The sequence below is a fragment of the Motacilla alba genome, chromosome 4A (genome assembly GCF_015832195.1).
Source record: "Motacilla alba alba isolate MOTALB_02 chromosome 4A, Motacilla_alba_V1.0_pri, whole genome shotgun sequence".
Classification (NCBI taxonomy): Eukaryota; Metazoa; Chordata; class Aves; order Passeriformes; family Motacillidae; genus Motacilla; species Motacilla alba.
The window spans coordinates 3,483,434-3,555,522 of NC_052045.1; the positions used below are offsets into that span (position 1 = coordinate 3,483,434).

Genomic DNA, 72,089 nt, shown 5'->3' on the forward strand with positions numbered 1-72,089 from the left:
AATCCTCTTCCTGCATCAAAGGAAAGCAAATTGTACTAGATCTTTAACTAAGATAACTATGCAGACTTTGGAAATTTAGAAGCAAGCATGGAAATTTGCAAGCATGTGTAAATTGCTACATTCAGCCAGGGCATCATTCAGAAGTCCCCTTATGGAAGAAATAGGTTATTTACCCCACAACTTTTCTGTTTCTCCAGTGGTTCTAAATCAGGTCCCTGGGATCAATCTTCAAGGTCAGTGGCTTTTTCATTAAGTGCAGAGATCCTTGGCCTCTTCTGAGTTACTTAAATTTCCTGTGCTCTGGGCCACTGGTTTTAGCCTGAGTTCCCTTTCATTTTTGGATTTGGCCAAAGTTAATTTAACAAGCTGGATGTGTTAGCAGATTTTTATTTCCCTCCCCACTTTCTTATTTAATATGAGAGCTCATCCTTTCAGTCTGACAGATCACCTGCATGATTGCTGGAGTATTAAGTCCTAACTCTGCCATTAGCTTTCAGTAGGTCAAGAACATGGGCTGCACAGCAGGCAGAGTGCAATGCCTGCAAAAACTGATTTTTTTATATTCTTTTGATATTGCTATTTATATCTGTTAATACAAAAAGGACAAGCCTCTAAAGTCACTCTTCAAAATGTAGCTGAAAAATGATTTTTCACCATGAAAAATCTCTGAGCTCCATCTATTAGGTTGATGGGAACAGTGTTTCAACAGAGGAATATGGATAAAGTGTAGTGTGACTAAACACTAAATTTATAGAAAACATAGTTTCTATCATTCTGCCAATTGTATGCCAAGTAAGAAACCAGTAATTCTGAAAAATGGTATTTGCTCAGCTCCTCTTAATAAATACTTGAGCTTCTTTAACATCTCTTATCTCAGCATGTTTCCAAAGTTTGAGTCGTGTCCTCCCGAGTAGGTCACAGCTATTATTTCCTGTAGAACAAGTGAAGAAGCCCAGGAAAACACACATTATTTTCCTCCATAATACATGATGAACAAATGACAGAAGCAGAAATAAAAGCCCGCTGCTCTGGCTGTTACACTGCCACATTTCCTGGCTTGCAGTGCCATGGGAAGGGAGATCAACACTTTGTCAGGGTGACTAAGCAGTTGGAGGTGCTGTGTTAATGTGGCGATGTCTCCTAGGATTTGGGTTCACTTGAAATTACATTCAATTAGAAAACACCACTAAGTGACTCCTCAAGGTTGTGATTTAGCTTGGTGTGATTTCCAAGTGAAGGAAAGCCCTGGAGGAGATGTTATTAATTGTACTCTTCGCAGCAGTGCCTAAGGAGCAGCCAAGGTCAGCACCAGCTTCCCAGGCACTCTGCAGGTGAGTGACCAGTGCTTCAGTGGAAATAGCTCAGAATCTCAATGAGCAAGTGGCAAATGTCATTTTATGGAGGGCAGGACAGAGTGAGAGAGGATGTTCTCTTAACAGAACTGTAAGGTGATGTCAAGGACAAAGTTGTAGGGCAAAACCTCTGAGCAAAGCTTTGATTGTTCTTTCTTTGTCAGGTTACAATTCCTGTTCTGATGGAGGTGTAGGCGCCCTGTGCAATGGTGCCTCGTATTCTTCTTGCTCTGCCAGGTCTTTTTACTCTTTAGCTTCCTTGTACTTTTATTTTTTAAAAAATAAAGGTGATTCAAACCCTCAGATGTTCACAAAAAAAACCCACTTTAAAGTGCTACTGGTCCAATTTTTTGGTTTTTTTTCAAGGGGGGAGTGGGTTTGTTGTCTGTGTTTTAGTTGTTAGGAAGATCAGATTGCAGAGAGATCAGAAAATCCTAAAGAACAAACCACAATTTTTGAGTAAGACATCACCTTAAGGTAACATACCCTACCTTGCTTGCCAGCATTTTGTAGCATCTTAAATCTGACTTTTCAAAGGCCCTTATTCTAACAGGAAGGAAAGAAGACAGTGCTTAGTTCTGTAACTCTTCATTGTGATTTTATTTCTTTTCCAATGAACAGCTTTCCAAGCAGCTGAGCCCGGAGAACAAGTGAGTCAAGTGTTCAGATTAGCCTGGAAACTGCAGGCTGCAGGAAGCCATGGAAAGAACCAGAATGATTTGCTTTTGTTCTTAGGCTTCCTTCCCCAAGTGCCCACTTCCCACTCTCCAAGGCAAGAGTCTCTTAAGCAGATCTCCTCTCCAATCTGGTCTTAAAGACAGAGCTTTAATTCAGCCAGGAAACTGGAAATATATTTCAAGTGGTTGGTTAGAAGAAAAAGCTGGAAATATCCACCCCACAGCAGGTGATCAAGTTTTCCTTTTATTGAAATCTGCTATGAAAAATACTAATCATTAAATATTAGACAAGTAATGAAGAAAAAAATTGTTTGGAGCTCATTATACATTTTTTTCACAAGTATTCACATAGAATATCTCTTGGGAATTGCTGGAGGTACAGTAAGATTATATTTTTAACATAAAATGTAGATTTTTTTTTATAAGAGCAATTTTTGATGTTTGTATGGATGGGGTATTGGAACTTTTCCTGAGTTGCTTTCCCCTGGATGCCCTCAACAATGCTCAGCTCTTTGTGTGTTTAATGGCACTGTGTGACCTTGGCCTTGCAGTCCATGCAGTCAGTTCATTGCCAATGTGAAATTATCAAGCCTACCTATGATATAACCAATAACTGGAAAAATAATGTGATGCTTGAAGCCATGCATGTTATCCACATTTAGCTAGAAGAGTTCTGAACCTGAATTTTGTTTAATTTGTCAGAAATAAAACTCAATCCCAGTGAAAAAATCTTTCCCAAGTGCATCAGTGCACACTTAGTGAAGTAGTTCAAGGTCAAAGCTCTGTCTTGACAAATGCAAAATTACTTATTTATTAAATATGTTCATGTTTCAAACAAATCAACAATTTGTGGTCTCCACACAGATCAAACTTATTTTTGTAAATAAAAGTAATTTTCTTATATAAAAACAGCCTAACAGCACCATCTTCTGACAAACTCCAATTTCTGCACTAACCTTGAAAAGCACTTTTAATCCTTTCTTGTGAGTATTTTGGTTGCTGTCACAAATAAAACAGAGGCTCTGGGGGGACTGAATGGAAGTGTAATCCCATGTATCCTAGCAGAAGACTTTGGCTGAGAGTCTGAGCAGCCACTTCTGTCCAATTTCTTCTTTTCACTTAAAACAGTGAGAGAATTTCCTTCAACTGCAATTTTACCTTAAATTGTTATTGAAATGTTGGCTGCAAAAACATTTCAAAGGCGTATTCCTGTCGAATATTTGGGAAGAGGTAATTTATATGTAATTTGAACAGCTGACAATTCTCCCAGCCTCAGTTATCCTGTTACATTATTATGAGAGCAGAAATGTTATATAAGTCCTATTTTCTTACCCAGTGTTGCTGCATTTATGCAACCAAAATTGCTGCCAGTTTTGCAGTGAAGAGCACAAAATAAATGAATATTGATGATTTTAATGCATTTGTGATCCGTTTAGGGCAGTGCTGCTGTTAGCTGATTGTATTTTGGCAGTGGTGCTTTTGCTCATGGTTGTGTTTTGTTCTCTGTGAGCTCCTGGTCTTGGTCACTTCCCATGGAGTCACAGGAGCAAAACTGAGGTGGCTGCAGCTTCCCAGACACCAAAACCACCCTCCTGATCATCCCTTTTGCCATGGCTCGTGGTTCTTTGGCTCTCAGAGCTGATGAGTTGCTCATACCCAACACCTTCCCCTGTAAATTGGAGCCCTCTGCCTGCTCCTCCACAGGTTTGTTCCTCACATGAAGATAAATGGATCCCTGACTGCTTCCTTATTTCACTTTGGGATTGATCCACCACCTGTTCTCCTTATTCCACCCCCAAAATGACAACCAACCTTCCTGGATATCTCTCGCTATTAGGTTGGGTTCACCTTGAATTCTGTTCCAGGTTTTTATTCTTACAACTCCTCTGTAGCTCAGGCTCAGTGTTTCAGTCAGGTCTCGAATTTCCCAGTCAAAATCCACTCCAATGTACAATCTGAATAATCATTTTTGCACATGGTTACATATTTTCTAAGTTAAACTGTAATTACAGTGAGCAGGGGTATCCTATGGAAGGTGTTTTAAACATGCTAAAAGATAGGGAATTTAGACTCTGGGAAGTTTCTTTACCTGCTTTGTAAAACAAGGTTGTTTTTTTTTTTTTTTTTCATTTGACACAGTAAGCTCCTGGAATAGAATTGTCATGTCAAAATATTAGATACATTTTTGCTGGTGTAATAGATGCAGCTGTAATGAATGTTTATCAAGTTGTGATAGAGAATCATCCACTCTGCTAAAAAAAAAAAGTGATAATAAACACAGTCCTGAAACAATTTATGGAACAGCAACTTTGCCTCTCAAGGGATCCAGCTCTATCTCAAATCATTCCAAGTAATTTGTGAACGTACACATTTACATTAGAAACCTGCAAAGGATCTTTTTAGGTAATCACTGTTTTCATATGTATTCATGAGTTTTCAGCCAGATAACTAATCCCTGTACTCCTGAATTACATATTCACACGTTTAAATGTTAGTTGTATCACCACTGCCTTAATGAGGAAATATATGCTCTACACAGCTGTAGTGCCTAGAAGCTTGTAGCAGGAATAACTAAAAATATTCAAAGTCTGTCATCACAGAATCAGTGTGTTAATTAGAGATTGAATGAGAAAAAAAGTAAAATTTTCAGTCCTAAATTGAGAACTGAATAAGGAAATACCACACTGCGTTTCCAGACTAAAAGGTAAGGAACTTTGCTGGAGGAAAGTGGAAATGGAAAATTGTTATTTTTGTGGTGACTGTACTCCAACATTATCAGATCTCTGAGGTTTGATGTGCTGGAGCAAGGCCTATATACAAGACTCTAAGAGATCTAAAAAATACAGCAGTAAAAAACTCATATTTTAATTCTGAAATGAAAGTTTAGGAATATTTTCAAATCATTGCACTGCAACTTGAAGATGATAATGCCTTGCTGTTGCAACTGTGTACTTTGGAAAGGCATTGATTTATTGTATTGATTTTACTTCCAGAAAAAAGTGTGTAGTTCTGGAAGAAAGCAGAGCCTGACATTTGTAAGTGCACTCCATTTTCATATATACCTACCAAGGGAGGAGAGCTCTGGTTATAGAAGTCAATTCAATTCCAGCTATCTGTCATTCAGCTCACAAATAATTCTGCTATATTTTGAGCAGTCAGAAGTTAGGTAGTATGTTACATTTGATTTTAAAACGGTATTAAGAACAAAATATTGATGGCCATTTAAATACCTCTGTAGTTTTTCTCCTTGCGTGCTGTACAAAAATCTATTATTTTGAGAAATAGTTACCAAAGTTGGCCTAAGTATCAGAATTTCTGATAGTTATCCTTGAATGAACTCAAACTGAAAAGTCTCAGAGGATGAGGGCAGCCCTGAGCAGAAGGACTTGGGGGTGTCCATTGGTGAGGAGCTCACCATGGCCCAGCAGTGAGGTCACAGCTCGGGCAGGGCAGCCTCCAGCTCTGAGAGATCCAGCACAGGGAGGATGTGGAGCTGCTGGGGGAATCCAGAGATCCAGCACAGGGAGGAGGTGGAGCTGCTGGGGGAATCCAGAGAACCAGCACAGGAAGGAGGTGGAGCTGCTGGAACAGATCCAGAGATCCAGCACAGAAAGGAGGTGGAGATACTGGAGCAGGTCCAGGGCTCCATCACTTAATCATTCTCTCCCTGCAGCAGCTCAACCTGCATTAGTGCCCCTTTCTTCCAAAGAAAGGATGTGGAGCTGCTGGAGGAATCCAGAGCTCCAGCACAGAAAGGATGTGGAGCTGCTGGAGCAGGTCCAGAGCAGGGGCACAAGAATCCCCCAAGAGTTGGAGCCCATCTTCCATGGAGCCAGGCTGCGAGAGCTGTGGGTGTTCAGCCTGAAGACAAGGCTCCAGGAAAAGCTCAAATATTAACAAGAAATTATTCCCTATGAGGGTGAGGAGCCCCTGGCACAGGTGCCCTGAGCAGCTGTGGCTGCCCCTGGATCCCTGGATGTGTCCCAGGCCAGGTTGGACAGGGCTTGGAGCAGCCTGAGACAGTGGAAGGTGTCCCTGCCATGGTCTTGGATATTTTTAGAGTAACAGCTCAGGTAAGACCACCTAAAAATAAATAAGACTAGATTAGATGACATTACACCACAATAATGAATTTAATTCTTCTACGTATTTCCTTTATGTTAAATCACTTTATTTTCTTTCTTTTTATTTCCCTTTGCTGTTTATACGTGTATGAAATGCGAGTAAAACAAAACACAAATCAATAGACCTAATTATAAGAGACAAGAGTAGGTTGTATTTCTTTCCACAGTTGGAGCCTGAGACTTTCAAGTTTGACATGTTTTCTGATAACTTATTTGTTCACATCCTCTAAAAAAAGTAGAATCTCCCCTGAGATATTTAAAACAAACAAACAAAAAAAAAAAAAAAAAAGCCAAAAAATTATGTGTTTTTGAGCTTCTTTGCAATGATTACAAATGTAGTGTAAATTAAACTGTGTGAGAAAAAGAAACCAAACAAAACCCAAACTTATTTTGTTACCGGAAACAAAATTGATTCCCGTTCTTTGCATATAGATTTAAGGAACAGAAAAAGAGAAAAAATTATATGGGAAAGATGGGGGAAAAAAAGACATTGTCATTTAAAGTAATTAAATGTAATAATCCCAGCCTGTCACTTCTCTTTATTCTTCATAATAGTATGTCTTTTCCTACTTATTTCTTCAACCATGGCAGTACTTTAGTAGTAAATGTTTCTGCTGCATCTTTCCAGATGAGAATTAAATCTCCAAGCCACAGGTGATGCATGATTGGGATCCTGTATCAAATCTAGATGATGCATAGGGTCATGCTGTTCACACTCCTGTTTGAATGACTTTCTCCTGGATTATTAAAAAATGTTGACTCTTTCATTCTTTTAAACTTTGTTATATAAAAAAAAAAATCCCTGTTTTTTCAAAAGAAGTAACATTTCTCACTTCTCTTCTCTGAGGCAGCCAGTGATGATGCACAGTTGATAAAGACAAATTTCATTATTTTGTCTTTCAGAAGAAGACTGCACTTATACTGACTGTGGATCCAGTCGCCTGCAGGATTGGTGTTCTTTGGAGGCAAATTGATTGATGAGACTAAGAAAAATGAAAAAAAAAAAATGTACACAGCAGAATTCTAGACAGGTACACAATGCTGGGCGTGGTGGGATCCAAACCTAGGAGCCCCATATTCCTGCCTCCTCGTCTGAAAATCTGTTTTCCTCACTTGTGATATGTTGTGGGAATTGTGCAGTCTCTGGAACATCTGGGTTTGCTCTGGAAAACAGCAGGATGCTCTGCACAACCAGACAGGTGACAGCAGAACTGAATCACACCTGGAAGGACGCTGGGCTCCTGGGGAGGTGGGAAATTGCTCCTTCAACTTCTGTTGTCACCTTTTCTCGGGAATTGGGTAGCTCTCCTAGATCACATGCCTTTAGAATTCCTAACCAAAATAAATAAAGATAAATTTCAGGCCTGGAGTTATTTTCCACAAAGGAAAACAAGCACTCAAATGGGGCGTTCTTGTTTTTTTTTAAATTTGGTTTGGTTTGGATTCTTTGCTATGAATTACAATTTGATGATGTTTCTTTCCATGTAATGGAGCAAATTTGCTTTTCTCCATAAATGTAATGTTTAAGACACATCTTGTAGGCCAGTAGTTAATATACAGAATATCTATTTCCTGGGTTTGTGCTATAGAAAAAAAAAAAAAAAAGTCATTAAATAAATCAACAATATCCCCCTAAAAATAATGGAAAGGCAGTTTTCATGGATATGTTCCTGTTAATTTTCATTTTTAGAGGTAATTTATCAGATCTTAGTAAAGGTGAATTCCATCTGTTACAGCTGGGCATTAAAAAGAAAACTGTAAAAAATTCCTTTTCAGCCCTGAAGTTCTCCAAGGTAAACAAAAACACCTGACCTTAACTTGGAATGCACTCACTTTTCCAGGCTTAAGTTTAGACCCCTGGTATTTTTTGACCATACAGAACTTTTTTGTTGTTGTTTTTTAGTTTTAGTATGTGAATCAGTTCTTTGTTAGTTTTTTTTCCTAGACTCAGGAAACAAGACTATAAATCCCAGTGGTGGAACTTGAAAAGTTGGGTTTGTGTGGTTCAAATCTTTTGAAAATTCTATAAAGCTGCATGAGACATTGTTCTATTCAATTTCTAGCTATTGATCCAGCTGAATGTTTGTTTGGAGATTGCCTTTGCAGCTTTATTTGAACAGAAGAAATACTTTTCTCTTTAGAGATGGGGTGTGTGAGGGTTTCTCTTACGAGGGATACATTTCATGTGTACAGATTTCTCCTGCTGAGGGCAATGAAATAGTTTTGTCCTTGAAGCTGAGCATTATCCCTCCAACTCACAGGGTTGGATGGGTGTTAATTGCAAAAAGATGGGGAGCAGCTCACAACTGGGAGGATGAATGCCTTGGCCACAGAGGAAAACAGTTCTGATTAAAGATGTGTCAAGCAGCCTCCCCTGTTCTGTACCAGGCTGTGATGAAACAAATGCTTGAAAGGATTCAGGAGTCAAATTTGATCCTGGGCCCAAGGAAACCTGGGTCTACCGTAAAGATGGAGAGAGCTTTCACTATGGGAGGTGAGAGGAGCTGGCCTAATTGCTTTGCTACTGATGGAAAGGTCATAGAGGTGCTCTGATCCAAAAGGCTTTATTCATGCTTGCACCTGGAATGCAAGAGCTTTTCAGAAATAATTACAAATTCTAATTACAGCTACTTATTCCTCTTTGCTTTTCCTTGCAAGATAAGGCAAATAATCTTGTGTTCCTCTTTCCCTTTTCTTCTGCTTTGCTATTATGTTTTTTCAAGTGATGTTTGTTTATGAATGTTCATTTGTGTTTACGTGTGTTTTATAAAAACACAGTGAGCTTCTGTGAAGTAAAAATGATGACGCAAGAGCAAAGAAAACACTATTTATGGTAAATCTCTGTAAAAACTACTCAGGGATTAGGGTATTTTTTGCTCACAGGAAAATAGAGTTAGCTCACAAAGAAGCATTAAAGCATGCAAACAAAATGTCCCACATGAAGTTGGATTTGGACAATTTAATTTTGCATCAGCTTGATCCTTGGTGTTCACATTTTGGAGACTTTTTTGGACACTAAGTTGTCTTTGGGCTGATTAAAATTTTTGGCATTCAGCAAATTTGGTGGTGGCCAGCACTTGGCTGAATTAACATCTTTAAACAAAATTTCCAGCCTTCTCTGGTGCTCTCAGGGTTATTTGATGTGCTGGACTGCATTATATCACAAGCATGATAAAAATACAGTATTGACTTCGTGTTTCATACAGTTTTATAGTCTTATAAAATGGTATTGATCCATCTTCAGCTTCGAAGGTCAGCATAAAGTTTACAAAGAGAAGCATAAGAGGAAACATTAAGGAGACCATTAAAATATTAAAAATGTGACCTGCTCTTGCAGGAGCTTTCAACAAATCTTTTATTTTCCTCATCAGTCCCAAGCTGCACACACAGGATATAAGTGTTGACGAATAAAAATTAGCATAATGTTGCACTGATTAAGGTGCTTTGCACTAAATCATTCTCTGCCTGGAGCAGCTCAACCTGCATTAGTGCCCCTTTCTTCCAAAGGAGTTATTTTATAACGCAATAAATCCACTTCAAACTTAGGGATGGAACTTCTGCTCGTGGCTCCTTTTCTTCTGGCAGCTCTTGGATCCTCTGCAGCGTTGATGTCCTTTGAAATGCACAGCTTGGTGTGGAGACTCTGCAGACAGCAAATGTGAAAAAACACCTTGCAAAGGAAAGTAAATGAGAATTACACGATGTCGTATGGAAAGTAAAACCAAAATAGAGCCCACAGCTGTGAATCTGCTACATAGAAACTTGAGGGGTTTAATTTGAGCCAGATTTGGAGACCCCTGTGGTCCTTTCACTGAGGGCAGGTACAGTTGTGCTGCTGCTTAAGTTCCTGTGAGTAAGAAAATGAGAAGAAATTTAAAAGTAGTAGAAATTTAAACCAATTGTATAGTCTCTTTTGGTTTACTTTAACATCCAAAGGTCCTCCAATATACGTAACATTATACTTTATAGTTGAGAGCCTCTAGCTGGAAAAATATTTTCATAAAAATATGCACCTACAGTATTTACCTTCATTACAAGGCAAGAAATAGATTTGATTGATTTTGTTGGCTGATCATAATTGTTTTTACATGTATTTACTACCTAGATCTCTTAAATTTTAAGAGAGAAATTTTAGTTTTGGGGGACTGCTTTGACTTTTTTAGTTTCTAATGTTAATTTCTGCCACATAAATTCCCAGTTAAAATAATATTATTTTTATGTCATCACATGCCCTGCTGTACCTGAGTAAGTTTGGGGTTTTTTTAAGTGAAAGCTTTCAGATCTACTATAATCCTGTATTTTTATTTTTATTTATTTATTTGTTTATTTGGGGGTCTAAATGGAATCAATATCCATAATTTATTAGATATAAATGGGGATTATCATTGAGAAAGTCAATATCAATTATGTATCAGAAATAAATTTCATTAGATACCGAAACTATAAAAATCTTTACTGCAATCCATGGATGAAAGGTTTAATTATGCATTGTATGGTGCTCTACGATTTATACTTAATATTTCTGTATTTATTTCTTTTTTTTTCCTGCTTTTTCAGACAGTCCAAAGGTGCTTGAAATTAGGCTTGTGACATCATTCTCAGGTATTATTCCCATTCTTTAAGAGGATAATTTTCAGTGAAGGCTTTTTTATCTGTTGTTTAAATAAATGGTAGATAGTACAGTTCATTAAACTGAAACTTGTCTTTACAGAGTTCTGTCACTTTTTGGAAGTAGATCCATCATTTATAAGGATAAATTGTGGAGTATATGAAAACATAACATTTGAAAACAGGTTTATATCTGGTTCTGAAGATTGAAAAGAGTATTCCTCTTTCAGAGAAGTCTTTTAAGACATAAAAACTCAATTGCCTTTTTCAGGTCTATGACTATTTACCTGGGTAGAGGGGAAATAGTGATCCTACAGAAGAGGAAAAATAACTCTTCAGAAATTTCTCATATCATTGGAACAGAAGTATAAAAGATATGAACTGGATGCTTTGATTATCAGCCCCCATGAAACCAGGGCTCTGCAGAACAAGAAGTTTTATGAGAGCAAAAATACAGGAATATTTCTGAAAGTTGTTAAATGTTTACAGCAGCAACAGCAGTGGGTGGAATCTTTGGCACTTAGCAGGTGAAATTTTATATTTTGTCAGATTGATCGCGAGCTGGATGTGTTCATCAAACTTTGGTGCTCAAAAGTGGCATCAGCTGAAACCAGTGGGAAGGCTGAGATTGTAACATTTAGTTCAAATTAATATATTTATTAAAAGCCCAGCTCTCTGCTTTTATAGTTTCCTGGTTCCAGTCATAACCTTTACTCAACAAGCATTTCTAAAACAGAATATCCTCAATAAATCCTTTTACTCCTAGTTCTGCTCATAACCATTCCTCAAAAAAGGTTTTTAAAATGGAATATCCTCAAAAAATGGAGATGGGGAGATTCTAGTGAACCCTTGGCTATGAAGTGTTCAATTACTGACTTTTACTTTAAAAGTGAAAATAAATAAAGATATATAATCGAGTGAGGTGAGGAGTTGGTAATTCAGTTTTCTCTGTCTAAACTTCCAGTATTTATCTCCACTAATAATAAGACAGAACCTTGCTTTTTGGTATATTTATCTTGGTAAAATAGGCTTTAATTGCAGTAGATGCTATATTATTTCCCATTTTTGTATTATATTTTGAAGAATGTCTAAACAGAAAATCAGAAGTGTTAAATATTTATCTAAGCTATTAGCAAAATCTCTGAAATTTAAATGATTCACAGCAGAACAAGGATAAAATTTTAATATTCCTCGCTGACTTTGTTATCCTTGTAAAATTTTGCACTTAAAGTTGGTGTGTTAGGTGCAATATTCACATGATTTGCTGCAGGCTTGAAAATTAATTTCTGCATCTGTTGAGAAAATATGTTTGTAAAATACATTAGGGAAACTAAGTAATGTTTTAGTTAAAGCTGTTATGGTAGAAAATATTCATATTCCTTGGACTTATCTGATAGAAAATTCATTGGATAAAATAAAAATAATGTAACAGGATGAGTAATCAGTTGTGACACCCAAGTGGGAAATATTTTTGCAAGCAGTGTCTTGTTACTGGTTATTTTACCGATGAAATATGTTGGAATGGAACTATTACTACTTCAAAAATTTGGAAATCTTCCTGACTTACCAACATTTCCACCCTCAAGTTAGCCAGACATTTAGACAACCAACTCTGTGTCAAATCAAATCAAAGGGAATGTTTTCTTTCATTTAATTTTTTATGCATGTCATGTTTCATCAGCTGCATCCCGCTCTGGCCCCGTCCCCTCGTGGCTGGCATTGGGTGAGTCAGGTGTCACTGCACTGGAGGCAGAGCTGTCCCAGCAACTCCAAACCACCAGGAAAGGGAAGGGAATTCGACCTCTTGTGGTGCCATTTTGGGACTGTTTCATGTAAAGCAGGAGGAAGCTGAACTTTGGCGTTTTGAGAGTTTCAGTCTCTTCACGGGAGCACAGCCGTCGCTGCTGGAGGCCCACAGCTGGAGTCAGAAGAGGTTTGTTTGCTAACTCCCAGTCAAGGCAAGGCTGAGTGATGATGAAAAGGAAAATGGATTTTTTCAGCCATTTGAATTGGGTAGGACTGTGATGGGGCACACAGAGGATCTCACTCCTCATTCTCCTTCAAGAATTGTACCCTCTCCCTTTGTCCTGATGAGAACTCTAATGTTCAGTAAAAGTGAGGAGTGTGACCTGCTTTTCTGAAAAAAAAACCAAAAACCCAAAAAACAAAAAAAGCCCCAAATAATCAGATTTTCCCTGGATTTCTGAGGCTAAAAGGGACAGGTTCTGTCACATTCCCCATGTAGACCATGTCTTTAGTCTGATGTATCTCCCCTTCCACAGAATCCTAGACTGCTTTGGGTTGGAAGGGACCTTAAATCCCATCCAGTGCCACCCCTGCCGTGTGCAGGGACACCTTCTACTGTCCCTGGCTGCTCCAAGCCCCAATGTCCAGCCTGGCTTTGGGCACTGCCAGGGATCCGGGGCAGCCCCAGCTGCTCTGGGAACTTCATCCACTCATCCACAGCTTCATCTTCCATTTCCCTGTTTTGTTCTTACACTCAGATTTATTTCTTTTAGTTTAATATTCACAGTCATATATGGTCAAGTTCATCCTGAATTCAGGGCTCACTGAGGGTTGTGTGCATAATCCTTTTGTTTTTCTTTCCTGAAGGTTGGATCCTGGCAGTGCTGTCCCAGACTGCATTTCTGCAAGCATGGCTGCTGTAGACATGATGTAAGTCCTTAACACAGATAGAAATATGCTATATTCCTTACACTTCTGCAATAATCATTCCATCACAAATATCATAAATATGCAGGTTTTTAATGAGCCAGCATTCTTAGGTCAGTTACATGGGGCTGTCTGTGTTTTCTTTGATGACAAAAGGCTGTCTTGCCTTAGGGAAGCTCAATCTTAATTGCATTTTTTTGCTAGCCAGATTTTCTCTCCTTTCTGTGACAGTGGGCTCTCTCTTTGGTTCCCAGGCTTGCAGACTTTGAAGGCAGACATGTCCTTCTCTATCAAAAGAATAAAATTAAAAAATTATTGTGAAATGGTTAGGAATATAATCACTCTTGTTCCATATGAACTGCTAAAATTGATATTTTTTGCAGGGCTAAAAGACAGAAAAGAAAAAAATCCCAACATTTATAACAATCATTATGGCAATTTTTTCTCATGGTAGAACAGAATATGACCTACAGAAAAGTGTTCAGATAAGTAAAAATTGCTGCACTGCAGCCCTTAAAAGGGCTGAAAATCTGATCCATGACTTTGAATGGAGTGGCCATCAGATGTTAATTCCTCAGGTTTTAGCTTTTATATTTTCAGATTCTGTGCTGCTTTAGTGTGTAGTTCTGAGCTTCACATCAGGGGATGCTGAGCTCTCTCCACAGAGCAGGGAGACAAAACAATTCCTTCTCCAGCTGGGCACCAAGGACAAATGATCCAAACCTCAGCCCAGGAGCACAAACAATGTGGGCTGAGGAGAGAAAAACAAGGATGGGACTGCATGGGCTAAAGCTGGAACTGGACAATGAGCTGCAAGGTGCAAATGGAGCAGAACTGATCAAAGTGAGAGACCCCGTGAGTGGTCATGCATTTTGGGACCATTTTGGTTCATCTTGGGTGCAGCCTGGCTGGGCTCTTGTGCTGCCCAAGGTGGATCCATGGAAGCCTTTTAGTAAATCCCTGCTTTAACTCCATCTAGTCTCTGTTCCAGGTCAGCCTTGACAACGCATCTCTGTGGCAGACATGGAGCTTCTCAGGGTGTGCTGGACACTGGAATTCCTGCAGGTCTGTGCAAGGGAATGTGTTCATTATCCCACTTGCCTGTCTCCATTTAGTTTATTTTCAAAGAGTTTAAAGGAAAGTATTACATTATTTATTTATATCAAAGTTCAGAATGTTTTTTACAAGACGCTGAGTGTCAGGACAAAACAAGAGTGAACAATAAAAGGCAGTTTGCTGTGAAATTACATTTATGTTAAACCATATATATACTGACTTCAAAGGCAGTGTCTGTCCTTCTGAAGGTATTTGCTGTTCTATCACTTCAAATTTACAGACGTGCAGTGTCTGTAATAATGATATCAAAGACAAATCCTTCGCTCAGTACATTAAAAATTAATGATTACTGGATTTTTTTTAAAAGAAAAAATGCTTTCAAAATAAAATGTTAATTATCTGTGATCTTGTGAAAATGAAACAAAAAAAACCTTGATGCAGCTACTCTGTACTTTTAGTGGTCTGCAATAATACAGCTCCAGCTGTAAAATAACAACATGGCATTGCTAATACAAATTAAAGATATTTTTTAGTGCCAGAAGAAAATTTTGATCTTCCCTGGCTTTAAAACTTTCTGTCCATAGGAAACCCCCTGCAAAGTGCTTTTAATTCTAACAGAGCAGTGAACTTCTGTTGCTGGAAATGAGGAGAGAGCCCTGCGGCAGCCCTCAGTTGTCCCCAGCATGTCACTGAGCCATTGTGCCATACCCAGGGAGCAGCTGGGCTGCCTTATTTATTTAAGAAAGACATACACACATCAAGGTGGCTTCAGAAGCTAAGCAGAGCTTTAAAGTCGCTAGAGGGGAAAATTGCCTGCAAGAGGGATAGTATAGGACAACATGGAAAAAAATTCCAGCCCTGATTTCCTAGCTGGCTGCCCTACTACAGTTTGTTCAAGTAATAAAAAAATGTTCAAATATGCACATCCTCTTCATTGGAGTGAAGAGTTTTGTAATATCAGTGAGAAAAGTGCTGCTTGGATGATTTTTTTTCCCTGTTTTCCATCCCAGGTAATGTTTAGAATTCGTATATTAAGCAGCAAAGGAAGAAAAGCCAACCCCAGAGCTGTGATCCAGGAGTGCCCCACGCACCAGTCCAGAGGCACAGGACTCCTGTTTCACCTGGACTTGGGACAGAAAGGACAGAACCTCTTCCAAAACATGGGAAGGTCCAACATTTTAGTGAAAACTGTCAATTTGCATAGCTCCATCTGCAAAGTCTGTCACCTGTATTTTCAGGTAAGGTTTTTGGCTTAGTTCAGGTGGAGGGATGGTAAAATTCCTCTTCTCTCCTTTCCTAGGATATTGTGGCTTTTGCTTTCCTGAAAACTGAGGTTTTGCACAGTTTGCTTGTATAAGGAAACATTTTTCTGGAAGTTCACACATTTAATGGGCACAGCCAGACTGTGGAGCTTGGCACAGGGATTTGGGGTTACAGTTGATTTATGTTGTTAACCAGGGTTCCAGGGTAGAGATGGGGCTCTTAGAAGGACCTGTTGGCTGATGTGCAACTGGTGTTTGTTGTGTATTTTTGATAATTGATGGAAAGTTGTGAATATATTCTGAGGGAAAAAAAAAAAAAAGAGATATTTAGGAAACCATGATAAAGAGGCCTCCCTGAACTTGTATCTGAGGGGTTTTGTTATCCTGAAGTTTATTTTTCCAACTTGACTAGTTTGGGGTTTTTTTAAATATTATCATCTTTTATAGGTATTAAGAGAAGGTTTACAGCACATATTCTTAATCTGTCTTTTAATTATAAATTCAGGTCTTACTATGTTTGATAGCTGGGAAATTCTGGATCAGAATCACCCTGATTTTGGAGAGATAGCACACAGCATTTCTTAATGGCACTTAGTAATTATTAACAAAACCTCTCTATGTCCTTGACTTTTTTGACACTGCCAATCAAAATTTGTCTTCCCTTTGGGCATGTCTTATGAGCTGCTCAGCTTCAGAATAATTTATAATGAGTAAATCAAACAATTCTCTAACATGTTAATGGCCTTAATTTCCTCCTTCTCCTCAAGGTCTAAAGATTTGATTGCTGTGTTGAGAATATAAAAAAAAGAGCATTATAATTTGAAACCTGTCAGAGATGGCCAGAATGAGAAACGTGCTGATATAAAAAGAAATGTTAAAGGTGCATAAAAGTGGAAGATGTCTGGCTCTTGTTCGTACCATGCCTATGAAATATCTTCTCGATTTACATCATAGTAAATACTATTTATTTTCATGAAATGTACACTGTATGGTACTGAATCAAAGGCACAAAAGATATAATAGATATGCTCTATTCTGGTACGTCTAGAATAATTCCTCTTGTTGTAAAGCTGTAAAGGTATTTGCTTGCAGTTTGTGTGTGAGGGAAAACTGATGATCCAAAACAAAATTATGAAAAAATAGTCTGTGTGCTGGCAGTGTGCAGGGGTAAGTTACAGCCCATAATGTGAGCAGCATAGAAGTGAAAATAAAACTGGGGTATAAAAGCAATCCTATTATGGGGCTTTGTCCAATCATTTTTTATTCATTACAGTTTGTAACAGAGGCATTTATGGCACTCATCGCTTCAATTTTTAAATTTTTTTTTTGCATCAGCAGAATATCACTTTAATTCCATCTTGGAAGGCACTCCAGAGGTGTCCTCCTCCAACCCCTTCTGCCCCTCACACCTTGCAGCAGAGCAGATTAGGCCAGGTCGCTCCAGCCAGTTTGAATGTATTGAGAGATGTCAATTCCTCAGCATCTGTGCTTGACATGTTTAAGCACACTTCTGATAGCGAAAAAAGAGTTAAAACCCTAATATTAAACCAGAATTTCCTGTGCCCCTGTGCTTCCTGTTGCTGCACACCTTTGTCTTCTCCACACATTTCCAGTGGGTAGAAGTAAAATAGATGTTGATGTAAAAAAATGTAGAAATACGCAGCCTAATTATTGTCAGGAGTTTTACACAGTAAGAAAAAATAAAGAAAGGAAAATCATCACAGTTGTCCCTCAGTACCACCCCAAGCAGGCTCCATGTGGGAATGTCTGAGTGCACTTGATTGGAAATGCAGCCACAGAGTCCATCAGTGAGTCAGGAACTAGCACATCCAAAGGGTTTGGTTCAACTGGGAGGTGACCTTGGACTTGAAAGCAAACAAAAACCAGTTTTGGGAAATAAAAGGAATGATTGTAAGCTGAGGCTAAGAGGTTAATGATGTAAACAGAGCAACAGGCTGCAGATTTATCTTCCTGAAATTATTCCTAGTGTATAAGGCAGAGGATAGTTCAGTGCTCAGTATGTTGACAGACTGCACACCTAAATGTTGGAAAGGAAAAACCAAATCTTTGGTCACAGCAAGGCACAATCTGCAGATTTCTGTTTGTTGGGTATGTGAGAGCATTTGGAGAAAGAAATACTTCTAAGTTTATATGTCAGAGATGGTGGTAGAGTTGCATGACAGATAGGTGTAGCCTTCCTTACAGTAATTAAAACCTCACAAAAAATCAGCTATAAATGTAAATATGCCTGATGTCTGTGGTGACAAAGTTCATAGAATATTTTATGAGATATCTCTCAGATCCCCTACATTTACTGCACGTTGCATGACAATAACACTTGTTTGTCCCAAAAACTGACAGATCTTCTGTAGTTGATATTTTATACAATAATTAACACACAGCTTTATTTGCATCTCTAATACATCCCATATGTTTTAAACATAACTTACAACTTATTGGGTGAAAAAAATCTATTTTGTATTTGTAGCTCCGGATCAGTTTATTTACTGTGCATAGTGAAAGGTGAGTGACGATTTCTTTAAGATCCACTTTGCTCAGGGTCCATCTGGCTCTGTGGTTCCATCATCACTTATGGAAGCAGCTGGTTCTCATTTGTCTCCTTAAATTTCCCTTGTCAAGGCTTGTGCTGATAAGGGTCAGAATATGTATCCCATTATGGAAATCTTCAATTCTTTTTCCTGTCATCTCAAGTAATCACAGAATAGACACACATTCAGTTAACATTTATGGTTTTCACATATGTTATGGGACAATAATTCTGCAACCCATGGGCTTCTCTGGCCTCTGATGGTAATGACAGGGTAATTTTTATAGTTTCCCCTTTGTTATTTCATCATAGGAAATAGCCTGGAAAGGATTTTATTCCAAAATATCTCCTTACTTTCCCGAGGCAATTTAAAGAAAGCTGAATATTTGCATAACTTTATTGCTAGCCAAGTTTTTAGCTGTTTTCCAATTAAAGTAATAAAAATGTGTTCAAGGTAAATCAGAAGGAGCTGTTAGGTATTTGTGATTATAAAATTTTCCTTTATGTTGCAGAGATTTTATTTTTCAGTTTGCTGTTGTAAAATTAATTTGTTTCCATTTTCAACAAGGTACTTCAGAATTCCATTTTGCTGACTTGAAGCCACCCAGCTTCTTGCATCTGTGCTAAACAATTAAAACATTCACACTAAATACTTTCTGAAGTCTTGAAAGATTAAACATGAGATAGTAAAACAAAGGCTGCTTCTAGCACAGATGGGATAAGAACCATTTTCATGACAATTTAAGTTTGTAATAATTTTTAATAAATGTCTGTTATATTGGAAATAATGAATCTGACTTGAGTACAAGAGGAAAAAGTTATATGAGTGATATTCATCATATTCATGAGTTGTTGTTGCCCCATCCATGGAATTGTCCAGGGCCAGGTTGGAGGGGCTTGGAGCACCCTCGGATAGTGGAAGGTGTCCCTGCCCATGGCAGAGGGTGGAATCAGGTGGTCTTTATGATCCCTTCCAACCCAAATCATTTTGTGAATCTGTGATATCCTATTTCTTTTCTTCTAAACCTTAGATATAAAATGTTAGGAGTTGATAGACTTGGAGAAAGTACCTGGGTTTTTTTTTCCTACCATGTTTTAGGGCCTAGAGGGATTTTTACAGGGTGACCATGATTAGAAGCAAAGGGTTCTGTGAGCAGCAAAGCTCCTGACACCCAGCCTCTCACAGGGGTTTTTTTTACAACCAACAGCCTTGGCTTGCCTTGGAGTGGCCGCCTAGAACAGGCTAGACAAGGTTAAGAGAATAAAGTGAATATTTATTAAAGGCCTTCCATAGAGACACACCTTGGGCAGTCAGAGCCTCCCAGATGCTACACCTAGGCTGGATGATGGTCATGAGTTTTTGAGACAATTATAAGTTTGGTTCATTTACATTTCAGGGGTTAATCCTCCAGCTACAGCTTCAGGTAATGAAGTCATTTATCCCCAGTTTGCTTTCCTGCCCAATTCATTTTTGTTTATACATTCTGGGGCCTGAGGCTGCAGGGTGGCCTTGGATCACAGGCCTAGAGGAATTGTTTTGCCTGCCCAAGATGTGAAAACAGTAGTTAACACTTTATATGGAGTTTAGAGCTCTGCACTAATGCAGTTCAGGATTTGAAAAACATAAAGGCTGAAATCTTAAGGTATGACAGAGGACGGTGCCTCTAGGCCTGGCCGTGAGGACAGAGCCAGGCACCGAGAGGGCTCTGCAGGGCAGGAGCTCCTCCAGCACAAACCCCTGCAGCTCTCACATCAATTTTCTTGCCATTGCAGTGTCAAAGCAAGCTCTGAGCTGGCCCTTGGAGACCACATTATTATGTCATGACAGGAGATTACGCCTTTGCACTAAGTGGTTTCGGAATAAGTCTGCAGAGACCTAATTATGGTGCCATTGCTGCTTGAGAGGGCTGCTTAGCAGTGGAGCACTTCTTGAGAAAGCTCACTTACCATGACAAAATAAAGTGAAATTATGACAGTGTATTTTCTGGTAAAAAAAGACCTCAACAAATAAAGAAAAATTGATTATTGTGTCAAATTAAACCATAAATAAATAGTAAATGCTAAATTTACAATCTAACTTCACTCTGACTTGCTGTAACTAAAATACACAATAAATAACATTTGTCTTTAAATTCCCACAGCAAATATGTTTTTAATTGTGAAAACAGTTATTGTTTCACACAATGCTACAATAACTCTGGGCAGTCAATTTTATGCCCCTGTAATAATGATATGATTGGTTTCCAAAGACCAGCTCCTGTTCCAAACTGTTTAATGCATCTGATGTTGCTAAACAGAGCTTTTGATTCAGGTGTTAAATGGTCAGCAGTAGTTAAAGTTCTAAACTTATGCAACATTCTAAATATAATATCAAATTAATTCCAATATATGTTCTATTTAGCTGGATAGAGAACAAATGTATTACCATGAAAATTAGATTAATACTAATAACAATCTACACAACACGTTTCCCAAGACAGAGGGCAAAACAAAGGTGAGATCAATTCTTGCAAATGTTTGTTTAGAGTGCCTTTCTGCCTATGAAGATGTTATTCATTACCTGTTCCATAGATGCAGTGCCTCATTTAAATTGGTATAGAAAATCAATGTTCTGAGCAGGAGAAAAGACACTCTCCTCTATAAATCACAAGTATAGGCTTTAGTGCTATAAATTTAATTTAGAAACAATGACGACAACACAAATATCTCCTTACCTTTCTATAGTTAATAAAGAAAAATTGTAAAGGTTTTATGGAACTTGTACTCAGCCAAAATTCAGATTTTCCTGCAAGGAAAACTAAAATCCAGAATTAAATTTATTACATATTCATATACAGGCATTTGCTTGTACATAAACATTTCAATTAACATATAAATATGGTTAAACAAGTTTCAGCTTATAAAAATCTGCTTTTTATGTATATAGTCAACTTCTATCTGTAGAAGTCTTCTGTCTCTTAAGTCTTCATCAGTTAAATGGAGGAAGTTGCAACGAGGCACAATTAGTTCTACAAATTGAAGAGTTGGAGAAAATTGGTTGGAGTTAATAAAGCTGGGGTTTAGAGAACAGTAAAGGGAATATAATACTCATCAAGTAATCAATCAACCTTAGCACATACAGTGCTAATTCTGCCTCCCTAATATATCTATTTTGGTATATCTAATGTATCTATCACTGTGGTATCCAGATAGGATGTGTCAGATTTAGCAAGCCTCATTAAACTTAGCATAAACTTACATTCAAAATAAGGTAAAAACTATTATTTGTGATACAGAAAAGTCAGGTTGGAAGGGACCTGTGGAGGTCACCCATTCCAAGACGGTGTCACCTGGAGCAGGTGACAAAGGAACGTGTCCAGGTGGGTCTGGGGTGTCCCTTGAGAGGGAGACTCCACACTCTCGCCTGGGCAGCTGTTCCATGCTCTGCCCTCTCCATGGGGGAGAAATAAGTTCTCCCTCATGATGAGGTGCAGCTCCTTGTGTTGTGGTTTCTGGGCACTGCTCCTCATCCTGGCACTGGCATCACTGAACAGAGCCTGGCACCATCCTCTGGCACCCCTTGGAGATATATTGGTATGGATTGGTGAGATCCCCTCTCATATAAAAATACAGCAATAAATTATCAACTAAAGAATCTCTTTGTAGCTATTGTACCTTAAAATGCTTGTACTTTCATTGCTTGGTCAGATACTGAAATGATTATCTATTTATTTATTTGTTCATGATGGTCTGAAAAATGAAAAGAATGAAGCAATCTACGACCTGTAAATGTAATTGTTGAGGTGCAGCCAAGTATGGGATTTGCAGCTGCAGAGCTGTGCTCGATGTAAATTGAGACTAACACAGGAATGGAATGATTTCATCATGAGCTCCTGATTATCTTGCTGTTGCACAGACTTAGGGGCGACAAAGATCAGTGTTATGTACATAAAACCCAACAGATTATGGGAGGCTGTGATAGTGGGAAGGACCTGGTAATGATGTTTTTGTAAAGGGGAAGAAGGGCTGCATGTTTCAGGGTGGAATGGTATGAAAGGAAGTGTTGGGAGGGAGATAATCTTACCTCCTGTGTTTGAAATTAGCATAGTTATTGAGTAACAGCAAAATCATTATCATGTAAAGACATGTAAGATAGCACATAATGGGAATGTAAAGGCTAAGCTCTTCTCAAAGGAATATGGATGGAATATTATCATTTTAATTAAAAAAATGAATTAGGCTCGGCTAAAAAAAAAAAAAATGGAAAGTGCCTTTGGGGACAAATCTGGGAATGATCAAGGACAGACACTAGGAAAGAGCCCCTCCTTTAGCCTGTTTGCAGCAATGTGCTCAGAATTTGGGGGACTGAAGATAACCTCCATTCTCATTTATGGGAATGTCTCTGGCAGGGAGGGAAAACACCCTGGAGAAGCATTTGCCACCATTTGTGGAGGGCAGCACTATCAAAACATCTGAGCTATTAAAAACATTTACATGCACAAAATTCAATTTTAGAAGAATTTCTCCTCCATTATCTTTGTCTCCTCCCCATTCCCCAAAGCCAGTTAATTATAAATTGTGTTGAGGAACATATCCTTGTGGTATTTATGCTGTCATTTCAAACACACCCTCTGATCCGGAGGAGGTGTGACAAACCTTGACCTTTCCTCTTCCATGACAATGGAAATTTTAAAAGTTTTTAAGGAATCGACCTGACAAAGAATTTAGACCATCTGATCAGAAGAAAAACTTGAAGTTGTAAAGGGTAGATGTGGTAAAATAGTATTTCTTCGGCAATAAATTTGGTTTCTAAGGTGTCCATCACAAACCTTTCAGGGTATTGTGTCTATTCAGTAAATACAATCCCAATGCAGTTGAACTGGATTAATGAATGTGGGAATTTTTCCTAGAATGCCTTGACTACTAAAATAAAAGGAATTCATTTTGCTTTTTTCTGGCTGTTTCAGTCATCAGAACTTGTTATTATTATTAGAACCCAGAAGTTTGCCCATATTTGCTCACCAATTGCACCAATATTTTTCACTGACAGGATTCTGGGAAAAGATTCAGTTATCTACCAAAGCTGCAATTATGGGTTGGAGAACTATTGTTCTTCACTAGAGAGACAATAAAGGCTTCTCCAAGGCTCATTAAGATATGAATCTTTGAAATGAAAGAATTCCTGCCAGGAATCTTAAATTTTACCACATTTAGTGAAAGACTCCTTATGTTTGACTTCTTGTTTCCTTTTTTCAATTGTCTTTTGCATCTAATCAAGTAAATTAAAATGTGCAATGAAGACAGTTTTTCGAGACAAAAGATTTCATAATGATCCTACAGAAAGATTTTGGTCCTTACCTCCTGCAATAAACAATCTCTATGAAGCATTCAGAATTATTGTAGGAAAAATATAATTATAGGAGTCATTATGTATATAGTTCCCAGGTAAATTATGATGAAAGAGACAGCAAGGCTGATGACTGACAACTGAGGAAATGCTAGAATTAAGATTACCTGAACAAATAAATTCAGTCCAGTGTTTATTGGAATGCTTTACACTCCACACAGTGCATTTAATACTATAAAAAGTGATTAATAAGGCAGTTATTCAATAGTTTCTTCACAGGCTCATTTCCATTTTCCTACCCTTCAGGACATACATTTTGCATCCTGAGAGATATTATTTCATGTTGGATGTGGATGTACTTTAAACAATCCTTTATTTTATTGGAAAATTACATGAACAAGAGCTTGGCCACTAAATAGGAACCACTGCATGGAATATTGCAGGATTGATTCCTTCTAGGGAAACAGGAGCTCTTAGAAATGTGAGCAACAAAGTACATTTTCTTAATGCTTTAAACATGTTAAGAGGAGAAACTCTGATGTGATTGCATGGTATAATTAGACTTTTGCCCTGGTATAGCATCTATTCACTTTATAAAATGTAGAAAAACCTCAAAAAGGTTTTTAAAGTCTTCTCTGGGGTCAGTGAAAGATGTAGTGCGTTCGTGTTAATGCACCTTTTCCAAAAACTGCTTTACAAGAGCTGCATCTCCAACGTGAACTCTGTCCAACCTCCTCAGGAACTGACAATGAAAGGTTGGCATCCCTAATGCTGCAGAAGTCAGATACAAAGCCAAAGAGAGACTTCCCCCTCCTTTTTATGCGTTACAGTATTTTTTATGATCTGTTATTTTAGAATGTTTCCTACTTGAATAAAAGCTGTTGAGAAGGCAGGAGCTGTGCAGACAGAAAATCAGTTATTTGCCAAGGAAGTTTTAACTATATTACCCTTGAAATTTTATATATTTTAATGCATCATTTTTAATACAAAACTCTAACTTTACCCATAAAAGTCTAATTTCTGCCTGATAAACTCAAATTAGTCTCAGATAATTGCTTTTTCAGTCTTCTCACATACATCTACTGTCAATTTTTTACAGCTCACTGAGCCATTTCAAATTATGTCTGGTTTGTCTTGCAAAATAAAAATGAATGATTAAAGATGTTAAGTCTTTCTGTATCTAAACCTTTGCTTTTGCTTTCCGTGTTACAAGGGTTTTGCATTTGGCTTTTTGTTTTCCATCTGTAACGTCTTCAATAGTCGTGCTGAGGAGGAGGACTCGTGGTGAGCTGCCCCTGCAGAGTGGATTCCTTACCTAAAATAATGGAATTGTTTGGGTTGGAAGGGAATTTAAATTAAATTTCAAATCCCCTGCCAGGGCCACAGAAACTTGGAAATAGATCTATTTTTAACTTCTAAAATATTTTAAATATTTTCCTCTGGACTTTGATAATTGAGTTTAATAGAAGTATAAAAGAAACCAGTTGGTTTTGAGAGATGGGTATAAAATTGAGAGAACACAATGATGTTCAAAATCTTATTGCCAAATAAGTGAAGGAAGAAATGCTACTTTATATTTAAAAACTACAGAACTTTTGTGGAGTTTTTTTTATTTCCTTTGGAAAATGCTATATAATTCCTTTAGCAGAAACATAAATGTTGGACTTTTGCCTCACTAGAATATAACATTTGTGCTTTTTGCCTTATTGGAACATAACAAGCTAATTTTTGCCAATAATTTGATCTTCATTGTCTAACAATTATATTAATTGGCTGGTTAAATGCTTACTTGAGACAGCCTATTTATCTTCTGCAGACAGCAGATGTATAATTAGCAGGAAAATACCTAAAATGCCGTATGATAAAACCTCAAGTTGATTCCAAGGCAAAATGGGCTGATGCTTCTTCATGCAAGGAAAGCTGAACCCTTCATGCAGAGTTTTCTGGAAGGTTGTTGTCCCTTCTCATCCATTCAGGGTGTTTGGGGGATTTTAAGAGAGAAAAACCAAACTTTTGTGTTTTTTTCTCAAAGAACACCGTTGCCTGTAGAAGATCCCCCCAGTTCAGAGGAATTCCAGCACAATGAGAAGCCGTGGTCACAGAAGAACTTCAGCTTTGAGGGTCACCTCTAAAATGTTCTGGTAATTCCTTCTTAAATCATTCTCCTTATAAGAGATTTCCTTGTTGTATATCTGCAAATACCCAGCATTATTATAATAAACAACTCAGAGGGCTCCACAGGGATACTCTTCCCCCTTTAGAATGGAATAAATAATATAAATTTTAATGATATTTTAGCAAATGCTAAAATGCTGCTTCACGTACATAATGGGCTACCACACTGGGAAAAGTGAGTACAAAGGAAGGTAAAAGATATTCCTGCTAGAATTTCTGTTAGGGAATGCACTTTAAAAAAATTTTTTCTAATTGAGCTTCCATTTCTAGCAGATGGCAAATTTTATTCTTTAGAATTATGCAATTAGCTAATTAGACTGTTGAGATATTTGAAGTACAGAGCCTTAATCATAGCAAGTTTTTGTGCACAAGGTATTTATATTATTATGGCTTCTCCTTATAAGGTGCAGGCCATGCTCCCCCAAAATTTAGGTGCAATTTTGAGTAAAACATGTAATTATTTCCTAAAAACACTGGAATGTTTAGTCTCTTGTCAAAGTTGGGAATTCACTCTCTTGCTGATATGGTTGCCTGTAATTTAGGACAACCAGAGACTTCTACTGTACAAATTATAGAGTATTGCTCTTTAGGGTTTTCATGAATAATGACAAGTTATCCATTATATAAAGAGATTAATTTGGCTGAATAAGTTTTAGGATGCTTGGAGTAATTTTCAAATAAAGTCTGAAATCAAGATGTTCATCCATTCGTGCTCAGTTATGAGGGGAAGAAAGTACAGATTATATAAATCATAACATAATAAATGTGAACACCTTCTGCAAGTCTTCACAGCTGGTTAAAATAGAAAATAAAGTATTATCCTTTCTTTAAGTACTCTAACCATTAAATCAGTAGATTTCTGAAGCAGAAACCTTCAGTAGGAAGAAAAATTTGATTCAGTATTATTTTAAATCCCCAGGTAATAAGATAAATATGAGTGCATGAGCCATTCCAGCAACTCTCGAGAGACACAGGATCACTTATGTTCTTAATTAAAATAAATCAACTTCATAAATGATGATTTTACAGCCAGTATGCAACTGGAAATTTATCAGATACCTGCAGGAGGCTTTCAAAGCATCAGAGTTAATATTGACAGGCACTAGGGCTGGTGTGTGCATTGCACATGGGGGTTTGTGTGTCCCGAGGGCAAAAAATTCATCCTGGGAGACTTTTCCTCTCCCAAAGGTCAGTCTGGCTGGCAAACCCTTCATTTCTCCCTGTCCCCCCCCAAAAAAGGAGAGTCCCAAGGTTGGATTTGCCACATTTCAGAGATAAAGTATTTGTGTTAGATCCAAGATCAAGATTTAGACAGACTGGAGTCTGTCTTTGATAAATAAAATTAAATTCTCTGTAGATGCAAATTAAGTGTGTTTGGTTGAAACAGAGCCTGTTCCAACTGAAATGTTTGTTTTTATTTAACAGAAATCTGCATGTGTTCAGTCTTTATCTTGGCAAATTGTGCCTGCAAAAGTAGGAAATAAAGAAAGGGTAAATACTGGCTTTGAAGGCAGATCAAAAAATTCCCTTATCAAAAGCATTAGTGAGATTTAATAAAGGACATAAGACAAATGGAGTGGTTCTTGATTAAACCAGTGGGAAAAGGCTTTGAGAAAATAGAAGGAAAATAAAATTTTCCCTAATTCCAATTTTTTTTTTAAATCAACTTCTAAAAAAGCTAAAAATGCCCAAAAACATGTAACTGGTCAAAACCATCTATCAATAGGTAAAAATTTATACCTGTTTAGACTCTTCTGTGAATGGAAAACCCACTAAGTAAATAACTATTTTCAATGGCCCCTTATCTGTTTTGACAGAATTTTGTTTTGCTTCTAACACTTCTAACACATATTTAAAGTATCATTTTGTACACTGAGATAGTTTTCTAGAACTTCAAAGCCAGTATTTTTCTAGTTCAGATTAATTAATCAGTTCTAATTTTGTCCCATACCATTGCTGTGTTTATTGATGAGATACAAACGTGGGGCTTTCAAATACAATTACTGAAAATATGATTTAGGAAACATTCCTTAGTCCTTAATTCCACCAAACTTAATCTGTCAGATGTTCTTCAAAAGCAAAGACATATGGCTATGGGTGATTAATTTCAGATTGCAAGTTAGTGGGAATATTTGGGTATTTTCAGGGTTTTTTATTAGTTTTGGATAATCAATACCCACTGCTAATTAATTTTTTGAGATAATGAAACTGACAAATTTTGCTTCTCAAATTTCCTTTGCCAATTATTTCTGCCAGAGGTTTTTGATCATTATTTTCTTCAGTGAAATTTAAAGTTTTTAATCAGAAAGCTTGGCTTTTTGCTTACTCTGAATCAATGTCTGCACAAAATAATGGATCAAGATTTTAATTGCAGTTTGACTTCTGTGTGAGCCTGGCCAATTTAAGGCCCCTAATTTGCAGGGCAGTTTGAGCAGCTCTCAGCAGTGAAATTGCTGAAGCTGACATTGCTGGCCTGCCTGAAACTCTGGGTTCTGAAAAAATCCTCTTTTTTCCTGTGTTCCTATGTAAGAAATGAAATTTTACTATGGTTTATATTTCCTTTTTCCTAGGAGATAAATATCTGGTTTTTCTGGGAATCAATATTCAGACCAAGGCAGATTTCTTTCCCTGCTCGTGGTTCCCTTTCACACTCACAGCTTCCTCCCTCTCCTGTTTTTCCCTCATCCTGTTTCCTCACAAATGCTCACCAAGTCATGGCTCTCATGATTGCAAGATGAGCTTTCACAGGGAATGAATTCTGACATTCCCAGCTGTTTTTCCTGGATCAAACTTTCCACCAGGAATCAGAACATTTTCCCTTTTTTTCTCCTTTCTGGGAAAACAGTCCAAGAAAGGTCTCCTTGACTTTCCCACAAGAAGTGGAACACCCATATACGCAGAAAAGAGAAAATTTTTTCAGAAATCCGACTTGCATGGAATATAACAATTGATAGCATATTTACTTGCTATAAAGGTACTAATATATTCATTTATGTTCCGTAAAATCTGAATTTCAGTGTCATCTTCAAGCATGCACTGGTTTAATAGACAGGATTATAAGGTTATAGGGGGAAAATATAGACAGTGAAAAGTAACTTTAGAGTTTAAAAAAAATCATAGAAATATAGAATCATAGAAAAGTTTGAATTGAAGAGAACATTTAAACCCATCCTGTTCCATGGGCAGAGACAACTTCCACCATCCCAGGTTGCTCCAAGCCCCATCCAGCCTTGCCTGGGACTTCAGCTGAGTTTATTCCTGACTTTCTCTCTTAGGAAAGTGCATAACAATCACCACTGATGTCACCACTAAAGATTACAAGTCACCACTGAATTGTGTGATTGTTTTTATCTGCTCTGCCTATGCCTTTGAGGACAGTGCCTATAATTAGACAGCACAAGGAAAGTGTGTGTTTAAAAAAAAAATGAAGTTGTTAAGGAGATGATGCTGAAGCAAGTTCAAATATAAAAAGTAGATTTAAAATAACACTTTACTGTAATGAGTAGAAATCATGACAGGAGAATAAAGCATAAGAAAATATCCTTGGGGCATAAGTGAGATGATTAGAAATATCATTAAAGCTAAAGCATCTGTTTGAATCCTTTGTGAGACACCCAATTCACCCACATGCACACATAAGTGAGGGCTCAGTTTACTAATGCTGCAGTTTGAACACTAAATATAGCATGCTTTGCATTTAAAGAACATACAGATTAAATATGAGCTGCCTGTAGGACAGGGGAGCTGCACTAATGATTGCTGGGGCTTTAAAGATCTCCTGCAAACAGGCAGATGTCCAACTCCAGCAAATATTCCTTAAGGAAAACTTCACATCAGGCATCAATTTTATACCACAAACGTAAAGTAAAGACAATTTTTAAAGGTTTGTAGGGAAAACTGGAATCTATTAGTGAGGAGCAGGAGCAGGGAGGGAGATGCACACCTGTCAGGACAGGGCAGGTCCAGCTGGGGGCCAGGAGGGGCTGGGACAGAGCCCTGGGATGCAGGAGACCCTCCTGTCCTGCAGGAGATGGAGCTGCATGCACAGGGAAACGAGACAAGCTGCAAATTCACCTTGTATCCTGTGCATGTAGACATTTAACACACATTTCCTAGGTCCTGCAGAGTCCATTCCATCCTTTGGGCAGGTGTGCACAGCTCTGCCCGAGTCTGGGGTCATTAATATCCCAAACAGCTCTGCCTGTTGCCATTAATGTTCTCCACTCACCTGGGATGGCTGCACAGACCCCAATACACAGCCAGCTCTTGTCTGATTAGCAGCTCCTTCATTAGTGATTTTTAATGATTCCATTAATTTAAAATGGAACTTCCTTTCTGAATGAGTCACTTTTTGCCTTTTTCTCAGTCTGTAGCCTCTTTACCCAGTCTTTTAAGATAAAAGACTTCATCTCTGTCTTATCTTTAAAAATATATGCTGATCCTTATGAGTTCCTGCACGAGAATGGCAAGTCTCAAAGCTAATGAAAGGATAGCCACAAAATTCCTCTTAGTCATGGTTAAACCTCTTTGCAGAGCAAAACCAAAATAGTTTAAGAATGCTTTACCCTGATTTTTGGATGTGCTGAAGTGCCTTTGTGGATACATAATTCTAATGGGATTTGATCACAGTCCTGTAATCTACTTTCAAAAGGTCAGAAGAATAATGATTCATTTCTCCTAATGGTTTGAGACTTTTGTAAAGTATGTTTTGGAAATATGACAAGGAAATAAATATATTCTTGTGTAATTTCCAGCTTCAAGGATGGAGGATTATGATAATACAGGCCAAGACTTTGATTTCCCTTTTGTGATAAGAAATACTTTGTAATATTACAGGCTATCAAAATAATCAGTCTTCCTTAACCTGTTCTGCAGTAAGGAACATAAATAGTTAATTTAATGGAGCCTTGCATGCAGTTGAAGATGGTTCTGTCCATGCTTTCAGTCACTAGCTACTGCAAAATGTATTTCAGAGCTCTGTACATGTTCCACTTATGCTCTGCAGCTGTTTCTACCCTGCTTTCCTTATTGATCAGTGATTGATCATCATCAGTGATCTGTATTTATTCCACTGGGGTTTCTGGTATTAATCTGTGCTTGCCCCCCTCAAGCCTCTGCTCTTCTCATTTTTTGCTGGATTCTTTGGAAACCTCTTCCACATCTTCTGAATTCCTTCAGTAGCTTTGGAGATCTGGCTTGCCAAGAACATAAAGCCTTTTTAAAACAACCTAGCCATGCATACATCCTCATCCCAGGGTCATTAAATAGTTCTCTACACAAAGTAATAGGCCATTAAAGCATACATTTATGTGTATAGCCATAAATGTCTGCTAACTGTGTGTTTTTAATATCTGTTAGTTACAGCAGGACCATCAATGTGCCACCAAAACTGCCTGACAGCAGCAGCACAGCAAAATATTGGTTACAACTGGGAGCAGAGCACAGATCAGGTCGAGTGTCTTGATCCAGGTTTAGACTTAGATCTTGACTTAGATCTTGACTTAGATCCAGGTTTATGCCAGACTTGGAACAAGAGGGAGCAAACAATAGTTTCCCAGAAGCATCTTGGTGGAAAAATCAAGAAGTCCAGGTTGTTTTCTCTTTGTTTTTTTTAGTTTTGTGAAGTGTTACAGAGCTTTGCACACACAGGTGACTTTGGGCTGGTTCCTAACTGCTGACAAAAAATGCAATTCTTGCCTCCTCGATGAATAAGGAACGAAATTTCTTCAGCTATCATGTTTTCAGATTTTAAAATTGCCTTGAAAGAAATGAGATGAACAAAAGTAATCGAAGAGTTTATGTAGTATGTGTTATTAACAGATCTTGTGTGCTAGAGTCACTTCCAGGCATTCATGTAATAACTGCATGAAAATGAAAATAAAAATAAACAGTGCTAATAAACTTTGCCATCAGGAATGCAGTCATTCTGATACTTTTAGGCCAGAGTCCTGAAGGCTATAATAATTATACTTAAATGTTCCCAGAGTATTTATGTGTGTTCCTTTTAAAAGGAACAGATTTTTGCCCTTAAGGCCCACTCAAATCTCAATGATTTTAATTAGTGACACACATAGCTTAATTCAACTTACTCTACATGCACTTTTAGGAATGTTTAAGCCAGTTAACAGCTCTCGAGGAGCTGAAGGTGTATGGGAAGTGCTACAGATTTAATGAACAATTCTCTCAGCTCCAAGAGGGGACTCAGATTCCTGGGACTCTGGCTCTGGGCAGACGTGACTGAAGTGCAGCCACAGCTCTGCAGAAAGCACAGGCTGGGCCAGCTTGGCCTGGAGGGCACTGAGCAGCTCTAATTGACTTGGGCAGGCCTGGCAGGCTGGAGCTTTTTAGTCAAGTCTCCTGGCTGAACCAGGTTTCTCCCAGGGATTGATCTGTGCAGCAGAGTTCTCATGGCCTTCTGCTGTTTTCCCCTTGGTTTTACAAGTCCTGTGTGAGACCCAGGACCATGGGATTCTCAAAGAAGCTGTAATTCCACGTTGTTGTGTTTGAAGTGTCTGACACCAAAGTATTTGTTTGGGTCCCTGCTTGTCCTGTTTTATCTTATTCAACATTCAGCTTTAAAAGGAACATGAGTGATAAATGAGACCCTGGCTGAGACAGGACAGCTGTGATTTCAAAAATGTGACAGGATGAGATGTTCTGAGTGGTCTTACACCATTCTGTAGTTTGAGCTTCTCCTTCCCTCCATTCCTTCTTCTTGTGGCCTCTTCAGCTGAAGATTTGATAACACCTTAGAGTCTTTGATTTAATTTGTTACATTTCAAAGACATATCATAATTTCCTTAAATTTATATAGACTTGCTTCATATATTAAATTATAAGAGAATCTAGAAACATTGCCGTGAAGATCTGTCTGTCGGTCCAAGATAGTTTTGTTCAGTAGGATATCATAGCACGGACATATTCTTGGTTATCAAAGTTATATTTTCATCAACAAGGCAATTGAAATGAACCTGAGGGCGGTGTTTTGACTGTGTTCTCTACATTCACTATTTACATTTCTGTTGGAATCTTTCTATTGCAGTCAGGTGTTTTGTTACAGAGATGATTACAGGGGGTTGCACCTCTCATAATTATCCTCTGGTGTGTGAGACATTCTGAGAGAAGAACAAAGGCTCTTCTTTAATCCGGATAGGTCACAAATCAGGTTTGTGTTTGCAAGCCACATATTTTAAGTTGGATTAGTTATCAGAGAGGGGGAATGGGTATAAAAAAGAAAGGAGAAGTGCTTTGAAGTGTTTGGTCTTGGTTGTTGTGAAACAGAGATGTGTCTTGCTGTCATGGGGCTGATTAAAGCAGAGCTCAGCGTGTGTCGCTGCCGCCTCCGTGGCCGTGTCAGACAGACCCTGCAAAACAGGCTCTCCATTGTCAGTGCCACAAACACCCTCCAAAGCTCAGCTTCACTGGGCTGGAGCTCGCCAAGCCAGGCTTTCTGGGTGTCTGACACAGATTGTGGTGTTAGGCAGGGGTGGTAACTTGAGACCCCGAGTTCTCTCTGTGTGCCCCAGAGCTGGGGCTCAGCAAAGCAGCGCCTCCAACAACTTCACTTTTAGGACACTTTGAGATTCAAGAGGGGTTGGAATGAATCAAATTGTTGGAATTTTGATCTTAGGAGTGTTTAATCTGGAGGACAGGCTCAGGGAGACCTGATTGCTCTGTACAGCTCCCTGGCAGGAGAGTGTGGTGGGGGTCAGGCTCTCTTCCCAGGCAAAGAGGGATGGGATGGGATGGGATGGGATGGGATGGGATGGGATGGGATGGGATGGGATGGGATGGGATGGGATGGGATGGGATGGGATGGGATGGGATGGGATGGGGGAAAGAGCCTCAGGTTGTGCCAGGGGAGGGTCAGGTTGGAAAACAGGAAAAGTTTCCTCACTGGAAGAGTGGTCAAACCTTGGAACAGGCTGCCCAGGAAGTGGTGGAGTCACCATCCTTGGAAGGGTTAGAAGGAGGAGGAGATGTGTCACTCCATGATCTGGTTTGAGGGACACGGAGGTGTCTGGTTGAAGGCTGGATTGATCATTTTGGGACCTTAATGTCCCCATGAATCTGTGGTTCTACCTTGGCTTCAGGTCAGAACTAAAACAGGGGTCGTGGATTTAGGATTTGACCCATTCAGCTACACATTAAACTGAGACTGAAGTCTCTGCACTCATACCTGAGGAGGTTTGATTGCTTTTTTAGTGGCATAAACACGCTGGTTTTGACCTACGTACCACACTTATACCAATTCTATCTCATTTTCTCTATAATTCTTATAAAATAATCTCAGAGGAGCAGGACATTTAAAAGAGTTTATGTACAATTATTACATTTCTAATTAAAATAATTTACATGTGTACAGTTATTATATGATAAAGCAAAATCCAAAAAATACCCTGTTAATCACTAGAATGTGACTCAAAAGTAATTTTTTGCATGAGAATGACATCTATGAAGGTCAGAAATTATTCTCACTCCTTTAAGAAATAAGCATTTTAGTTTTGGTAAAGAGGTAAATAATCCAAGAGAAGAATTTTATTCCTGATGTTCATCAATATGGGTAACATGAGAAATCAGGATTATTTTCAGCTATCTGTTCTTTATTGGGCTGTGCATGTGCCTATTAGGTAAATGGGCCTAAAAAGTGGATTAGATATTTACAGGAGGAAAAGCAAAATACATAGCACCACAAAGGTGAAAAAAGGAATTTTGTGCTGATAGGTGCTGTCTTTGAAGTCTTTATGAATTAATGGCATCAAAGCTAATCCCTGAATTGGATGATGCATTTGTGAGGGTAGGATTTACCACATTTACAAGGAAAATCGTTCCATGGAAAATTGCATCTTTATTAGTAATACAAATATTTTTGCAATCTTGGCAAGTCTTATTAAAGACAATTGTTTGAGTGATCTATTTTTGGTGGATTCTCTGCCTGGTAATTGTTCCATATATCCTGTATGAGTTCCAATGCCATGATTCTCAACTTGGGGACTTTCTCTTGGCATATTCACTTTAAAGCATTCAGAATCTCTGAATTTAACATAAGTTCCTCCTAATGTTGTACTTTATACCTTAATACACAGAAAAATTTAAATATTTTTTATTTTAATATATAGAATTGTATTGAAGCATAAATTATCTGTTCATGAGGTTAATGATAGGCCAGAGGAACTACTTGTATTTTGGTACAAATAATTCAGGAGAAATAAAAATATTCTAGAGGGGATCATAAGAGCCCCTTTCATATTTCATAGACAGACAGGTGAAATAATTTAAAGATAGTTTTAGTCTTAAAACTGAACTCCATTAAAACAAAAGGTATGATATGGTTCAATAAAGCCCAGAAGATTAAGTGAAAAATTTTGTTCTATGCTGAACAAAATGCTTTGGTGTGGCTTCATCAATTGTAAAGGTCTTTTTCCTGGTCCAGTTACCAGGTTTCCATAAATGGATGTAATTTAACTATTCCCTTCATGTGTAATTCAGACTTTCCAGCTTAAATGCTGTCTAGAAAACTGCATGACAGAATTGCGTGTTCACATTTCACACAGTGCATGCTTCCAGCAGAACGTGTCATCACCTGCATAAAGATAGCTCCATCCACTCCCATAAATAATTGTGACTTTATCTCTGTTATCCAATAAAGCCAAGGCAGATATTTGATGCTATAATAATGGTCTAAAAATGACAGAAATTGAATTTTAGCCCATTGTTATGGTGGCAGATAATAGCAGAGTTCACCTACATGGATTCTCATTTGCCTCACAGAATCATGGTTTTGTGTGGATTTAAGGCCAAAGCTGCTGTTGCACACAGATATCGTTGTGTCCGTGACTGTGTCACACTTGGGGTGAGGCTTCCTGCTCTGTGCTTATTCACGGGGTCTGGAACAGTATTCAAAAATGCAATGTCAATATTTGTAGCTGAAATGTAATGTAATTCTTTCCTCCTGGCCTGGCTTCTCCTTCACCACTGTAAAAGGTGAATAGTCTTTCTATTAATCTTGTAATATCTCTTTGCCAGCTGCCTGGACAACCTCTAATTCTCTTTTGATGGCTAGCACACACTCAGCAGATCTAGGGGTATTTGGAGCAGAGTATTGCAAATTTAAAGCACTTCTGTAAACCTGGCATTGCCTTTCAACAACCTCACATAGTTATAATTACACAACTTTGAAATATACTGAACTTATCTGTCTTGCAACAAGTAAAAATCTCATCCCAGCCATGAGTGAGAAGCAGAGGCAGGGTGCCAGCGTTTGTGTTTCCTGACAAAATTTACAATATTTACCAAAGCTAGCCCTTTCATTTGAACACACAAAGAAAGTAAACCAGGAAATAAAGCTAGAACTACTGTGACAGCTGCTAGAAAAAATTTTGAAGACTCACCTGGCATTCCTTTTCAAAATGTCATTTCCAGACAGCAATGCCAATTAAAATACTTTTCTTTACAGATCTCATGCCATTTTTATCACTTGACTGAGAAGAAGCTGGATCCACAGATAAGGTCAGATCTCTGGTCAGCAGCATTTTGATGTAGGGCCCCCTTCTGTGTGTGCAGCCAGAAATTTCTGTCCTGGATGAGTGCAAAGCTGAGCTGCGTTTTCCTCGGGGCACTGCCCATTCCAGTAATCATGATTGTACCAAATAAACAAAGGAATGCACTGCCCACGATGCCTCATTAGTAGAGTGTCACACAGCTGAAGGATTAGATAGAAAGTCAATATTTAGCATAGGCAAATAATAAAATTTTAATTAATATTTTTTCTCAGTTAGCCAGTTAACTCTGGGGGGAAGGATATGATCGCAAGAAGATTTTTCTTTCATCTCCAAATTTTAACTTTCCATCTGAGCAAGGGGAGGCTTTCAACAGTTATCATAAGGATTGTTTGTCTAAGGAGCAGACTCATGTTTGTGTTAAAGGGCAATAAGGAAGAGGGAATTAAATATATATTGGGGGAGAAATAAGAGTCTCTGCAGTGGTTTTCCTAAAAGGAAGATTTGCAAGCGCACACAAAAGGGATAGTAAAGAAAGGAGAGATATTGACAAGAAAGGAAATGAAAATGAATTAAAAGTGTCAATATTTCCCTTGAGTAATTAAATAAGAGCATTCTCATGCCTGACCCATTTTGTGGGGAGGGAGACTGTGGTTCACTGCAGTGCTATAAACTACAGAAAGCCAAGGCAGCCTCCAGTTCCATGGACTCAGTGACAGACTGGGCTTGGGGCATGTGCTGACCTGTTCCAGCCTGCCTCCTGCAAGCTGTCAGCCAGAGCCTCAGTAAGAGGCAGACAAAAATAAATAGCAAATTTGTATAATGTTTCTCTTTTAATCTGGGTCAGGCTCAGGATCCAGTAATCAATGCTGCTCCGTAGACATCCAAGGGTGAAAATGGAGTCAGGATAAAGAGGCAGAAACTCATGAATGCCTTTAAAAGCCAAATAGTTTGGCTTTTTATTTTACATATGTAAAAAAGGCACCTTTTAGCAGGTGCAGGCTTTAGTTCAGATTGGAATGTGGCAGTGAGTGTGTGGGGCACATCCTGCCCACAGTTTGCCCCTCAGTGGATTCCAGTTTATTTTGTTTATCCCTGGGTAGAGCAGGGATGCTGGGACTAGGAGTGCTCACGGATCAGTTTACTGATGTGCTCATGTAATCCTTGCAGGCCGTAAGAAAACAGTTTAAAAGCAAGATTGTTTGTGTTACACTGATGTAGATGAGGTTTATCTTTGTAATCCTATAACTCGATTACTTGCATGCCAGCAAATGTCTTCTTTCTTGTTTCTGTAAATTATGAAAAGTGTTAACATCAGTCACTTCAGTTCCTGGAAAATCTTCTCAGATTTGCAATTCTGTTGTGTAAATTAATAGCTCAGTTCACTAGAGAAAAATATTGCAAATGTATTTTGGCATCATATAGAAGTAGACAACTTGTAAGGTAATATATTTTCTTCTAGCAAATATGTGTCAAATTAGCTGAACAGGTTTTAACAAGCATGTCCTCATTCCTTCAGCAACTGAGAATATACTTGCTAGATTCTCAAAGCAAATTAGGCACTCAGCTCCCCTTAAAAACAGAAATAGGTAATAAAAGTTATTCTGCTCTTCAAGATTTGAATGAATTTGAAATTTTCATTTAGTTCTAAAACCAAAACAAAACATTTTAATTGCTGCTGTATATACCGCCTATGTCTTGCAAGTTTTTCAAGATCAGACATTCATTTTTTTTTTCCCGTGGTCTTTAAAAATTGGAACTTTTGTCACAAAAGACACCTTCTTGTATAAAGAGCTGTTAATTACATTGCTGTGTCAACACCTTAACCTGCTGTGCTAAGGTTGGTGTAATTTAAGGTTATGGAAATCGACAGTTCAGCTGCACTGGGTTGGTTTTCAAGCATGTGTTTAACTCTACATTTGCAAAATGTCATTTTCCTTCCCTGCTCCTCATGGCAGAGGTAAATTACTCACTCAGAGATGAGCACTTCAGCGATAGGAGAGGCTCTGCAGCAGCATCAGGAAGTGTGGGAGTTATTCTGATACTGACCCCTGAGCAGGGCAGGAGGGGAAAAGGGAGCACTGTGCTTTTACAAGGTTGCTGTGTGCTCTTCCATCAGCTAATCACAAAGCCAGCAGCACCCCAGGGATCCTGCTGTAGCAGGATTTGTAGAGTGATGTCCAAGAGCATGTAGGATTCAGGAAATGCTTGGGAAAAACCAAGGTAACACCAACCCCTTGAAAACATGAGGACATCCATTCACAGTGAAAGAGGCACAAGTGACTGCTCTGTGCTAGGAATTAGAGTGGAACAGAAGAAGCTTTCTGATCTGTTTGCTGAAAACTGACTAAGTCAAAGATTAAAATGTGTGCAAAAATCTTTTAATGATATTTTGGAAGTATAAACTAAGCTCAGGAGAAAAAAATGCAGTTGTGGTTTCACTGAAGTTTGAGTTGTCCCTTTGTTCAATTCACGCACAGCCCTGTGGGCTGAGCTGTCCCAGCTCACATTGATCCCAGAGATGTCAATGCCACCCAAACCTCAACTGGTGATTCCAGAGATGTCACCCAAACCTCACCTGGTGATTCCAGAGATGTCACCCAAACATCATCTGGTGATTCCAGAAATGTCAATGTCACCCAAACCTCATGTGGTGATTCCAGAAATGTCACCCAAACATCATCTGGTGATTCCAGAAATGTCACCCAAACATCATCTGGTGATTCCAGAAATGTCAGTGTCACCCAAACCTCACCTGGTGATTCCAGAAATGCCACCCAAACCTCACGTGGTGGTTCCAGAGATGTCAATGCTACCCAAATCTCAACTGGGTGACAAAAACATTTTTAAAAAATATTCAAGACATACTCATCCAGTCATCCTTGCACATTTTGGACCTCCTCCATTATATGGAGTAGTACTAGATTTTCTGTTGAAAACATGGGTAAGAAAAGGACGCAAGAGTACAGTATCGTCAGTTTATGCCACATAAAGGTTAAAGTAGTAATATTTCTTCTTTTTACTTCATATTTCTTGAGAAACATCAACTCACAGGATTGCACACTTCAAAATAATTGGCCAGTGCGAGCTGACAGATCTGATCAGAGCAGAAGGGTCGTTACCAGACGCAATGAGCCTGATCTTCTGCCTGAAAACAAAGATTGCAGAGGGCTTGCAAGGACAAAGGAAAAGAAGTAACTTCCTCATCTAGGTGGATGTTTTCTGAAGGAAGAGATTAAAAAAAAAGGTAAGACACTGACTTTAAAGCTAACAAATCTTCCCAGAGTGTGCATCACTGAAGTTCATTTACAATGGTTCTGTATTCATTTATTACTCTTGGTCAGGATCACAGTAACTTCTGTTTGTGCTATGCTGTTGTGCTACTCCCACAGCTGAATTAGCTGACAATGCAGTAGGAATATTTTCCTTCCCTCATCCATGACAATATTACAAAACAGTGAGTTGTCATTCCTGGGAAAGTCATACCTGAACTGCATTTTATTCATCCACTCAAATTGACAGTGATTAATAATCATCCCACACTGGGGAAACTTAATCCAAACAATCTATTTCATGTTTACTCAGGGGAGTATTATGTGTTACTGTAAAACACTGAGGTCATGATGAATTCTAACAATCTGGTTTTCTCTTATCCCCAAGACTTGTCACTGCATTAAAAAAAAAAAAAAAAAAAAAAAAAAAAAAAAAAAAAGACAGGTTTGAAATGATTCATCCTGGAAAAAAAACTCAGGTTGATATTTATTTGTTTTATTGGTGCTACCTAAATGTCCTGCAAATGGATTCAGTGCAGATTCCAGGACTCAAGTGGGCCCATATTTACACCTTCCCCTTTGTCTGTAAAACTTTTCCTCAAGTTTCATCCACCTGCTCTGAAGGGTTTCACTGAACATTTCCCCAGCCTGTGTTTGTACTGATCAGACAGAAACCTTGGCTGGAGCAAAACTGAATATACAAATTACAAATAATTACAAATTAACTGTTGTGTTCAAACCCTTTGCAAAATCTGACTTGGAATAAATGACAGCATTAAATGGTTCCTCTTCTTTTACCAAAACAAAATTATCCTTCTATTAGAAACAAATCACTCTAATTGGCCAGCCAGACTGGAGAGTGAGTTGATCATTTTTTTCCTAATAAAATACTTACAAATCTATAATGATTTTTAATGTTTCTTCTGTTCTCAATGTATGCTCATAAAGTGTACAAATAATTAATTTAAATATATTTTAGTCAGTATAGGAGTAATTTGTTTTATAGCTTATTTTAGGAGTAATGGTGTAGGAAAAAAAAATTACCCTAAAAGTAATCTTTATATATCATCACCCTTGAAATAAGGTATGTCACAGTTTAAATCTTGATAACAAAATTAAGACCTGATTGTTCTAATATAAGTTATCAAAACCAAAGTAATCTAATCTAATTTCATGAGCGTGGACAATAATTCCTGTCCTCCAATAACATCGGGTTTTTAAATAGAAAAATTAATGTTTCATTGGATTTATATACATAGAAGATGAAATAAATGTGGTTTAAAATGTGTGCAGTTACCCTGAATGAACAATTTAGGAGCAATCAATCTGTCACCCACTTTAATCTTTAAAACAAGCATGCAATCTAATAGTCTTTTGTAAAATTACATTTGTCTATTAAACTTCTACATCAGATAAACAGGATAAAAATGTACTGCTTCTGAATAACTAAATCAGAATAATTTGTAAATAAATCAGGCAATTTTACTACACTGTAGTGTAAAGTATTTTTAGATACTTTAGGAAAGATTATAGAGACAAAGGATTAGATATAAAAATAACATAGAGAGGAAATGTTGATCTTGCAAATTGGAAGGTACCTGTGACATTTTTTACCAGTACTTGTATATGACCCTGGTGGAAGGAAGCAGAATACATATGAAATCCAGAATTAATTAATATATATTAATATCTTATTCATAGTCCATTTTTAAATGTGCAAATCTTCCAGGTTCTACAATTCTGTCTCAAAAGTCATTTGGAAATTACAATTAAATGACAATACTCCTCATGTTCTCCGACTGGCAATTTATGTAAATTCTGATTTCAGCAACCTTTTTTCTGAGTACATTAAAAAATAAAGATCATGAGGGGATACTCAGTTGATGGTTCTTTTATTGCATCATGCACCCCAAAACCAGAATTATTTTAATCAGATTGCAGTAAAATCAAGGAAAGAGAAAATGTTTACAACTGCCAATCCTTTGTATGCTTATGACCCAGTGGGTTCTGTGACCAGTATCCACCCATAAACCAGCTGATTTCTTGATTTTTACCACTGGTTTTGTAGCTGCAAGAGCTTGAGAAAATGAGGCAGGACAAATTTTAAGTGTGTGCATAATTATTGTGCACTTAAACATGTGCTTAAGTACATTCCTGGAGCTGGGCCCAGTGACCTCAGCTCTCCCCATGAAAGTCAAAGTAACACAAGCCATTTATGCCTAATACTGCAGGATGTAACTTTTAACAACTCACTATTAGAAAAATTAAATTTTAACCTTGTCTTGCCAATTCCAACTATTACTGGGGCCATATTTATGCCCCAACTTAAAGTGCAGTTTATCACTCTGGTGCTTTAACCTTCGGACATCCTCTCCCTAACGTTTTTTTAAACACCAAAATATCTTCCAGCTAATTATAACAGCATTGATTTCATACATGAAGAATTTTTCCCTTAATTTTTTCTCGTTATGTAAAAATCAAAACTACCTAGCAAAATGTGGCAGGGTGGATCTAAAGGTTTTTATTTTTTTAGTTAATGGATTGACTTATAAAAACAAAAGATGTAATGGCTGAGATTCCTGGAAATGTGAAGCATGTTGACTGTACTCTTATTACTCTGATGGAAAATGCTAGGAGTCAAAGTTTTCATTTATATGGCTGGTTAATAGCTTTGGCAATTTTTATTGTGCAACAATTATGTTTTTAATTGCTAGATGCATCCTGAGCAGTGCTAGGCAATAAAAAATAGGAAGATGTGCTTTTATCAAGCATGACTCACTTAATAACCTTGAATTTAATATGGATTTCTCCAGCCCTTATATTTATTTCTTATGGTAACTCTCACTAGATACTAATAAGTTACTAGATATTAATGAGTTACTAGATAAGAATGAGTTAGGCTTTTATGCACTTTTCTTCATGATTCTTTGAAGGCTCAAGCAGAAGTTTGCAGAGCTGTTGATATTTATAAATTCTGTTTAAAAAGCTTTAACATGCAGAACTCTCTTCATTAGAAAAATCCCAGAGATGTTTGCAGTGGTTTTCGGTGAGAGCAACTCCAGCTGTATTCCTTGGTCAGATTTTACACGAGACATACCATGGAAATGCCAGATTTCTGCAGAAAATATTTGCATAATGTGCTAGACACGAAGTGGCATCACATTGAATTGCTCTTTGAAAGCTCAGGAAATGCATAAATTTGTGTCCATAGCACAGGTATTTAATTCCCCTTTGATCCCACCCGGGCATTCCTTTACCTACCAGAGATTTTTCTCTGGAAATCTCAGCTTTAAAATCCTTTTTCTTCCACCTGACACCCTCTCTGAAGGTGTTGTGGGGCTCCACATGAGGACAGCTGGGAGATGAAAGCAGCTTTCTGTTCTTGCTTGGCACTATTTTCTGCTAGAGCATAAAGAATCTCTGGCTCCTCACCTTGAACCACTCCTGAGAATGGAATTTTGATCACTTCAAGAGGTTTCTTCTCACTGCTCCTGGACTCACACGGGTACTTCAAAGGATAGAAAGCATTTACAAGAGGACAGGTTAGGAACTGACACCTTTAATCAGCAGCTTTGGAAATGCTGAGTGTAATTTTAATTGCTCCTGCTGATCAGTGGCACTGAGCGACAGAAAATGTCTGTCTGTCTGTCCAGCAGGCAGGGCACAGGGCAGCCCTCAGCTGCCCAGCCCAGCTGAATCCTCACCTCTGGATGCCTCTCAGGTGCTGCAGAAGCATTTCCCTCTGATCTCCAAGAGCAAGTGGAGGAAATGTGAGACCTGGGCTGTTGGAGCAAATTAGATGTCAAATCTTCTGACACCAACACCTTTGGACAGCTGGAGGAAATGCTCAGCACGGAGGTGACACCTGGGAGCTGATCTGTGCCTGCAGGGGCTCACACAGACCCCCCTGCTCCAGGTGTCAGCACCTGGCTCCCAGCAAGCCCTGCTGCCTTGCAGGAGTCACTCCTCATCAGGCAGGTCCATTAATCCCATTTCAGGAGGCCAATTTCCTACAGCCACTCTCCATTTCTTCCAGGGATTCGAGACGGATTTAATTTTTCCCCTGAATGCATTAACCTGAAGGAGCAGCCTACTTAATTAAAACAGATATTGTTTCACTTTCTTTAAATATGCAAATGTCTTTATTACACTAGGTGTCATGTGCTGTACTTTCCTGCTTAATTAATCTCAACCTCATCCTGATTTGCCTCAATGGGAATAAAACCTCCCCATTTATTTTTGGTGACTTTCCTCAATGCATGCCCCCCAACAGGTTTGTTATCAGCAGTAATCTCTTTTCCCACGTGGAACAGATCATCTGTGTGTCACTGAATGCACTTTGTGTAAGCACCTAAGGCAGTAACATAAAAATGTATATTTTTAGGTCACAGGGGTGTTTAGGTTGAAATTTGGGGTTACAGTGAGTTTGGGGAAATCCCTCACAAATAGCTCAGGGTTCAGCACCACTGACCTCAGGGCTGTCTGTAGGTCTGCACCTCATGAGGGTTGAAGGTTTTCATCTTTCACATTAATTTAGTCCCCACCTAAGGAGGGATGAAAACAAAGTCCTAATTTTCTAGTTTTTGGAAATATCTTTGATGTACATAAAGAATAAAACCGTAGAATAGCATTCCCAAAGGAAGAAAGGTAAATCCTAAAGACAACTCAGTGACTTGTTTTGTTTGAACTTTCTGTTGCAGGGGTAATATTTCATTATGCAGATTTAAGTATTTGTAAAGCTTCTACAAAATAAATTTAATTACATATCTAACAATGAATCAAAACTTTAGATTGAAATAAATTGCTTCAATATCTTTCTGTAGCTACATGAAATTTATATCAATAACCAGAACGAGTTTACTTTGACCTTATTTTTCAATTTAATTTCGTTGCAATTCCAATTAAACAGATCTAAACCCCCATAGTTTCATGTTCTGCTTTATCGGTATCCAATCTGTGCAAATACTTTCATCCACTCAGTATTGTGAATTTGTCAGGGATCAGTCACATGGCAGACAGTAATTTGTTAGGTCTAAAATTAATTGGACAAACAAATCAATGAGTTCCTAATAGTGGTTATTGGGCTTTTTTATTTGACTTCCTTGGTTGTCTCTCCCTCAGAATCACTCTGCATATTAAATTACTAATTAGTACAGCAGTACTTTAGCTTAGTGTGTTCTTCAGGTGAACTTCTCAGCCAGTTTGCTGAAAGGAAATTTCTATGTTTGTTTTTTTAGGAGCAGGGTTATGTCTTCTCCATGGCATTTTCACAGTATCTACCTGTATTTTCAGCACAGCAGGCAGTACAAACCTACAGTTCAATGCAGGTGAGCAATTTTTGTGTGCACATGGAATTTTCTAATAGATTAAAAGTACCGGAATCTGATTCCATTGCCTTTCCTCAACATTTTGGAAAATCCAGAAGAGAACACAGAGGCCAGCTCAAGACCATCAATTTGTTTGGATTTTAAGTTGTGTCTCAGTGACCTGTCACGTGTCCAGAGCTACCCAAGGGCTGTCCTGTCCCAGTGTCCCTCTGAGACACCCCTGATCTCAGAGTTCCAGCTGATCTCCCTTTCATTGCCACTTCCCCAGCCCTCCTAGGAGCACCTGCAACTGGACAGGTCCTGCAGATTGGAGCAGTTTGTACTGTCAGCCTTTTGTGGCACAAACCCTGCTTTGCACCACTGCAAGTGTCCCATCCCCTACAGAAATTCCACACTTGTTAGAAAGAGAAAATGTTCACTTCCTTCTTTATGAGTAGCAGCACAAAAATAAAGTTCTTACTGCTCTTGAAATGATAAAGTTATTCTGCATAAACTGACTGTAAATTCCCTCAATGTAGATTAATGGGGTCATTTCATTTTACAAAGCAGAGTCCTTTGAACTGTGGAAAATTCTGAAGCCTTGTCTCAGGAGGAGTCTTCAGCCTACCAGGCTAAATTATTTCTAGTTCAACAAACTTTCTGAGACCTGCAAAAAAAAAAAGGTTTAATTTTTGTTGCTGTTAATTGAAATCTGTGTGAAAATATTCCACAAATAGTCCATTGTCTTGCTACCACAACTGTGGGATGAATCCTCTCCCTCAGGAAGCTCCTGAGAAGGGCACAGCTGTAGCATCCCTCCAGCTCCTGGAGCAGGAAAACAGGAGATCCTCCCAATATCATTGTTGTGCTTCTGTGGACTGTGAAAGTTTGTTGGGATCTAGTTTTCAGTGTGACCATTCTCCTGTTGCTTGCTGTGTAAATTATCCATCCTGGAAATGTTCTTTGATAGAGGACAGAAGGAATTTAATAGCAGTGCACTTCCCAAAAAACCCTAAAATCTGCCCATACTCTTTTGTGACAACTCTTTGGCCTCACAGTGAAGCAAAAAGCAAAATAACTTCAAATAATTGATGTATATGTTTGTAGTGATGGTGGTAAAAAGTTCTATCTGGAGCAAATTCAAAAATAGAAATGACACTTTTCTATCTGCAGAAAAGTGAAAGTTATTTATCGTATTTAGGGTCGTGTATGATGGAATGGGAGAGACCAAACAGAGCAGAAGATTGCTTCCACTTATTGTAAGTAACAAATAAATAGTGGAAGTAAATGTTAGAGGAAATAGAAGTAAATAACCACTGCTGAAAAGAGCAGAAACTTTGCTAACAGCCTGTGACCTCTGACAGTCCCTCAGCTGGGCAGCATCATCCTATTACAGGATTTGGGCTCAAACCATCCATTACAGCAGGACTGGAAACAGAAGCCAAGGAAGTTTCAGTCCCATTTATTTTAATCTCCATTGTAAAGGGATTTATACTAATGGAACACAATTACATTAGCCCACGAGATTTTAGAAGAGAACTGATATATAATTCCATTCTATATCGTTTGTAGTTGTCTAACTAATTAGCAATTATAAATAATTCCCTTTGGATTAATTGCTTAGATAGCATTCAGAATATAAATCTTTCCACATAACATTTATATTATACAGACTGAAAAACCTACTTTGATTTTATCCTTGGCTGACTTTGAACCCAGGTCACTGAACCAAAGCAGTATAAATCATCTATTCCTATCCAGCTTTTACTCCAGGCTTATGTCGTTTACACAAAGCATTCTGTATTCTTTGATTTAGACTTGGTCTTAATCCTAATTACCTAGGAGTAATTTTTGCAAAAATAAAAAGTATTGCTTAGAAATAGATAAACGAAATTTGATTTTGCTACTGAAATATCAAAGATGTCTTAAATGTTCTACAAAAATACACTAAAATTGGGTTTATGAAGCCCTTACCCAGGCATAAGACTCTTGAATACCCTGTGTGGCTTTCTCTTAACTCTCTGTTTGGATTTAAATTAGATTTCATTACATCCATGTCTTAATTTTCATAACAAAATCCTTCAGGAGGATAATGCATCATCTATGCAGCCAACCAGGAGCTTCAAGAGATCATATGGGTGATGCCCTATCACTATTTGGGAAATAAAGGAGCTAAATTGTATTCCATCTGCTATTCAGTAAAGAGCCTCCAACTGTGGAAAGATGCTGCCATAACCTTTCTTTATAAAAAGGCCAAAAAAATTCAGAAGGCAGTTTAGCAAAGGCCTTGGATAGAAACTGAAAGGTGCTTTTCTTTAACTTTAAAGGGTTTTTTTAACTTTAACTGGCTCCACAGATGTGCTAAAGCCTGGCCTGCCTTGGCATGGGAACTGCTGGGAGCACTGGGCTGCTCCTTGGAGAAATTCCAGCCCCTGAAAGGGGATCAGGGTCAGGAGAGGAGGTGACCAGAGACGTCCATGGGGTGACAGTCTGCACCCATCCTCACCCTCACTTTTATTAGCTCCCTCCCCGCCGAGGCCTCACTGGTGTGGAAGTACCACTGCAATTGGAGGAAAGAGTGAAAAAGCAAACCCAGCACAAAGTAAAAGTCCAAGCAAGCCTGTTGCAATAACAATATGCATAAAATCAGCAGCGAAGAAGCAGCAAGAGGCCACAGAGACAAGTGATTTCCAAGGTGCTGCGGCAATCCTTACTTCTAACTCGGTTTTTTAAGCTGCCCCCGGAGCCCTGTGACTGCATGAAGCAGATCACATACAAATCATTGCTGTGGTTTTGGAGCGTTCATGTCCCAGTTCCATCAGGAACCCTGGTGGAGCTCCTCAGACTCAGCAGCCAGCTCAAGGCTGTCAGGAAGGGAGCAGATACAGGATGTTCTCAAGGGCAGTCCTCCCTCTATTCCCTGCCTGTCTGGGTGCTTACGAGTTCTAAGGAAAAAAAAACAACAAATATTGCTGAAACAAACACAACTGCTGTGGTGTATTTCACATGTAAAATGAGGGGTTTGTGGCTCAATAATGAAATACCCTGGAAGTGGTGGAGGAAAATATGCATCATGACTGCTACAGAGATTAACAATGTCTGCAAATTGCCTCAAAGAAACCCAGTGTTTGTTTTCCAAACATTTGCATTGAGGAAAATACATTACCCAATTAAGATGAAAGGGATAACAATCTCACTGAATTGTTATTGTAGAAAATAAAGAATATTGCAGTAATGGAACTTAATTTTATCATTATATGTATTTAAATTGCCTTTTATATACAGCCATATATTTATTTGAAATAGATTTAAATGCAAACATAAACATGTTGTAACAGTTTCCAAAGCTTTAAAATCAGAAAGAAAATAACCTTAATGAAATATTCAATTCCTTTTATTGTTAGGAAAATCTGAAAATGATCTATCATTTCTAGGTTACAATTCCTGTTGCCTCTAATTCAGTCCTTTATAGCCCGAACACATTATTGGCATAGGATGAGACCTTGGGGGGTAAGGAATATGTCATTCCTGAAAAGGGAAGGGGAAGGAGAGTGTGTATGTAATGTGTAGGAACAAATTTTTACATTTGTAGAAAATCCAAGTTTTTTCCAGGCCATCACTAGGATGGAAACAAATCCAAAAGATTTAGCACCCGAAGGAATGGTGAGTATGTCCTTCATATCTTTAATGATTGTTAGGTCTTGCTGTGTTTTACATAATGCCTAGTTTAATTCTGTTTTCTTGAGATTGTTTCTTGTTTCCCAGCTGGTCCCAGTCTCCTGGCCACTGAGACCCCCAGCAAATATCAAAAGAGCAGAAGAGTTTCAATACAGAAGTCTGGCCACACCCAGTGTGAATCCAAAGCACCTCAACGTGGGCGTGTGTTTCCTTTAAATGCTGTTGGAAACAGTCTGGCACTTGGAGAGCAGGATCCAGAGCTGGTGTCAGGTGTTGGGCTGGAAAATGAAGCTGCCAAAACCCACAGGACCAAGGCAAGGAGCTAAAGCTGGCTCCAGGCACATGGTGAGTGAGCAATGAAGGGTCTGAGCCCAGCTGTCAGAAACTGCTTTCCTAAAATAATCACTGTTCAAGTTGTCTAAGTTCTGAGAGTTCACCATAAACCAGTTTTCAGTTTTCTTTTTTGTTCTTAAATGGCTGCAAGATTTTTAAAGTTTCCTTTAAGTATTGTTTTTTGAGTAAGAACATCTTGGGTTTTTAAAGGCATTCTTTAGCTGACTGAGGTTGAAGCTATGATTTATGAAGGAATCAGTGTGAGGCTGCAATTTATATAGAAATTGTTAAATCTAACTCACCTCCTGTGATTATAGCAACAGTAACTCAGTACATGCATATTAAATACATATATATTTATATATGCACATATAAATGAGACATCTCTTGTGTTTCTGAAGAGCACAGGTGAACCAACATTAAACTTGTAAAATGCAATTATTCTGTGCTCAAGAAAATGACCAGCTACTCAATCTTTTTCATTTTTTATGCATTGCCACTTTTGAGTGTTTTGGGACAAGGCACTCAAATTGTTTTTGCTGTTTACTGCATGAAAACTCTGCTGTGCTAAGAATGCAACTGCCTCTGTGTATGATATATTGACAGGTTGTCTTTTAATTTTCAATTTTTTTTTTTCATAAAACATTAACAGTTTTTCTCTACCCAAAAGACCTACTTTCCCCCAAGGCATATTTTTCAATAACTGCTGTCAGCTATCAATATTTCCAAGCATTAGAGACATTTCTGGGCAAGGTCTTTTGGAATGTGAGAGATCAGTCAATTCTTTTTTCTACTTATTTTCAAAGTCTGCCTTTTCTTAACAAAAGCTATGTTAACTCATTAAAGATATCTTATTTATTCAGGTGCCTGCTAATATATGGGGGGTTTATTACAAATTCTGCCAGTTTGGGGGATAAGAAAGCCAGGTTTATTTACTGTAATTTTTCCCATCTCTGCCACAGTTGTCTTTGTGGAAAATTGGTGTCATATTTGCCCTGGCATTGAAATATCTTTGTCTGTTATTGAGACAGTTTTGAGTTAAATGGCAGTGAATAATTCAACTGTTTCATGCTTGAATTCTTTTAGAACTCCTGTGCAAAATACTATCCAGAGTTGGAGATTATTCTTCAAAATTCTGCTGAATTTGCTCTACAACCTCTTCTACCAGGACTTGAATTTATCATGGATCTTCATTGTGTTCTCTATTTCCATGCCAGAATTTTTTCATGTTCTTCCCTTAGGGATGAATTCAGTTCTTTGAAGGATACTCGAATTTATTCATTGTACCTTTTGATTTCTTTAACGACAATGGAATTAACATGTTTTAGTTATTTTGTGTGGAGATGACTGTCTCATTTTATTGGAGGTTCTGGGATGATTTGGAGGTTCCTCCTCCAATTTCCTCATGATCAGCATGAGTTTCTTTTAGAATCCATGTGACTGCTGCTTACTCCAGAAAATATTCTTAAACAGCCTCAAGATAATCTAAATAAGTGATTTTAAATAACAAAAATATCCCAGCAGAGTGTCTTTGTCAGCCTGGCAAAGCTTGTTTTGGTAGGTGGAAGGGCTGAAAAATGTTCCTGTTCCTCCTGGGTTTTAGATCAGTATTTTGATTTTGTTCCTTCATTACAAACCTGGGCCATGTTCACTCTCAGTCTGAGCTTGCAGAAAGCTTTGGATTTGAATGCAGGTACTGGGGGTGTTTTTATTTATTTAGTGGGGCATTATGTGAGTATTGTGGAGAGGGATTCAATAGAACTGGTGAAACAAAGACCTGATACTAGTTTGGTTTTTTTCTTTTTTATTGTTTTACATTCCTGTAGGGTTTTTTTTAGCAATATGGATAAAGTCATCATAATTCTTGAGTAACTCTGTGGTTTATCCAAATAAATAAAGGAAAGGAGCTGGTGAACTGAGGTTGCTTGAGGTGGAACATCTAATCAAATCTCTACTACTTGATTAACTATCACTCTGAAACAAAAAATAGCATTTTTTATCTGATATAATGCAACATGATGTTATTAGAACTCTCTCTGTAATTAACCACAAGACGATTATAATTAGGGAGAAAAACAGGATACAAGAAATAGGAGTTATATATGATACAAACGAAATATGCATCAAGCTTAGCTAACACTAAAAACAGCTCAGGGAGAGAGTTTATTCACTATTTTCCTAGATCAATATCCTACTTCAGTCATATAACAGCAGCTGTTTCATAGGAATATCCTCATCAAAATCCTGACAGCAGTAATTTTAAAAAAATGCTTGAATTATTATTTCTTGGTTTCTCATCATAAAAATGGCACATTTTGTCTGTGTGTGATATGATGCCTGTAAAGCAGAGTGTGAGATGTGGAGCAGCATAATCTGAAGCAGAATCTTGTGCTGCTCAGGAAAATCCTGTAAGATGCCTTTCAACAGCAATTCGGGAGAATTGATCAGAGTTACAGGGGTGCAATGCCCCAGGCTGAGACAAAAGCAGAGAGCACAGTCCTTGCTGCACAATTCCTTGGTCAAATCCTCAGGAGCAGATGATTCCTAATCCTCCGTACCTGTGGGATTGGATGTCAAATTTGGAAAGCTTCCACATCAGCATCCTGCAATGAGCACTCTTCCTTTGGCTGTGGTGCTGTTTGCACTGCAGATGAGGCTCATGTTTGAAAGAACGAGGGCAAGAATGAATCGCTGTGATAGCAGTCACAGACTCCCCTCTTTGCATAATGCATGCTGCTAAAACAAAAACATCCCTTTCGTCCTTCTTCAGGACAAAAACTTTTTTAGGAATAGTTATTACTGTCCAAAAGGAAAATACCAATGTGGTGAGGTAACTTGATGGGAATATGATACCAATATGAAGCTCTGTCCTTTGGTGATGAGCCACGTTGTCATTTTGTCTCCAAATCCTGCATTATGACAGGTACAGTGCTCAGTATTTGCTACTAAGCAGTGGTTTAATATGTATATAACCTGCTATGTCACCTCTGGTGTATAATTTAAAGAAGAGAATCACGGAATTCTCGTGAGGAAACATTTGCAGTTTTCTGTTTTCACTGGTTTCAGTCATGTTTCCTTGTTTTCCAGAGGATAGTTTTCAAACCTGTCAGCTATTGGAATTTTAATTTAAAAACATTAATTCAAGTCATCTATGATGTCTGCTGCTTCTACATTCATTTAATACAGCTTTTAGCTGTATCACTGTATTGCTGGTTTCCTTTTTAAAGTGCTTAGAATGTATTATTGCATTAATGTTCTTCATGGAACATTGCAAAACACTCACTTAAATTATTTTGCTAATGCTAAGCAAGGGTTGTTGCATTATTAAACACCAGAGGCTTGGCAAATTACTACAAACGTGAGTTTAAAGCACATTCTTCAGGTGCCTGAATGTTTATGTATCATGACAATAACACAGACATTTATAGTAATGCAGCATTGCCAGCAGAGTGTATTATAAGTTCAGATATTAGTGTAGTTCAAAGTCATATTTAGTTTCAGCTTTATTCTAATTTCTGCTACGTAATCTCATCCCCAAATGAGCTCAATCAAACACGCGACCTGCAGAAAGTTGTACCTGCTTTTGCAAAGCAGAGCACTGCTCAAGCTGACTCCACAAATGCTTCAGTTCTCTTTGGCCTGAAGTTCAGAACCACTGGAAAGCTCCCCAGATTTTTTTTCTTTTGCATGAGGGATGCTGTCTTCCCTCTGATCCTTTGTGTCTTTATCTTTACACATAGGGGAAATCAACTCCAGATTTTCCTCAGCTTTTTTTTCTAATTCTTAACACCCTTTCTCCTCTCCTCCAGTTTCTTTCCAGTAGCCAACATCTTCTCTAAGACCTGTTTTTCAAGCCTGGGTAGGGTATTCTGGATCTGTCAGCAGTGTTGTGTTTACCAGGGTAATTTATCTCTTGTGTCCTAAATCCAGCATTGTTCTGGGGTAGCACATCCTACAATATTTCCCCTTTATTCTCCTGTCACACCACTGACTCCCATTTCTTTGTGATGAATTCAGGAGTAAAATCTCCCAGTGCTGTTCTCCCACACAGATAACGACTCCCCATTTTACATTTTCATTACCCCTAAGAAACAATTAAACAACAGTATTTGGCAAGGCTAAAAATGCCATGCAGGGAAATGGAGAACACAATAAAAGGTAATCGTTTCAGCAACAGCAGCAAGAGGAAATGTCAATAAATAGTGTAGCCATGCTGTTTGCCACCTTTAATCAGGTATGGGGCCTCCAGCACAACCTTTGAGACAGGCATGCTTTTAAAAATGGTGTTTCATAGCATTTTACAGACTTAGAAATTTGATGCTGTGGGAAGTTAATATATATGCTAATAAAATTCTTAATTAGATTAACATATAATAAATATGTTATTTTAAAGATTTTTTTTTTCTTTAAAGGTGGTGTTGCATTTTTAAGCAGCAGTATTTAGACAAAATACTCTTGTCTAACATTCTCTTTATAATCCTGCATCGTACAACCTCTGTTGAGCTCAAAAGATTGTGGTAATCATGGAATATATTGGAAAGTTATAATTAGCTGCACAAAACTTCTGGGTTGCTATCTATTTAGGATGTCTCTAGCCCCAAAAGTTTAATGTTTCAGTCTTAGCCAGAATGGAAGATCCTCTACAGAAATCTGTATTGTAAATGGGTAATAATTAGATATTGAACAGTGCTGCTAAAGGGAAAAGTTGATGTCAGCCAGAGATTAGATCTAATTGAAGGGAAAGAAAACCCAAATATAAATTATATAAAGTCAAAAAGTGGTAAACCTTGGATTTGATAGCACAAAAAAATCTTTAACTATCCTGCAAGAACTCTTGAACCCATCTTCATGATTTAAGAAACCATGCATGGCCACCTTTAAAAAAAATAGCTATAACTATAGAGGGAATCTAGCTGGAAAAGAGCCAAGCAGAAAATAAATTAGGAAATCAAGGGCACCGTTTTCCAGGTTTTCTTCATGAACAATACTCCAGGAATGGATCCCAGAGTACTGCAAAAATTCCAGAGGTTCAGCAGCCAGATGTGGATCTGCAGAGAACGCCCATTCCTCTGCAGGTAAAACAGCTGCAAAACTGGCTAATGAAAAAGAATCAAAAATAAGGTTCCTGACAGTATTGGGTCACTAAATTAGGTTTCCAAATAAGCAGCCATTGCAGTTTCATGTGATAATTACAAATGATGTAATTAATAACACACTGCAGCAAAGGGGTCACTGCCTTGTCTAACCCATGCTGTGCTTTGTGGGAAGCTCCATGATGGCAAGTTCCAGTTAAAAGCTCATCAAGATAACAGCCTGTGACCACAAAGTGCTGTGGCTGCTCGGCATTGATCACTGAGTCTGGTGGTTTTGGTTTGTTAATTTGAGATTTTATTAATTTTGAGATTTTTTTGGTTAATGCACCCATAAGTGTGGTGGGTTTCGTGTTGGTTAATCGTTAGTGTATTTACTTCTTGTTGTGAGGTAGGATTAGGAGAAAGGTAAAGTAGGCTTAAAACTTCAAAAGGGTATAAAGAAAAATTTATTGACAATAATTAAAAGTGTAATAAGAATTAGTATATAACTTTTGGAATAGTTTTTTTCTCCGTATTACCTTTCCTTTCCACTGACAATGTAAATAAACAAAAGCTAAAATTTTAGTTAGTTTATTCTTTCATTTTTAACATGTGTTTTTCACAGAAGAGTGTACAGCTTTTTAGTGGTTAAAAGCTTGTATTACTTCTGTAAATGCATCTCATGTAAAACCAGGACACAGATCCTGTGTGGAGCTGTGAGAGAAGCAGAGAAGGGGTGGCAGAGGCATTTTTCCAGGTGCAGATGGCATTATGTATGGAACAGGGACACAGCCTGGACAGCACCTGAGAGGGCTCACACGAGCAGGGCAGGCCAAAGTCTGCATGGAAACTTGGAAAAACCACCACTGATCCAGCCAGATGAGAGTGAGATAAAAGTGGAGCACCAGAAATAAAGGACAAATGAAATGTCATGTACAGAACAGAGGTAGTGTCACAGCAATCCACCCACACAAGTGAAATCCTCCCTAGAAAATCGCTGTATTTGAGGATCTCCAAGCAGGCCACAGGCTCTGTTAGTGCCTTCTTTTACCAGAGTTTCAGGGCAAACCAAAATAATTTGATAGGGGGAAAAAAAGCAAAGTGTGGCTTACGTAAAATCTAATGAGTACCAAGCTTAGAGAAACTGAGAGCAAGGGAAAGAAAATAGGATTTTTAACTGTAGGCAGTTCCTCAGCTGATGGGCTGCAGGATCTCTCTGAAAAGTTCTCTTGGTTACAAATTAAGTTAATTTTAGAAAAGCATTGCCCCTGACCCCATTACTTAGTATGTAATATTGAGGAGTTGGGTGGTAAAAAAAAACGTAGTAGTATCAGCTTTTCTCAAACTGGTTTTTATCTGATTCCAGGAGTTTCTGCTGGTGCCTCTGATGTTTAACTCTTTGCAGTTAATATAGTTCTATGACAGGACACCAAGAAGCACTGATTGTTTCATCAGTGTCCTTTTCTCTTGGAAAGAGAAGAATTGGATTGCTCTCAGTTGTTGTGGAGCTGAGGTAACATTTTCTTCCTCCCTCCTTGTTTTGGCGTTGCGCTGGGTCTGTTTGAAGCCCGCTGTGGTCTGTTCTCTGCACTGATGCTGCATGTGCAGACAATGAAAGCACAGAGGGAATTATGCAGGGCTAGTTGGAAAACCAACCCTAACCCTTCCCCTAAGTTATTATGTAAAAAATTCTTGGGTGCTTCCCTCCATTCCTGATTTTTATTTGTTCAGCTACTTAGCTAGACAGGCATATTCCTTTAAAAACAGGATTTCCATAAAGTATTTCTGAAAAAACAATGACTCTCAAATGGGTCAGCTGTGAATACTAAGGAACAGTTTAAAATAATGAAAGCCTAAGAACAGGTTACCCTTTCATGTAAAACTCATCACATTCTTAATTAATTTCAGGATATTCAAAGATTAGATGCTATATCTCAAGTAAGCAGACCTGTACAGACTCAGGAAATTAAACTGAATTTAATCTCCACAATATTTTTACATAAACAAGAATGTCATGTCAGAGCTTCCTGACCACGTCCTGTTGTTGGTGTATATATTGAGATTTCTAATTTGGAAATGGGAGATGTCATAAATGGCAGAGTAACAGAGTGCCTGGGGCTTGGAGGCCCCTTGATAGCCAACAACACCAAAAGAGGCTTGGTCTGAAATTCCTGTCACAGCCCTTAAATTAGGTAATTCACTGAGCACTGCATTGTCACAAGCCATGAATTAATCAGAACTCACTGAGCACTATCAGCAGTGATTTAATTTCATAAAAAAGAGCTCATTAACATGCTGGCTTCTGATCTTTGGGCAGCAAAGCTGTTGATGTCAAGGGTGGGTGGGTTATTTTTTATTTGGTTTATTATGTTTCTCTTTTATCAAACAGCTAATCACAACCAAGGACTCTTGATGTTTCTTAAAGTGTCTTTTTCACTTTGAAATTTGAGCCATGAATTTTTCTAACTTGCCTGTGATATGAAAGGTCATGTGCCCAAATTTCCTGAAATGTCTGATCCATCAGGTGTTAGAAGCAAGAGTGGCAGAGGACAGACTTGAAGTTTATTCTTTGAACTGAAATCTATAAAAATGCAAGTGGCATCTGCATAGATGCCAAATTTGCTTCCAATGATGAAAGATACTACAGTGAATCCACACTTAAAAGTCATCCAGCATAAAGTCTTAGTGGCTGAATAACAGAAATTTTCTGTCCATAATACTGTGAGATGTGCAGATGGTTGAAAAATGATATGTGATCTCATGCAGTGCCTGCTGAGTTAACAAGAGAATTTCATTCAAGAAAAATAGTACATTTTAGTTCCACCATATGTGTGATTATGTTTTCTTCATACCCATGGAGAATCCCTGATGTTAGAAAGCAAACTATGATAGCCATTTACATGTCCTCTTTTAAATAATTTATTTAAACATGAGAAGCTTACATTTTTTTGTAAAAATAACTTGCACAACAAAGATAACAGCTGCAGTTGAATATTCTTGGTTGGGTTGTTTTCCATGGAATTGTGAGCAGAAAAAGCAAAAAAATGTACTGCTCATTTCTCACCTACAAACAGCCTTTGGGTCCATCCACTGCTCCTGATGAAACAAAATGCTGGCAGAATATGAAATATAGGGCAGAAATGGTAATTTGTTGTCTTCTTCACAAGTTCCACTCCAGAAAACCCACTGCCCCTACCTTTGGTTAAGGTTCCTGTTTATTAGAACCAAATTTCAGTTGTTACACGGAGAATATCTCATATCATATTTCACCCTCAGTCTTCCACAACTTGAATTTAATCATATAAAATTTTATGATAGTTGTACAAACAATTTTTGTATCTAATACAACAATGGACATGGTGCCCCTTAAAATTGCTGTAGTCTGATTCTATTCCATACAAAAATATGATTACAGGGCAAAAAGATCCATTGAAATATTAAAATTACTTTTAAGTATTTAGAAATAGGGTCTTTTTATAATCACTAATTAAAGAGAAATCCTTGGAAAAGGACTACAGTAATGTGTTCATCATGTCCTCTCATTCATCCTGCCCTCCACACACTGGAGTGAGTCCTGTCGAAGTCCCTGAGCTTGGTGAGGATTTCTTTCTGTTCCTGCAGCACCAGGAGTTATCCAGAACATTGCTGCATTCCCATCTTCATCTCGACATCACCAAGAATAAACAGACAACACTCAGGAAATGACTGGGATTGTTTTCATCTTCAGGTCACCCTTTCAGACGTGCACAAGCCACTCAGTATTTTTTTCCATCCGGCAAATTTATCAGCCCAGGGTTTTTTAACATAACAATTTAAAGGAATGCCGTCTCTCATTTGGTTGCTCATGGTCTCTGCAGCATCCCCATGTCTTTTCCTGAGGCTTTCAGGTTTTTTATGAGTTCATTAGGATGTTTTCCTTCTGTCACAGATCCACAGTGACAATTTGATATTGGTATTGTTGTATGTTCCTATGGAGTTTTTTATTTTTCTTTTAATCTTTAGGAGCATACAGACATCTCCTTTCAAAGAAATTGGATTTTTTATTCTCCAGGTATGAGTGGCCATCCAAGAGGACTGTGAAGGGAGTCTGCACTTAATTAAAATCTCTGGTAAATAACCTTTAATATTCTGAAAAAGAGAATGATGTGATGAGAGAAAGTGGCTTTACTGTCAATTTCTAGAAACCTTTCTGTTTGTTAGTTCCACGGAAGAATTGAGTTTTTTAAGGTTTTCCTAAGAAGGTTTCCTTTGTGGGGGTAGAGTTTAGAAGCTTGTTCTGGGTGTGTTACCTGTCATCTTCTGTACTTTACATTTTGGAAAAACAAAAGGCTGTGTTTTCACAGAACAGCCTTGTCAGAAAGATCAGAAGACCTGGTATTTTTGAGATCACTCAAAAGTTATTCTTTTGACAGTGCTTTGACTGAATTTCTCATTTTCTGTGACCTGTGTGTGCACAAGTTGTAGCAATCTTTTCTTTCAGCTATGTGCTCTGCATCTGAGAAAAAAATCTCCCATTTGCACCGTTCAGAGAAGTGGGAGTTTGGAGAAAGAGTTGAAATCTGGAAGCTGAGAGCATCCAGGCACTTTGGGATAGATTGGCTGCAGTTGAATTGTTGAATTGTTGAATTATTTCAGCCACAAGGGGAGAATGTTTTTGTTGTCTCACGTATGCCAAGATCAAGTTCTGGGCTGTGAGGGATGCAGCCTCCTGCTGCTATTGCCACTTTAAAGAATATTGCTATCTGCTGGGGAAAAAAAGCATCTTAGGCTCACCAAGGGCAAGAATCAATCACTTTTGCTGACAAAATATGCTTAGACAAGCTTTACTAAATAATAATATTTTATGATGTTCTTGGAGGGGGGGAGTTGCAGAAAGAGTGATTTTATCCCCCTTTTTCACAAACTTCCTTTGCTAAGCAGAGAAATGTTTAGAGTTGCTTTGCTTTAAATGAAAAAAACAAACTCCTCTTCTACAAGAGCTGCCAAGTTACTGCACCTCAGAAGTCTTTTCAGATGTCAGTGAAGCACCAGCAGTGTACAAAGATGTCTTTGTGTGTTGCTTTGTAGTCTGTGTTCAATGCAGATGCCATTTAATGAAGTCAATCTTTCCAACATCTCCTTTTTGGCTTTTTTTTTTTTTTTTTTTTTGTATAGTTTGACTTAACACTGGTAAATGTCAGCCCCACGAGGATGTGAAGAGGGGAGGCAACCTGACAGAGCTAAGTGTGGGAACTTTTGGATTTAAGATTTGCTGGTACATCTGCATCCAGTTATCAGAACCTTCTGATTTTGGGAGTGATAAGTTAGATTTCCAGGTTTTCCTACTTTTTTTTCTTTTTGTTGTTGAGGTGACAAGGCAATGACAGACATGAGATAGAGACCCCACTTTCTCATCCTGTGGCTTCAGCAGTCTTTGGATGAAGCTGTAATACAACCCAGGCACTGTGAATAAGGAGATCCTAGAAAGAGGGAGAAAAGAGCTCTGCATCCCAAAATATCTTTTGCTTATAAATATAAATGAGATGGCTGGAAAAGAACAAAAAAATTATTTCTTTTGAAAATAATTTTTTTTTATCTCTGCCTGCATAATGGAAAAGTGTGGCATTTACAATTATCCTGGAATGTGGAAGTTACCTCAAAATATGAAATGCATTAGATAATACTGTAAAAAATGAGATGCATGGCATAACAGTAATTTACATCTCCATCACAGTTCTCTCTAGATTCTCAAATTCCCCAATGCCGTAAAATACTTTAGGTTGTCCATGTCAGTGAGCTGGAAATTATCATGATGCACTTGTGAACAAAGCAAGACATGAAGAAGTAACACAATTACTGCAAAGTGTGTGGCAAAGAAAAGAACAGAAGTTTTATCTACTGATTCCAGGGCTTTTGCTCCAGGAGCAAGGCTGGTTTTAGATGCAACTGGAAGGGTGTAAGGTGATTGTGTTTGGGCACAGTGCAGTCTCCATTTTGTCTGTTATCAGGCTGCTTGAGTGATTGTGTTGGTTGAATTTGACGACAGATGTCTGCATTATTCTTCTGAAGAATCCTAAACAATTGGCACAAGCCATGGTTCTGAGGAGTTTGCTGAGTCTGCAGCACAGATCCCTACAGGAATAACTGGAGTGATGGCAGCAAACTAACCATTGTTTGACAGTGATTATTCCCAACACATGGAAATAATTCTTTTCATAACTATCACGAATCAGCTCTTCATGCTGGAGATCTTCACATGGAAGTTTCCTTTATTTGGCTCAAGAGGGGCAGTATTTTAAACCATGTAAGGAACTTTGTAGTGACTTTCTCCATTAACTCGCTCTGGCTTGGGTGAAATCACCAGTTCCCACTGTGAAACTGTCCCCAGACCTCCCAGAAAAAGAACTGAAATTCTCTGTTCAGGAGACAGAAATGACACTGCAGCAAAAGGTCACTGAGCACAATGTGTTCAGACTCCTGAACCTGAAGTTTTAAAGGTTCCTGTGGAGAAACACAGAGGACAAAACATGGTTTTCTATTCCATCATTGCTATGAACAAGCCAAAGGGGAATTCTTAAACATTTTTTTGATTTTGAAAGGATGAACTAAAAGGATTTGACATTTTCAGATATTTTGCTGTTGTTTCTTGATGGCAGGCACAAAAAATTATCTTGAGAAATGGGCAAGAGTTGACCCAAATGGTGAGGAAGTGTTGCTTCCTTATCCATAAAGGTTGTGAGGGGATTTTTTTGTTTGTTGTTTGGTCAGTGCTGAAGTCAGGCTCTCAGACAAGATGATCACTGCAGGTCTTTTCCAACTCAAATGATCCATTCTGAAGTTAAAAAATCTTTCACTCTGCTTTAAATACTGTCTTTTTCTCTCTCTTTTGACCCAACTCACCAAAGTCAGTGTTTCTGCTGTTTAATTGATGTGGTCACAGAGTTTCAAACATTCTCATTCCCTGATTTTTCCCACAATACTTTACCAGTAGGTGGTTTTGGCATCTCTCAGAGCATTTGTTTTGCAAGAGGCCAGGTGATTTCAGGCATTTAAGTTCTGACCAGACCAGCTGGGACAGAAAATCCTGGTAAATTTCAGTTTTGGAGTTGGGAGGGATGGGGATTACTCCTTTTACCCCTGAATTTTGAGAAATTTACAGCTGGCAATGCTTTAGACCCATGTCACATCAGAAGTCCATGAAATAAACCGACTTGGTCACAACCTGATCTCTTAATTTCATTGCAAGTGTCATATCAGAATATTTAATGCTCTAATTTCTTTCATTTCACATCGTGTATCTGTCCTGAATAATTCCAGAAAGAGATTTGACCTGAGATCTGGGCTGAAACGCTGTAGCTTTTGTGTTTAAAAATCCAATATTTGAAAAGCCTCATCTCTCAATACAGCTAAACATGACATTTTTTTAAAAGGTTGGAGAACAGAACAGAAAATGTTGATCCTCAATAGTCACTTCTTTCAGTCATGTAGGGCCAGCACTCTGAGATTCCATATTCATTGTGCCATATTGATTTCCAGCGCCATTTCAGCTCACAAAATATTCCTCTTTCACTGCAGGCTCCCACATTTATGCTGTTTGCTGTCATTTTCTGCATGATAGGTCAATTTATGATTCTGTGCATACTTTGCCATTGAACTGTCTGGAGGCTGTGCCCCCGAGAGCACTGGTGAGGATCCATTCAGAGAGACTGAGCCTTGCTTGATGTCAGTAGAGAATTACTTTAATACAGCACAGAGCACAAGTTCTGTGCCCCAACTGGAGTTCTGTATTTAATGCTGCCCACTCACAACCAGGAGTTTCAGTGCTTTCCTCCCCCTCAGGCAGTGGCTTTCTCTTTGTGTGGTTTTATGTCTGCTTGTGCCTTTAGTTCTGTGCTTGGAAGAAGTTCATTACCCCAGCAGGAGTCCTGTCCAGCAGCTTCTTTATGGCAAAGCCACTAGAAAGATTTCACTGACATATATTTCAAGTTATGCTTCAGAAGGGGAAAAAAAAAAATGGGGATAGTGATGGTAATTATAAAAATGAGCGATGACTGACTGGAAGAAAAAGTTTATTTGATTACCACAGCAAAGGGATCCTTTTGCTAGTGAGAAGTGTATCATTAGTAGAAGTTTTCCATTCATGTCATTTGTAACATAAAAAATAAGAATTTATTCAGAACAAACATTTTCTTTTATCTTGCTAATCAAAAGACCTCTTGGCAAAGTAAAAATGACACTTGACGTCCCAAAGCAAATGCAGAGATGGAGTGGAATAAAAGCATTGCATGTTCAATTTGAATAAAAGAATTCCAAGTGCTCAATTAAAAAAAAAATTGAAGCTAATTATCCTTCGGCATGACACTCACTTTTACAGATTATTGCACTGAAGTCACCATACCATATGTGTAAAAAATGTCCTTTTAGCTTGACCTCAGCAGTACCAATTTATGGGATGTGAGAAGTGTTTTCAGGGGTGGCTTCATCGTTCTGAACCCGTTACAACATAATGGGACTTGTGTACTTTGGTAATTTACTACCAGACTTTCAAAGTCACAGAATCTCCCAAAGACAGTGATAGATGCTGAGAGGGATTTGGAAGAGCACCCAGTTTGCTGCAGGCACAGACAGAAAGAGGTTTTTGCTTGAGTTCCATTTGCCAGGTGACAGTTACACCATCATGAAAAGATTGTTGGCCAGATTGACCCATCTGCCTTCTGGTCTTTGTTAGCTGCCAGAATAATGGGGGGATCTGGGCCAGGAGCTGTAACAGATTAGTTCCTTGCACTCTATCTTCTTGGCAGGCAGATGTTCTATTAATTAATTTTTTCTGTAGTAATTCATCACCGAATATTTAAGTCTTGTGACTTGTGATTTGGAAAAGGAATACTCATTTTCCTAGTTCATGAGGCAGAAACAGAACAGGACCAGATGGTCCAATGTGGCAACACTGGATATCAATGAAGAGCTAAATCTAGATTGCTTCAATCTACTACAGATTGTTTAAAAACACTCTCTGTGAGTGTGTAGCTTCTCCTGGTTCTCAGAGCTTTGCAGTTAGGCCACAATAGGAATTATTGATCCCAGCAGAATCAATCTGTAGAAGCAATGGCAGCATCTACCTTTTGCTAGAGCTGGATTTCCATCCCAAACCCACAGGTAGTTTCTTCTAAAATAAAATTGATGACAAAATATATGATAAATAATAGATTAAATGATGATGAAAATAATGCTGTTTCTGTGGAGCACCTCATTTTGAATACAGGACAAAACAGAACAAGTGAACCATGACATCCCCTCCTACAGGTTGTAAACAACTTGCCTCTCTTAATTCATCAAGACCTTAGAAATTTCCACTCTGTAGCATCATTAACTTTGTAAAATTTTTCCTCCTCTCCAGCAAGTGTGTCAGTGGCTCAGCTGTGCTACCTGGGACAGTGGCCTTGACAGGAAAGATTTTTGATATTCAGTCCTTGGAAATTAACAGCGCACGTATTTGCAGGTGATTCCATAGCTATTAAATTAACAATGAAACCCTTGCTTTCATTGTGTTATTTCTACATTAGCCACAGCACAATTTTTTGATATCCAAGGTGGCTTTCCCTTCCTACACTAAATAAAAAAAAAAAAACCAGAACTGACATCTAATGAACTAGCTATCAAAAATAATCATTTAGATAAAAACCTGTCCATAAAAGGGATCTTACTTTTTAGTCTTGATTAACATTTGTAAATTAAGCTTGACTTTTTTTTTTCTCATGCTTAGCCCAGACATCTCAAGAACCACTTTGGCAGCTGAAGTGTTTGCAGTATTTTTGTCCCTTTTCTCCATCTCCCTTTCCCCTCAATGAAAGCTTTTTGAGGAAGTGGAAGCCACCAAAGCCCACAGAGGATTTACCAGCTGATTTCAGAGTTGGAATAGAACCAAAAACATTATAAAGTACCATCATCTTAATTATGTTCAGCTTTTACATGAGTTTATAGATTCTTTTTAAAAGAACTTATTCTCCAGCTGTGTTTTACTCTTCCAACCTGATATTAAATCTTTTCTGTTCCAATCTGTTTTTAACATTCAAATTCCTTCATAATTTTCTACAGTTTGCAAATTTTCAGTGGATTCTTGCTAGCACTGAGAAGTTAATTGCTTATGTGGGAGAAGAAACAGATGCTGAAAATGAAGTCATATGATGGATTTAATTTGTGGAAGTTCCTTCACATCCATTGCTGCTTACTTTTGCTTACCAGAGATAGCTCTTACCTGAGCACAGGAACAGTTAACATCTCCAAACCATTAAGCATTTTTCCATGGTTTTTTAATGTCTTTTCTCTCTTTATCCAGATTCAGTTATTAAAACATTTTAAACACAACAGAAGGCACACAAGAATGATGATATTTGATTATTGTTTTCTGATTTATACCAACTATGTACATCTCTGAACACAGCACCCCAGCCTTGCAGTCCTGACTGGGAAACCTTCCTGATGGATGTGGTGAGCCCTGGGGTTTGCTGCCTTGCTATCTGCAAATTTGCATGGGAAAGTCTTTTGGTAATTGAGACTGAAATTATGTTTCTCAAAGGCCAAATTTCATTTAAAGTGAAGACTCTAAATAAATCCATGGAGAAAAAAAAATAGCGTGATTTAGAAATGTTGCAGTACAACTACACAAAAGTAAATTTGACATTGCCTTAGTTGCACAAAACTATGTTATTTTAAGAAAAGGAGGGAGACTGATGTCATGCACTCCATTACATTTTCACAACAAGGTAATACACGCGATTGAAAATATTGCAAGGAAAGGAGAATAATTTTGCAGAAGTGATTTCAGGAACTCCCTTGGATTCACAAGTTAGGATTTTGCTGTAATAAGTGATAATACAAAATACATTATTCTGTGGCAGCAGTACTGCTAGAGCAGTTCCACAGAGATGTTAATAGGATTCTCAAATTCTTTCATGTCCAAAAACAATGGCTGATGTCTGAGATTTACTCAGTGGGCTTATAAAATGTGTGTAAAATACCCCCTAACCCTTTCTAGTACCATATCCCCAAGCACCACATACTCCCTTATAGTGTAATTTTCATTAATTCACTTTAAATTACATTGTCTTAAAAAAAAACCAAAAAACATACCATGTGGAGATGCTTAAAACTTTAGGCAGTGACCTTATCCAGCTGCTCATACTGGATATATTTATATTTACACACACTTCTTTATCTACAGAGGAGGTTTTAAAATGTGTGGAGTATTTCAAATGCAAGCAAGTCAAAATTGACTTTTTTATTAAAATATATTTGGCTGATTTAAATGTAATCTATAAAATTGTTCTATTTTGTCATCTGCTCAACCATTTAATCTTCTTGTAAGGCACTGAAATATTAAAATTTATGTTAACAGGAGCTCTGCTTAAAGTACAGTATGCTTAAACGTGCTCCTGATAGAAGACCAGTCCATAGGTTCTAATCAGTGCCAATAAAAAGCCACTGATATGATTTAATTGACTGAAACACATTTAAAAAGTGCTGCTGACTGATATAATCCGAGCAGTTCATGCCATTTCTTCATTTCCTTTGTAACAGTTGTTTTTATGAAGTTATTGTTGATCATAAATGGGTTTAAGTGCTTATTCCTGATGGCTCACCAGAGTTTTCAGGATGCTTCAGTGAGCCCATCTCAGAGACTGGCAGAAGGAAATCCTGTACTTCACTTTTCCTAAGCATGAAACTTGTTTTGTGTTTCTTCTGAAACTCAGGATAACTTGTTCTTACAAAGTAAGGGTTGAGATTTTCATCTCTGCTAGGAAATAATTGCAGAAGTAACCCAACTGTTGATGTATTGGTACATAATATCCCTCTTGTATTGATTAGCCCTTAATACTCTTGTCCAAGATGTGATAATTGAGTCGAAGTATTGAACATTTTTGCCTAACTGCTTGTTTCCTTTACCTTTCCCATTTTATCTTTCTTAGTGCTGACAACTTCTGGTTTTAATTTTTTCCTGCTATTTCTACACAATCTTCCCAAGTTATCATTTTCCCAAAGCTTTTCTGGAACCAAAATTATTGTAAAATGTTCTAAGAGTGGAGCCACTCCAAAAGAATTTTGTATGCAACTGTCAAAGAACACAAACTGGAACAAACTCAATGTTTAATTTCAATGCACTGAAAATACAGCAAGGAATAAAAGCAGATTTGTAGCAGTTTTGTGTTGTATAACTTGGGTTGTATTTAATTTGTGCACAAGCAGCACAGGGAGGGTGAGCAGAGCTGCTCGACCTGGGCTCCAAATTGTGGCGTAACCATCGAGCTGAATGATCATCTAATTAGATTAATTACTAATTTGACAAGTTCTTTACGTGGTCAGGCTCTGATAGCATTAACTGTTGATATGCTGTAAATACAGAAGGTGTCAGAGCCTTGAGAGGGTTTCAGGTGGTCCAGAGCATCCTCCCCACTCACAGTCCTGAGCCCAGCTCAGCCCCACCTGAGCTGGGGACGAGATCCAGCCGTGGGCCCTGATGGCATCACTCAGGACTTTGGTATTCTTTTAAAAAGCTTTTTCTCTCAAGGTACCTTCTTATTCAAAGATTTTTTAATCCTACTTTTTTTGACTGTTATATTCTGTCTGGCTTTGAGCAAAACCTGACAAGGACAAGAAATATTTCTGTTTTACGGCTCTAACGCCAACGTCATGAGGAACAGCTAATTACCATGCAGGTAATTAGCTGATTAAAGAGGCACAATTTCTTTGGACACTCAGTGTGCCTTTTTTTTTCAGAATATCTGCTTTAAGGCCTTGCAGTGCTACAAGATTTAGGAACCAGCCATGGAAATAATTTGAGCTCTATGAAACTTATTTACTGTTCTGTAAGCACAGCTGGCAGCCAGTCTGTGCACTTGGTCACCTCTGCCGTGGCTTTTAGGGCAGGAAAAATGCAATTGTTGCAAAGGGAGCCCTTCCAAATATGTTTTGTCCAGCATAGCTTATATTCCAGCAGGATAACAATGTTGAAAATGCTTCTGATTTTAGGTCAGATGTAATAACTGCTCCTTCCACTAACTTCTGGAATTGCAAACATTAAAGATGCTGTTGCATCAAGAAAAATGATTGGATAAGAATGTTAATAAAATAATATGAAATCTTTTCATGAAGGCTTGGTAAAATCATTAAAACCTCGTTTTATGTGACCAATATTGCTGCTGGAATGAGAACAAAATTGACCAAGTTACAGAACACAACTGTGTGGCAGGAAATATTAAAATGGGACACAACAGGAAATGTTCTTCATTAAAGTTCTCTTCAAAACATTGGCTGCTATTAAAAAAAAAAGTGCTTTTAGTCAAATATTCTCTTTATAAGAAAGACAATTTTTAAAAAGCAGCTAAAATATAAAGATTTTTTTTATTTCAGAAATATTCAAAACATGTTGTCCTTCTATCAAAGTATGATCAAATTATATCTGCACTGATTCCTATCTTCATTTCTTCATTGATTCAGATCACCTTTTTTTCACTCTCTCTAGGGAACATATGTAGATGCTATTTCACTCCTATGTTTTAGTCCATATTTAAAACATTAATTATTTCTGCCCTAGTCAGTTCACGTGGCATTGAGATAACTTTATGTATTTTTCCTAATTCAATTCAACTTAACTTGTCAAAACTCATTCTAACAAAGGTGAATAAAAAAAGAGGGGAAATTCATCCTAACAATACAAGTGGTTGTATTTCATGGGGTTATTTTAGCAATAGAATATGTAACTTCCAGTTTACAGACACTGAATTCCAGCAGTTTATTTTCATTAATATCATTGTTACATTATCCAGTTACAGACTCAAAGTGTCAGGTACAGCATCTCTTGTTCTGAACCTCTGTCATGTTTAATTTATGCTGATTGATTTGTTTAATGCCAATAAAGAGTATTGCACCTTTGGGTTGGTTATAATTAAGATGCAATGCATTCTTAATGTATCTCCTTAACTACAGCTGGTTCCAAAATCAATATGACCTCTTAAATAAAGAATCCAGGCTCTTTGTTATTCACTGCAGAAATTCATATTACTGAAAAGTGTCTCTGATCAGCTAAGAGAGACTTCTAAAAATACTAGTTTTGTAGCTACAGCTTTATCCAGAATCCTTGTCTTGTAGATGATGGTCCTGAGAATCTTTTCTTTTGCCATTGCAAAAGTTTATTTTCCCTTTCAGCTGCCAATGACCCAAATGGAGCAATAACAGGGATGGGATATCATTGCCATGGACCAGCTGTTGAATAGGAAATAATTCCTTTTTTTCAGTAAAATGATCTTACCTATGATTATCATTGCTGACTGCCTTTCAAATAGGTCTCTTTTTGTTCATAGGCAACTGCTCTGAGACTGCAAAGATAAAAATGGACCTAACTGTAAGTAATTTTCTGCATTTCATCTTTAGTCACTTGCAGAAATATCCATGGAATTTTAACAGGAAGTCTTTGAAGACATTATTATCTTTATCTTATTTATCTTTATTTAACTTTAAAAATAATAATTAAAATGTCAAATAATAAGTTTACAAGTCTTTGTTTTCCCTAAAATATGTGGTCAAAAAAACAACATTTACTAAGGAAAAAGAACCTTAGAATTTTGAAGTTTATCTATTTAAAATTCAAAAAGGTAACTTTTAAAATAATTTTCATTACAAATAAAACATTTCTGTTTAGTTATAAAAATAAATAAAGAACATTATTAAATATGAGGTAGGAATTCTTTAACTGAGGGGTTAATTTTTAACTGAGGGGGAGAAGAATGTTTGCTGAAAATTGCATCTGAATACTTGTTTCACTTACTCAGGGGTGAAATGGTCAAACCACAGTGGAAAATGCAGCTTGTACTCCAGAAGAGCAGTAACCCACTACAGCTCAGAACATGACAGGTGGATTTAGAGGGTTTTTAACAAAGAAAAGGAAGGAAATACTTCAATCTTCTCATTGCCATGGTCTTTAGTTCCCTCCAGTAATTTGTGCTACTTGCTTATACAACAGTACAGAATAATCACTGTAACCATCATAAAAAAACATTTCTTTTTCCTTCTTGATGAAGTAAAATATCATGGTCATTCAGATTTATTAAAAATCGCTCAAAATAGAATCTGGGAATCTTATCAAGGGTACAGTTCTGGACTGCAGAAGACAAAGATGAGCTTGTTCCTCTTCAAGCCTGTGTGCATTAACAGTGAAGCTCAAAAATTTGTATTCCCCAATCACTCAGCAAGAATTGTGCCATTGTAGAAAATTGTAGAACCCCAATCATAAGAGTAAATATTGGAAAGTTTGCTTCTCTACCATGTTGGGATTCTTGCAGTCACTCCTGTGATCTCACCCCTTCATCAAAATGTGGATAATGAAATGTGAGATTTTAATAAGAATTCCATCTTTGCACCATTTTGCATTAAAATGTCCAACTGACCATTTCACCTCTTTAGTTTAGTTTTTATCTTTATGTACGTTTAGCATGTGGGTTTGCTGTTTAACTGGATTTTAATACATCCACAATAAAAGGTATTGATTACAATGAGAGAGAAAATTGCTTTGCAAGTAAAGTATTCCTGATTCTCTTCTCCCAAGAGATAAACACCCATCTGTTACCACATGAAAAAAGGAGGCAATTACAGAGTTAATGCTCTGAAAAACTTGTTAGTTTGTTGTACCATTAAAGGTGGTTGTAAAAAAGTATAAAAAAGTATTGTCTGCAAACGATAATGTGGTTCTGATGATAAGCAATGATAAATGGTAAGCACTTGGTGTAATTTACATTTTAAGTATATAGAGGAGCATAACACATCCCTTAGAGCCACCCATAGAACAGATCATTTCACGTGTGGTGAATATGCTTCCTCCTACAGCCGTGCAATTAAAAATCTCCTGAGGCTGTTAAGGTAGAATGTTCCCAGGCATTTCCTGTAGAGACAAATTCTGAGGTTGCTTTGGGCTGTTGATCTTATACTTGCTGAATCAGGATTTCACATCATTTCAGTGTCGTTTCCCTGTTTTCTTGGGCTTTTTTCCTGGATTTCAGTTCGCCCTGGAGCCATGGTTGTGCTGCTGCAGAAAAGCAGTGAAGCTCTGGCTGGTGTATTCGATGTTCGTTCCCTTCTGCTGCTCAGAGCCACTCTGGGTTACAGCTTCTGCACAGGGGATGGTTTTCCCACCTGAGTAGGAGAAGGAGCTGAAGAGAATTAAAATGCCATATGTCAAATTGAGTCTGTCCTGGAAGCTTTGTCTGTCTTGCCTTACAGACCTGTTGAGTTTGTTTGAGTCAAAGTTAGAAGCAAAGACCAGCTTAGAACAATTACAGTACGTCAGGGACACTATTCCAGGTAAAATTAAAAGTTCTTTCTGTCTGTAGGATATTATCCCATAAACAACTCTTTATATAATATACAAATAATAAAATAATACTGGAATAGCCATGACTGGTCCACCTAGTCAGTGGGACCAAATAAATTTGAGTTTGCTGCTGAAGATGCACCCAAATGCTGTTTGCAGTCAGCATTTCTCCACAAGGACCCAGGGGCTGTAGTAGCAAAGGCAGAGTCTGTGGCTAAAGCAAAGAGCAAAAGGGATTTTTCTGCATCCAGTAGAGCTGTTGATAGGCTTTAAAAAGAAACGGGTATTTGAATGTTCACCTCAGAAGGAATAACTCCTGTTGCAGCTGCAGGACTGTGCCATGGTGTGGAATGTGTGTGGTCACTGGTGTGGCCATCTCCAGGGTGACTGCCATCCTTGCTAAACTTGTGTTGCTGCTGGTGGTGAGAGACAGAAAACCTCTTCAGAGAGGAATTGTGCATCATATGGTAAAGACTAGGTATTAATTTTTATTTTTAGCTCCTTTTAGCCAGTTATGTAAATGATGAAGAGCTTAACTTTCCTGAATGATCAGCTTTCATTGTGCAGAACAGTTGCATTTTGCTCTCATTTTAAATTAAGTTCCTAATGTGTTTATGACATTGATAATGGGTTGCTTCACTAAATGCATCATTATGAATCTGTGTAACGTTCTTCTGTTTGGAGTCACACAAAGAAAATTCCTGACACAAAGGTTATAAACAGGCTCAATTACTGGCAGCCTTTTTTTTTTTTTACAAATGAACAAGTTACTGTTTTGGAAGAGCAGAATTTGTGCCAGAAAAACAGATTTTGATAACTGAGCCTGTCAGGAACACACTGAAGGTCAGCATATCTGTGGATGAGACCTACTGTAGAGCAAACAATTTACTGGATGATTCAGCAACATTTCTAGAGGAGTACATCATTCATCATTGTTATAACAACTGAGAGGCAAAAATGTGATTAATTTCTTTCTTCTGTTGTGAAGTTTGGGAAGCATACATCAATTTCTGGGTTCATCAGATAACTCATTTCTGAAATAGATCCGAAGCCAAAAAAACCAAAGCATTTAATAGGAGTGTAATTTTAAAGTTGTCTGCCAATTTAGGGTGGGTATTTTATTTATTCTTTCATATTGTAGTGTAAATGGTCTGTATTTCAGAGATTCCCATGGCCATTGATTATATTATGTAAATCCAGTGGGTATCTATGCCAGGTGTAAGCTTTGCAGAGCACACAGGTAAATTTGTCCTATCCTACCATCAACCCATTTTTGACAGTGACAAAAAATAAAGGTGGTGTTGGCCACATTCCAGTTGCAGAGGCTCCAGGCTGTGCTGGGGCTGAGAGCAGCACATTGTGAATGAACACCATTATTCATGATGATGATGATGATTATGATGATGATATTGTTATTATTATTATTAATATTAATATTAATATTAATATTAACAATAATAATAATAATAGAATCATCATACTTCTCTTAGACAAGTTGGCATTCCTATGTTGTCTGGCTGTCAACTGCTCAACTGGCAATATTCTGCTTTTCAAAAGGAATTCCCCCTTTATTATCAATGTTTTCCCCTATATTTGTGTCCCTTTCTTACACCCATCAGGGAAGGTGTTTTGTCAGATTGCTGTTACAAAATGATAGCTCAGCTCCAGACAGGATCCACAAAGTTGTACCAGTACTCTTTATTAATTATTAATTCCTTGCTTCTGTCAGATCAGTTTCTAGAACAGTCAAGGTTTTATCTCTTCCTTTCCTTAATGCACTGTGTAACTT

General features: G+C 37.9%; 1 long non-coding RNA gene across 1 annotated transcript; it reads right to left on the reverse strand.

The window, feature by feature from the left end:
• Positions 1-17,176: 17,176 nt before the first annotated feature.
• Positions 17,177-37,413, reverse strand: LOC119695212. The gene is made up of 3 exons (XR_005255091.1): positions 36,193-37,413; positions 21,015-21,085; positions 17,177-18,451 (listed from the first exon to the last, which is right to left on the reverse strand). It is a non-coding gene; the product is annotated as an uncharacterized LOC119695212 (long non-coding RNA).
• Between the last annotated feature and the right edge of the window lie 34,676 nt (positions 37,414-72,089).